The 52,827-nt window shown below is 39.4% G+C and overlaps 1 protein-coding gene across 2 annotated transcripts; it reads right to left on the bottom strand.

Moving 5' to 3' along the window:
• Window positions 1–4,696: 4,696 nt before the first annotated feature.
• Window positions 4,697–29,477, bottom strand: LOC134577427 (free fatty acid receptor 2-like). Of its 2 annotated transcripts, none has more exons than XM_063436160.1 (2): window positions 29,340–29,477; window positions 4,697–5,682 (listed from the first exon to the last, which is right to left on the bottom strand). In XM_063436160.1, the coding sequence occupies exon 2, from the start codon at window positions 5,663–5,665 to the stop codon at window positions 4,697–4,699; it is 969 nt and encodes a 322-aa protein (XP_063292230.1). In that variant the 5' UTR covers window positions 5,666–5,682; window positions 29,340–29,477. The 2 variants fall into 2 exon arrangements, with proteins under 2 accessions (XP_063292230.1, XP_063292231.1); XM_063436161.1 differs by lacking the exon at window positions 29,340–29,477 and adding an exon at window positions 17,225–17,289.
• Between the last annotated feature and the right edge of the window lie 23,350 nt (window positions 29,478–52,827).

Genomic DNA, 52,827 nt, shown 5'->3' with positions numbered 1-52,827 from the left:
TCAGGCACCATTACCTTTTTAAATCGCTGAAGTGGTCATGGTGCCTGGAGTAACACTTTAACTTGCCTCCATTTGCTGCAGTTAATAATGATAAGCCTTACCATTTTGATTAATCAGGTTAATTATCAATATTTTTTATCCTGTTTCTTAAAATTGTGTTACTCGTTTCCCAGCATTGAGTACCCATTGGCTTTTATAAGACCTAGGTTTGCTAGAGGAAGTCACAGCAAAAGATTGGTAAAGCACAAACTATTTCGATTTGCTTTAAGTTTGGGGCTATTGACTCCTGGGTCTAGACTCAAAACTTGCTTCCCATGCAAGGTTTAGTGGTGACCTATTGGTGGGAACCAAGCAGCTTCCCACAATAAATAGATATTTCTAGTTCAATAATTCCAGTTTTATGCTTGGAAGTGTCTACTGCAATCGATTTCATACAAGATCCAGCGCTCTCTGCCCTCAATCACTCACTAATTAGCAACTTTAAAGTTCACAAAATATAATATATATATTTTTGTTTTTGTTTTCTTAAACACCTAACTTAGGCAAAAATAATGGGGGTTTAGTCGCAGTATAGGATCATTCATTGTATAAGGCTGCCACAATGTCAATGTACTCCATTCTCGGCAAGTCCTATCCTAGCAGAATAATGCCTTCTCTTACGAGATCAACCCACTTACTGGTGTAAGTCGGTGTGCTTGTAGGCGTACGCCAAAAAGATTGTGATAAAATCATGATTAAACGGAAAATAGAAGAGTTACTGATATATCAGCAACACCTGCATATCTTAGATATTTTTAGAAGTCCCCTTGGGCAAAGAAACTCAAAAAAATTATGTTTCCACAAATATCTGAGAGTTCCCAGCTAGACATGTAAATGAGCACACACAAGTATTACCAGAACAGGTGTTTTTTTTTTTTAGAGAAAAGAGGAAATATTACCTGTCTGGATAGCACCTACAGTATGCCGGCTAGTTGTGCATCTGGGACCCAGCAGATTGTACTTAAGTATAGAAGCACAGAGGTGTTGGACCAGATGCCTCTGGCCACAAAGTGTATTAGATTAGATTTGTGAGCTAGTTGAGTAAATCTAATTGTAAAGATTTGTTTTGGGTGATAACATTTCAAGTGGCTATTTTAACTTTGAAAAGAAATTTGATTCTCACATGTATCATTAGATTAAATGGTGTTGCCATTTTAACCCCTTAAAGACCAAACTTCTGGAATAAAAGAGAATCATGACATGTCACACATGTCATGTGTCCTTAAGGGGTTAAAAGTACCTAAAAACAATAACACAATTAGGTATTCTATCTTGTGATTTTGTTATGTTTTGGAACAGATGCTCTGGTTTTGTCGGTACAGGAAACGTAAAACACGTCCTTTTCTAAACTTAACACAAAAAAACACTGAAAATACACTTGGAAATTGGCAGATTCTATCTCCTTTTCGTAACAGGGAGGAAATATGTTTCTGGCTTGGCAGAAATGGATGCAAGGAAACCGAAATTAAAGTGAACTAATAATGGAAAAAAAATCAGCAAAGTGAGAATTCATGTGAACTTAAGATGAATTTAAAGCTGCACTGTCACCGTCTGGGGACTTTGCCGAATTTGCAGAGACCCCTGTTGATGACATTCCTGCTGAGGGTCTGGTGGCTGGGGGGAGAAGGTAAAGGTGAGATTTACTTACCTGAACCTGTCCCTCGCAGGTGTGGCCATCTTAATCCTGCGGGTCCTCTTGTGTCAACATTGGTGCTGAACTCTTGCACAGTTCAGCATTGATGCCTCTGGAGGATCATGCAATATCATCCATAGACACAACTAAGTCCCTGCAGCCGTCACTGGTGACGGCTGCCGGCATTGATACCCTGAGTCTCAGAAAATCAGGGGGAGGAGAAATACAGAGACAAAGTAGTTCCAACTTTATCTCTAAGAAAAGAAAAAAGGTAATTAGCACTCACAGAAAAAAAAAAAAGTGTTACCTTGTACATACAATATTTCAGGTAATCACACAAACTGTTTTTTCTTGTAACCTACATATAAATAAATGAAACACACATAGTGTAACCTGTATATACAGTATTAAAGTGAGAGAAAAGGATTTTCTTCAAACTCACAATTTTCAGAGCCTTTTACGAGTTGGCTCTAAACTTTTAGCGCTTATCGTCTCCTCCTTTAGGACATTTAATATGAATCCCTCAGGTATGTCCGCAGGAACTGATGAGATTGCAGCAGACTCCAGAGTAAGTATAAATAAATATACTATATGTGCTATATTTGTTTTTTATTTGTGTATATATATACATTCTTTATTTTAAACTATTTGTTTAAATAAACCATTTTTTGTACTTACTCTGGAGTCTGCTGCAATCTCATCAGTTCCTGCGGACATACCTGAAGGATTCATATTAAATGTCCTAAAGGAGGAGACGATAAGCGCTAAAAGTTTAGAGCCAACTTGTAAAAGGCTCTGAAAATTGTGAGTTTGAAGAAAATCCTTTTCTCTCACTTTAATATTGTATATACTGGTTACACTATGTGTGTTTCATTTATTTATATGTAGGTTACAAGAAAAAACAGTTTGTGTGATTACCTGAAATATTGTATGTACAAGGTAACACTTGTTTTTTTTTTCTGTGAGCGCTAATTACCTTTTTTCTTTTCTTAATCACATTTTTAAGTGTAAGAGGTGACACTACACTTGGGTAATTTTAGCTGCACCGGGTTTAAGAAGTCATTAGCGCCTCTGTATCCTTTATTTGTTTTTTTTAACCAACTTTATCTCTGTATATGTCTAGACTGAGTTGCAATTTCAGTGACATTCTAACACAATCAAAATTAATATTGATAAAAATATTATATTTTTGTGAAATACTATACTCATTTCTTTGGGGGGATTGCGCGACAGTACTTCTTTAAGGCCAATATAACCAAACTAGATAACTGACTGGGATAATTTGTACAGTTTGGCTACTTTGTCCTCAAATCTTAAATTCAAATTGAACTGACCTTGAATTCTCACTAAAGTGAATGACCCCCTCGAACTTGCATATCAAGAGCTTTTATAACTTGTCATAAAATGTCCTCGATGTGTAACTCCTAAAGTGCATTAAAGAAGGATAGCGTTAAAAAACGTTATATTCTCTAGATAGCTTTAAAATATATTTATTTTGTACACATCTTGGAGAAAGAAGAGAGACCAGATAGAGTATAAAATCCAGAGAAGACAATTTTAATATCAAATAAAAATAATCTGATTTCTCCCATGAAACAACAGTTCAGATAATATACAGAAGTGTCTACACAAATGCATAAAATAACACAGCACGTTTAATGAATACAGACCAGTTTTCCATGAAAATTGTAAACCTGGAACAATCAACTGCAACATTTAATTGGGTTTTATGTCAATTTCAGAAATCGGTCCAAAATTTACCTCTGCCATCTACATCGCTGGAAATCTCCTCAGTGAAATTTGTGGGTTATATTTACAAACAGCGGTTCTTAGGCAAAGTGCTACAACTTGAGCAATCGTCATGGAAACCAGTGGAATGTATCTGTTCTTTTAGAATTACTCTAGATGGTGTTACTCAGATAATCTAGCTGTCGGTGCACTTAGAGACATGAAGGCACCAGGGCCTCGATTTATTATTATTGGATAAACTTTTCAAATGATTTTATATTTTTTATATATTTTACAAAATTAAAAAATGATGTAATATTAATTTTGTAATATATATATATATTTTTTATATATTGATTATTTTTATTTTATATATTTATATATATATATATTGGTTATATTTGTTGATGTTTTAATAGTTTAACATTTAAAAAAAAAAAAAAGTTTATCCAAACATTTTTTTTTAAATTAAATAACTTGAAAAACATGTCCAAAAATGTTAAATCGTTGCCGTTGGAATTTTTTTTACATTTTTCTTCATCTTTAGTGTCAGCATTTGCGCTCAATACATAAAGAAAAACATTGTGTCTATTCCACCAGACAACATTTTGAAAGCTCAGTGTTTATCTGTAGATTCTGTCTTAGCAACAGATTAAACAAAGTTCAAATATTTCATGCCTATTACTGTGATTATCCTCGACCAAGACATCTTTACCTTTATAATGCGCATTGTGCAGGGGGAAAACTCGCAATAAGAGGAGCTCACATCTTGCTAAAACACGATCCATATTTATTTAATGATACAATGTTAATATCCTTTGTTGGTAGGACAAAATCTGATTCTGACTCTATCCACAAAAAAATAGTTTTTAAACAATGATCAATGGTCCAGATTTCATTACTATTTAATCCCATCATAATAGGGCCCTATATATATATCATATAACCTAACCATTGGTGATCACATAGTCACTGTCATTGTCTACTATGAACTTGAAAGAATAATGTATATAAATAAACACACTCTGCCATTTAAATGCCAACTGTCTAATGAGCTAAACTTGGCTGCTTTTTAAAGTGTATTTATGCTTTCTTCCAACACTATTACTGTTGAATATTCACATGCCACACGTTGAAGAATAACAAAAAGAAAATAAAGTTTTTCTTTTTCCAAGATCACATATAATGTAAGCACAAGCATGATAGCAAATTGTAGACAAACAATGTCACAATAACAAAGACAAAGACAATGTCACAATAACTAGACACTCACAATCAATAACTAACAGAAAGATGTTAGAACTTGGAGCCGTGTTTCTGGGCGTCAGAGACCTGCTGATGATCCAGTTTTATGCTGTCTTTAGGCATTGATTTATGGACATTTGGGTGGGGACGGCAAATGTACAACTTCATCAAGCAGCATTTACAGGAGTGCTGCACAGCTGTGGAGGAAAAATAGAAGATTATGGGGTCCAGGCTAGCATTGAAAGTACTGAAGAGCAAAGCTTCTTCTCTCCATGCCAAGTTCTCTTTTTGTAGAAATCCCACCAGGTGAGAGGTATTGTATGGGGCAAAACATATTGCATACACAGCTAGGGTTGTTAGAACCAGCCCGATTGCTCTCTGCTTTTTCCCTCTGTGAATATGAGATGAAGACACAATGATTTTGATGAAGCTACCGTAGCAGAAGCAGGTAATGAGGAACGGTAGACAGAAAAGAACAATTCCTAGTTCGAGACGGAAGGGTAGGAGAAATTCCAGCTGCTTATCGGTGAAGTTATTGTAGCACACGGACCTTCTACTGCTGTTCGCCGGTTCGTGATACTCTGTGATGTAGACAATGCTACAGTGGCCAAAAGAACAGAACCACAGAAAGCAGCTGATAGCTACTGCGTAACTTGGCTTGCGATAGAGTTTGTACCTGAGAGGGAAGGCTACGCCGAGGTACCTCTCTACACTCACAGCTGTGAGGAACAGGGTGCTGGAGTAGATGGTACTGAAGTAGAAGAGTCCACTTAGTGGGCAAAGGAAGGTGGGCATTTTCCATTGCCCCTGCAAGAGCTCTGTGGCCTTGAACGGGAGAAATGCCAGAAAAGACAAATCGGAGATAGTCAGGTTAAGAAGAAATATGGCATTTGGGGTTGCTTTGACTCTAAGTTTTTGGATAAGGGCATGGAGAGCCAATAGGTTTGATGGGACACCAGTCAGCAAGGTAATGATGTAAACCGCCAAATGCATATTTCTCTGGTTAGTTGTCGAAGCCATGCTGATGACATCATATTCTGTAGAAAAAAAAACACTTGTTAATTATCGTGACATCACAAAAAAAAGTCCAATGTAAAAATAATTGGCAAATGGATCTCATAACCTAAAAAAGCATTATCTTCATCTTTATAGTAAATACGGCCTCTACTTTCATCATTGATTTGTGACTTTCAGTGTTGTAATCGTCTAATCTTTTAGCAAACTTGGTAGAATATCACTACACACAGGTCCATTTGCATTTCTGTCAAATATAGTTGATTTTAATTATTTGTTTTTTGGGTAGGATATCTTTTTAACCCCTATATGACCTACATGCCAGAACTGTCATTATATAATGGGATTTACGTAACCCCTTGTCATGCAGGGGCTAAAGTAACAGTCAGCCCAGATTATTTTATATAATGGAAAAATGTATCTCTAGAGAAGGTATATGGCAAATAATTACAAAAATAATTTTATTATCCACAAAAAATTCACAGTCAGTATGACTAAGTCTTCATACTTCAAGGGACCTCCTGCTCTGTCCTGAGTCAAGTCATGTGAGATAAAATTATCACAATGAACTTAATCTTTAGACTATAAAATCTCAACCCTTTTGTAACAGGGTTGATGTTGCAGGAGGGATAAGCCAAATGGCAAATGATTTAGGTAAACTAGAAAAATGTTCAGAGTTGTGGCAACTGACATTTAATGTGGATAAGTGCAAGATAATGCATCTTGGACATAAAAACCCAAGGGCAGAGTACAGAATATTTGATAGAGTCCTAACCTCAACATCTGAGGAAAAGGATTTTGGGGTAATTATTTCGGATGACTTAAAGGTAGGCAGACAATATAATAGAGCAGCAGGAAATGCTAGCAGAATGCTTGGTTGTATAGGGAGAGATATTAGCAGTAGAAAGAGGCAAGTGCTCATGCCATTGCACAGAACACTGGTGAGACCTCACTTGGAGTATTGTACGCAGTACTGGAGACCGTATCTTCAGAAGGATATTGATACTTTAGAGAGAGTTCAGAAGGGCTACTAAACTGGTTCATGGATTGCAGGATAAAACATACCGGGAAAGGTAAAAGATCTCCTTCTCCTACAGAGCGCCGCAATTGTGGAACGACCTCCCGCACAATTTAAAATCTTCCCTAAGCCTAAAGTCCTTTAAGGGATCCCTCTCTACATACCTCAAAACAGAATGCACCTGTCATGGTTGATTATATATTTCCTACCTGTTCTATGTTAAATTTTGTATATATTGTATATTAATATTGTTTTTGTATTTTATTGTGCACTAACTGTAACAATGCAATGACTTGTGGACCCAGGACATACTTGAAAATGAGAGAAATCTCAATGTATCTTTCCTGGTAAAATATTTTATAAATAAAATATTTTATAAATAAATAATAATAACATGTATAGCTTGGAGGAAAGACAAAACAGGGGGGATATGATAGAAACATTTAAATACATAAAGGGAATCAACACAGTAAAAGAGGAGACTATATTTAAAAGAAGAAAAACTACCACAACAAGAGGACATAGTCTTAAATTAGAGGGGCAAAGGTTTAAAAATAATATCAGGAAGTATTACTTTACTGAGAGGGTAGTGGATGCATGGAATAGCCTTCCAGCTGAAGTGGTAGAGGTTAACACAGTGAGGGAGTTTAAGCATGCGTGGGATAGGCATAAGGCTATCCTAACGATAAGATAAGGCCAGGGACTAATGAAAGTATTTAGAAAACTGGGCAGACTAGATGGGCCGAATGGTTCTTATCTGCCGTCACATTCTATGTTTCTATGTCAATATGTTGCATTTATACTTTTATACATTTTTGTCAAGTGTTAAAAAACAAGCTACAAATGGATCAACCAATCAGGAAGACAATACCAGACACATGTTGGGAAATACTGTATTACAGTGGATTGTAAACTCTGATTTGTATCCCCTTACTAAAGCAATCATCAGTCAGACTATGGCCAACAGGCATGTTCCTGTTACTGAACTCAATCATTAATTGAAAGCATTGCATAACACCATTCTGTCACTAGCATTAGACATTGCTGGATTAAAAAAAACAAATTAATCTAAAATAGGCCTTTAGACTATCGAAGCAAGAGAATCTGGAAACATTACAAAAACCTATTTGAGGTCTAAGGATCTGTTATCCAAACATTTCACAAAAGAGTTTTAGGTGTATATATATAGCCAAGGAAATACAATGTTTTTATGAATGTAAGGAACAACAGAGTAAAATAGAAAACTAAGAAAGGACAAAGACTTGATTAACTTGCTGTACAATTAGTTCCCTCTCTGGATTCTAGCTCAATAGAGAGGACCTATGCCATATGCATAACACGATAATCCCACCCACAAGGGCAGTCCAGAATCAAAATACCAGGCAGGCCCCCACGGAACAAGAGATACAGCTATCACAGACTATCATATCAGCCGTCAGTGAGGTTTATTAACCGATCTCTCAACGAACAAGGAGTTCACATTCAGATAACTCAGAATATAGAATAATCTTATGAAAGCTGAAATATTCACTTGAAAAATGAGATGTAGAAATAATATACTTTTAGGAGTGCTCATTAGTAAATGTAGGCATGGTGGCCATTTTCGGTTCTTTTCAGTACAATTGTGATTTTTAAAATAAGTTTGGGTCCTGAAGAATTTTGTTCAAAATATTTTTGGGTTGGATTCAAAATTCTAATTCAAATATGCTGTTAAATGGCAGAGGCTACTAGACATGTGCATAGTGAAAACTGAAAACTCTTCTTCCGAACTGATATGGTTCTGATTTTTTTTTTTACTTTTTCGGTCGTGAAGAATTTTGGTCAAAGTTTGATTTGAATTTATGTGTTTCAAGATTGCACAAAATCGTTCGAATTTCGATTCGGACCAATCCGAATCTCAAAGTCTTTTCATTACACAATACAGTTTGGTAGATTACTGGTACTTCTCCAAACAAGGATTTAGTTTTTGCAATCCAAACATCCAAATATGTTGAAAACATTTTGCAATAATAGTACATGCGTACTGCAACGTGACACTTAAAATCTGCAAATTCATTTCTACAAATTCTTTTTCCTTTAGAACTTGTGAATTGTGCCAACACTCAACTTCCTCCTTTGAAAAAAGTCCATGCATTCCTGTGGCTCTGTATATAGGATTAATTACATGCTCGAATCCAGAGCATTGTAATTTGATTCAATGCAAAAACACAGCAAAAACCTCAAAAATTAAACAAATATCTGCTCCTACTGCCAAAACAAACATGAGAAACATTGTGAGAGAATTGGTTGTATTAGTTGCTTAGATTGCACTTATTTTTTTTATTTAGTAAACCCTTGACAACGCTATAAATATTTAAAGGGACACTACAGTCACCTGAACAACTTTAGCTTAATGAAGCAGTTTTGGTGTATAGAACATGCCCCTGCAGCCTCACTGCTCAATCCTCTGCCATTTAGGAGTTAAATCCCTTTGTTTATGAACCCTAGTCACACCTCCCTGCATGTGACTTGCACAGCCTTCCATAAACACTTCCTGTAAAGAGAGCCCTATTTAGGCTTTGTTTATTGCAAGTTCTGTTTAATTAAGATTTTCTTATCCCCTGCTTTGTTAATAGCTTGCTAGACCCTGCAAGAGCCTCCTGTATTTGATTAAAGTTCAATTTAGAGATTGAGATACAATTATTTAAGGTAAATTACATCTGTTTGAAAGTGAAACCAGTTTTATTTTTCATGCAGGCTCTGTCAATCATAGCCAGGGGAGGTGTGGCTAGGGCTGCATAAACAGAAACAAAGTGATTTAACTCCTAAATGACAGTGAATTGAGCAGGGAAATTGCAGGGGAATGATCTATACACTAAAACTGCTTTATTTAGCTGAAGTAATTTAGGTGACTATAGTGTTCCTTTAATTTGGAAAGCTATTTATATTGATTCTGTTAAATGAATTATGTTTAAAGGGTCAATAAATGCATTGCTTAATATCTTTTCCACTTTGTTTTGTGTACATAAAATCAAAGTATTTGAAGACTTGAAGGCTGGCAGGGTCTATTTTGTGTCAGTGTTGAGTCTATCCAATCTTTCTTTTTTATTTAAATGTCGTACTTTAAAGACTTTTGGATTACATATCCTATAGGAGGAACTAACTGGAATGACTAATGGATAATATATCTTTATTGTATGTTTATTATGGTATAACAACCATTAGTCCAAAGTAAAATAGCCGTAATACCCATTTATAACATCCATTTGCTGAATGGTACAAGCAGAGTTTGCTAGTTTTGTGTGTTGGGTTACTATTTGGCAGGGATACCTCTTTTTCCTGATCTCTATGGCTTCCTTCCCCACTTTAAATTGGATATTGGCATGTGGGATTTTTCACACGCAGGCCTGACATACACTCAAGTGGTAGAGGAAGCACGCAAATCTGACGTTGTGTGATGAAGAATATGATAATCATAGATTTAAATGTAGTTGTACAACTTAAATAAAAGTTAGAAACAAGGGATATTGAGTGGAAAATACTTAAAAAACCCCCCATACAAATCACCTTAGGCTTACTCCGTAAAAGACCGTATAGTAAACACCTACACCTTCCCCTCAGGCTTATTTGTTAAATAAAATTTAGTTGGGTTGTGTTACTTTTTAAAAGATCAAACTATTTTTTATTTTATTTTTCACTTAACATCAGATGTCAGGTTGTCATGGCACAGCCTGGCATATGATGCAAATTATCTTAGATATGTATCTATGATGACATACGCTTGAGTACCATGACTGTGTATATGCATGGCATCATGGGAGGAATATCTGAGTATACATGCACATATCCATATAAATGCAGTCTGGATGAAGATAGAGATGGGTTGCTAATGGTGCTACAGAGGTAAGTGGTTTTTATACCTCCACTGGAATTCTTACTCCAGTTATTGTTTCAATAGTATTTATTGGGGGATGAAAATTACTGTTACTTTCAGTAAAGTGACAGCTCCCTTTTAATTATTAAAACGCCTGCAATTAGGCGTTTTAATAATCAGACGCCCTGCAATTAGGCTAAGAACACTCTGATTGGCTGGTTTAATTCCAAAGAACTTTCCCACACTGTGTAAAATGACACAGAGCACTGTGAGCGGATGGATTTCAAGCCATCCAATCACAGTGCTCTGTGTCATTCTACACAGCGTGGGAAAGTTCTTTAGAATTTTCCCACGCTGTGTAAAATGACAAAGAGCACTCTGATTGGTAGGCTTGAAATCCATCCAATCACAGTGCTCTGTGTCATTTTATACAGCGTGGGAAAATCCCAAAGAACTTTCCCACGCTGTGTAAAATGACACAGAGCACTGTGATTGGATGGATTTCAAGCCATCCAATCACAGTGCTCTGTGTCATTTTACACAGCGTGGGGAAAGTTCTTCGGAATTTTCCCACGCTGTGTAAAATGACAAAGAGCACTTTGATTGGCTTAATCCAGCCAATCAGAGTGTTCTTAGGCTAATTGCAGGGCATGGCAAGGCTTTATAAGCCTTCCCCCGCCCTGCAGAGCTCAGTCTGCGCGGAGCCCTCCATGGGTGAAGATGGATTTTTTTTTTTATTGCGTCGGTTATTATGGTTTTTTATTTGCCCTTTTTTTGGGGCTGAAAAAAGATTTTAGAAGAAAGAGAACATCGAATGGTAAGTTGTTTTTGTCTAATTTTTTTTACATGTTTTTAGTTAAAGGTCCCCCCTCATTATTTTTAGGGTGAGGGGGGTAGGTAGGGGATAATTTTTTTTGGGGGGGGTGACTAGGGTCCCCCCTTTGTATTTAGGGCCCCCACCCACCGCTCAGGGGTGGGGGCCGGGGGGGGACAGTAGTTCCCCCCTTATTGTTATTTTTAGGGCCCCCACCCGCCGCTAAGGGGTGGAGGCCAGGGGGGGACAGTAGGTCTCCCCCTTATTGTTATTTTTAGGGCCCCCACCCGCCGCTCAGGGGTGGGGGCCGGGGGGGACTGTAGGTCCCCCCTTATTGTCATTTTTAGGGCCCCCCACCCACCGCTCAAGGGTGGGGGCCAGGGGGAGGACAATAGGTCCCCCCCATTGGTATTTACGGCCCCCACCAGCCGCTCAGGGGTGGGAGCCGGGGGGACGACAATAGGTCCCCCCCTATTGGTATTTAGGGCCCCCACCCACCGCTCAGGGGTGGGGGCCAGGGGGGAGGACAATAGGTCCTCCCCCCTTTTTTACTTTAGAGCCCCACCCGCTCAGGGAGGGGGGACCCTTTTTTTTAACAGTGAGCAGCCACAGGCTGCCCACTGTTTAATAGACATGCCCCTACTCGCGGTATTGCGAGTAGGGGCACAATTTATTAATACTAAGTCATTTTTACTTAGTATTAGTAAATTTGGCTGAAAGATCACAAAAAAAAAATAGGGGGCGGACCGAACATCGCATATGTTCGCCATCCGTGGCGAACGCGAACTCGCTATGTTCGCCAGGAACTATTCGCCAGCGAACCGTTCGGGACATCACTAATTATAATATTATTATATTAAAATAAAGTAAAGGGTTTGTCCTAAATGTAAAAATTAGTACTAGAATAAGTATTTTCCTTACGTCCTTGTAAAGTCTGGATAATTTTACTATTTAGTTATATAACTATTGTGCTTATTATTTGACATTTTCTGTTTACTTTTATTTATAGCAGTAAAGATTCTTAAACATTGTCAAGCAGAATAGTTACTTGATACACGCTAGTGCAGGGAGAGATTGGGAAAAGACTCGGATGGACAGGTGGGGTTAAATACTGAAGACCTTGGAACAAGCATAACAAGGGTGACGGATAGCAATAACTGGTAAAGAAATAATAATAAAAGCTGGTAAACGTGACAAGATAAAAAAAGAAAGTATGAAATATTTTTCCTGTTTCCTTCATGGTACTAAGATTAAATTAACTTTTGCTTTCTGCCTGGAGTGAATCTTCAATGTATTTTATTGATTTCAGATGATGGGTTCAAATGAACCAATTTAACATCAGCCAATCTAGAGGAAAGATGAAGAGCCATGTTCTGATACAAGAGAACCCTTGGGGATAGCTAAATAAACACAGGACATAAAGCCACGGGGCTTCCCCGGACGTAACTTAACAAGATCAAGTACGTGTCACATGTGTAAATCCGGTTTATATGTCCCTGGGACCTCATTTCTTATAGATTGTATATAGAGTGTACAATAAATATATATTACATTTGTAGTGTTCTCCAGTTGCAATCTACATTTATTGTAAGAGATAGCTAATGCTTTTAGACATTTATGGATTTTGCAATATATTCATGTTTCAGTTGTTGTTTTTTTGTTTTTTTTAAGGCAGATAATCTTTTTTATGTCTTCTCTTGGGCTGAATTAAGACCTATTCCCAGAAGTAAATTTCCTGTTTGTGTCTCTGTTTTCCCATGCAGAGGGCAATATTCCTGGTTTTGTATTTAATAAATGGACTCATTGGTCGGAAGAATGGATTTTCTGAACTGCAACTACACATTGATTCAGAGGGCAGGAGAAATCTTTCAATGGACTGGAACACGGATGACCAGAAGGAAGATCCCACACCTCCCGTGATCCTTAGCCATCTTTACGACTTGTAAAGGATCGTAGGAGTTGTAGTTCTTACTATGGCTGGAAGGTCTACCTTTTTGCACCAACGGTCAACGACAGGGCTAGTCAAAGAGAAGATCCCCAGATGTTGTAGAACTATAAAGGCCACAATGCTCTGCCAGGATTAAGAATAGGAAACTATTAACTAACTTAAAGTTCTAGACTATCCTTGTCCTAGAACATAGATGGGCAAAACAAATATCACAAAAACATGGATGATTGTAAACAGTCGTAATTTCGGGTGTTCTGTTACTAAAAGGTGAGCTTAAACATGCAATTGAGTTGCATTAAGTAAAAATTGCAGGGCATTGTGGGGCATAAAGGCATTTTATTAGCACTCTTTCCCTGCATACCTGCAGCTTGTCACCCTATCACATGTGGGCATTGGGATGACTTAACCACTTTATTGGTGGGAATGTAAACAGTTATGTCACTGGCTGGCCCCCACTACAGGCCCTCCTCCCCTTCGCTCTCCTGTCCCAACCCACCACTTGCCAAAACTATAACATTTTCAATTTACACATTACCTTGCTAGCCATATAGCCACCTAGACATCATGGCGTTTGTAGTTCTACAACAGCTATGGGGGTCACTCCTTGATTAAAAGGTCATGGCCAACAGCACAGCATGGTTTTTAGAGATTGTAAGAGTCAAACAGTTTTAGAAAATCACTTCAGAACAGTTTACCTGGGGTCCTGTCTCTGCTACAGCCTAGTGATAACTTAAAGCTTTCATTACTGAGCAAAGGTTGGCAGTGCAGGGCTTAGCTCATTGGCTGAGAGTGATCAGGTGATGCACTGCAAGATAACTAGTGGAAGTGCCTGAAAATGAGTTAGTGGCTCTCACTGAGCTGTAGACGAGGCTGGGAATAGTTTCAAACCTTTCTAAAATGACTTAACCCCTTAAAACAGGGGGAGACGCCAGGGCACTCCAAGCACTATAACCACTGCTGCGCCTGTTGTTGTTATAGTGTTTGGATTATTCCTTTAAAGAAAGTTTCTATGAACCCTGGTGACAAATAATTGATGAGAATTGGTTGTTTTGATAGAACCTCAACATGATGTCAAGAATGGCACTGTTTCAGAAAACATTACAATGGAGCCCCAAACCACCAGCTGATAATAAAATGGTAACCGCAGTCAGGCTTTCGAGAGAGACAAACATGCAGATCCTGAAATGCCCTGCGCTGAAAGGGAAGGATTAAATACATTTGCTGTAAAGTACAGCGTAGCTGATTTAAACGTTTTCCCAGTTTAGCTATCTTGGCCTTAAATTTTAAATTCACTTCAAATTCACTTTGGATTACTGAAAATATTCACCGTAGAGAATAAACCTGACAGTGTGAATTAATGTATAATAATGTATGGTTTGTAAGGTTTGTTACAGACCCCGCAGTAATAATACAATAATGTGTGCTGTGTAATAATATTCAGTGTGTATGAGTGTATTACAGACCCCACAGTAATAATACAATAAAGTGCGCTGTGTAATAATACTCAGTGTGTATGAGTGTATTACAGACTCCCCCAGTAATAATACAATAATGTGCATTCTGTAATAATACTCAGTGTGTATGAGTGTATTACAGACCCCACAGTAATAATACAATAATGTGTGCTGTGTAGTAATACTCAGTGTGTATGAGTGTATTACAGACCCCGCCGTAATAATACAATAATGTGTGCTATGTAGTAATACTCAGTGTGTATGAGTGTATTACAGACCCCGCAGTAATAATACAAGAATGTGCGCTGTGTAATAATACTCAGTGTGTATGAGTGTATTACAGACCCCCCAGTAATAATACAATAATGTGTGCTGTGTAGTAATACTCAGTGTGTATTACAGACCCCGCAGTAATAATACTATAATGTGTGCTGTGTAATAATACTCAGTGTGTATTACAGACCCCGCAGTAATAATACAATAATGTGTGCTGTGTAATAATACTCAGTGTGTATTACAGACCCCGCAGTAATAATACTATAATGTGTGCTGTGTAATAATACTCAGTGAGTATGAGTGTATTACAGACCCTGCAGTAATAATACAATAATGTGTGATGTGTAGTAATACTCAGTGTGTATGAGTGTATTACAGACCCCCCAGTAATAATACAATAATGTGTGCTGTGTAATAATACTCAGTGTGTATGAGTGTATTACAGACCCCACAGTAATAATACAATAAAGTGCGCTGTGTAATAATACTCAGTGTGTATGAGTGTATTACAGACTCCCCCAGTAATAATACAATAATGTGCATTCTGTAATAATACTCAGTGTGTATGAGTGTATTACAGACCCCACAGTAATAATACAATAATGTGCGCTGTATAATAATACTCAGTGTGTATGAGTGTATTAGAGACCCCTCGCAGTAATAATAATACAATAATGTGTACTGTGTAATAATGCTCAGTGTGTATGAGTGTATTACAGACCCTGCAGTAATAATACAATAATGTGTGCTGTGTAATAATGCTCAGTGTGTATGAGTGTATTACAGACCCCGCAGTAATAATACAATAATGTGCGCTGTGTAGTAATACACAGTGTGTATGAGTGTATTACAGACCCCGCCGTAATAATACTATAATGTGTGCTGTGTAGTAATACTCAGTGTGTATGAGTGTATTACAGACCCCGCAGTAATAATACAATAATGTGTGCTGTGTAGTAATACTCAGTGTGTATGAGTGTATTACAGACCCCCCAGTAATAATACAATAATGTGTGCTATGTAATAATACTCAGTGTGTATGAGTGTATTACAGACCCCCGCAGTAATAATACAATAATGTGCGCTGTGTAATAATACTCAGTGTGTATGAGTGTATTACAGACTCCGCAGTAATAATACAATGATGTGAGCTGTGTAGTAATACTCCGTGTGTATTACAGACCCTGCAGTAATAATACAATGTGCGCTGTGTAATAACACTCAGTGTGTATGAGTGTATTACAGACCTCACAGTAATAATACAATAAAGTGTGCTGTGTAATAATACTCTGTGTAATAATACTGTGTGTATGTGTGTGTCATACACTAAAACTCACAATAATAAACACTTAAACTGCAATAAATGTCTTTATCATTCTTGCTCTAAAAGTGTTTTTAATTAGCTGTTAAAAGGCATGCAGACATGTTTTGTATAGAAGTTATTTGGCTATAGAACCTGGACCCTCAGTTAAAAATACTTGCCAACCCCTGAAGAATAATTGAATAGCCTTGAACCACAGGGACCCATATTCTGTTGGAGTCTTTGTCCACAGATCAGTGACAGTACTGGCACATCAAACATTTTGTCAATTATCCTGAAAATCTGCCGTTACAGCAGATGAACGCTATCTGTAGACAGGGAATGATAAAGAGGACTGTATACAAAGTAACACGTTCATGTCTCTCTATGTTTCTCTCATTAATCTTGATGCTTGGACGCAGAGCCCTGCTCATTCGCCTTTGTCAGGCAACAGTGTGACATCTCAGTGAGCATCCAATGACTGCACCATAGTGACTATGTACACACTTGGCTGCTCACCAAAATAAACAGGATGTTAACCAGGATATATTATCTGAACAAGTAGAGATGGTTTATTGAAAATGCCAAGGGTTTAAAAGCCATTAGACAGAAAATGTCTTGTCCATTTCCTATAAATATGGGTTTTTCTTACAGTTAAAAACCATTCTTAATAAAAAAGTATAATACATATGGCAATGGGCTTTGGATATTATTATTCAGATAGCCACGGCACTGATAAGGCCATTGCCAGCAGTTGTAGTCTCAGAGAATCTCGTCAATTATATTATGAAATGGTTACTCCAAGAATCATAACCTGCAGTGGTTATGATGCGAGGAGTACGCTCTTGTTGGTTTTTCACTGGCAATGTGGTAAACCGTTTTGCTAAGGTTTGCCCTCTTACCTGGTTCCTGATGTGTGTCGATTCTCCTCTGAAGCTGATGATGTTCATCTGCAGAGTTCCAGAAGACGGATGCTGTTCCTGCTGTGAATCAATTGGCCGATAGCATTAGGTAATTATTCTCAGCCAATAATTGATCTACCGTGCAAAGGATATGCATAGAATTGACATTAACACACTCTCATTCCCGTCTGGCTAATGACGCTGGTAAAGGTGGGGTTTCGCCTTCTGCAGAAGTCTAAAATATCTTCAATCACTGAAGTTGTTATGGTGCTTGGAGATAAATATATGTAATATTTCTCACACATAATATTATACAAGGAAAATTATCTGCTGTTTTTTTAAACTATTTTGTCATATAGTGCACGTTGGTTTTTTTTATGGTTTCCAATTTTAATGTTCCATGAGTAACAGTTTTATGTGGTTATCAAGGAAAACGACTGACAAAATATTATTGGAAATGTAACTGGAAACTAAATGGATGGGTTAGACTGAATATCTCTGCTCTCGGGTTACTAGTTGTTACGTTATGTTTGTGCAGTTAATGTTTTTTATTTTTGAGCTGATACGTTTCTCAGAACGTGGGTTCGGTGTTCTTGAAATACAGGGTGGGATTGTTTACTTGTTATAAGCAAGAACATCCTCTGGAGATATCTTTTTCTATCGATAGTTAACACCATTGTGGGAGTTTATTCATGTTTTGTTGGTGTGACAATGACATTTTCTTAATAAAAGGCTGTGGCTAATTTGCACTGATGTGTGTGTTCTGTTTTCAACTTAATGCATATTGTTTTATTAGACCCCCAGGACCTTATTATAACCAGACTCTAACTTCCTATGCAGCCCACAATTCTGTGAGAAAGCCTATTGGAAGACATGGGAACTTGTAGGCATGCGGCCAACCTACACAACAAACCAAAAAGCACAGCCTGTGCTCTATGAGGGGCTTAGTTACAGTTACAGAGAGTTTTTGCTAATTACTGTACGCAGTAGAAAGAAGTGAGAATGGGACAGGGGACCTCTCTCTATCATAATCCTGCAAGGAACATAGATTGGTATTATTATTTTATTTACAGAGTTACTCAATGTTATTAAAAGAAAACTGTGGGCTAAAATATTGCCCCTATTTTGCAATACATAATAAATATAAAAAAAAAAATACGCAAAACAGTTACAAGTTTCCTTGAAGTTGCACTTAGAAGTCTCCCAGATTGTGTGTGGATAGTGAACATGGCACACTCTAAATTTGGACAAAATGAACACAGGCATCCTTGAACTGTTGACAGCTCTGAGGGGCAGTCTTAGAGTGGCAGCTTTTTTTGCTCATGATGCTCAAAGCACATTCACTTCTACAATTAAGCAAAGTTGTGATGGTGCTTAGAATGACTCTTTAACCCAGGACATTGACAGGGCTTGACAGGGTTTGGAGACGGGCTTAGGGGGGAACCTGATGGTGATTGGTGGGCTAGGGTTTAGGTGCTGGGCTGATATAAAAGTCGGCCATTTTAGAAATCTTCATTACTTATTTGACTTACCAGGCTCAGTTGGTCCCTCCCTCCCTTTAGGCATGGGTTAAGTCTTGGTCACAGCGGCGGACTGGTATAAGGAAGGTGGAACTCGCTTCCCTCCTCCGTTAGATGCTCACCCAGTCTCCACTCCTTCAAAAAATCATTAAAAACCCACTTCTTCATAAAAGCATATCAATTAAACTCTTAATAGCTCCCAACTGATTCCTCTTCTGCAACTGTCACTAGTCTAATACTATCCTTACCTTTTGTGTCATTTAACCCCACTCCCTCTAGCATGTAAGCTCATTGAGCAGGCCCTCAACCCCTCTGTTCCTGTGTGTCCAACTTGTCTGTTTACAACTACATGTCTGTTCGTCCACCCATTGTAAAGCGCTGCGGAATTTGACGGCGCTCTATAAATAATATAATAATAATAAATAATATAATAATAAAGGGGTAACGGGCCTGCTTAGCGAAGAGAAGAGCAAGAGTAGGCAGTTGGTTGATTAATATGGTTGGTTACCTGTTGGTAAGATGTTGGTGGGTTTCAAGCTCGTTGGTAGCTCAGAACCCGGGTGGTGTAGGGTTTCAAGGTAAACCCCTGCCAGGATTGTGTGGAAAATGTTGGATCTTGTTTATGGTATATTTACGTGTTGTTATACTATGTTATGTTATATATTATGGGTCATTGCCTTGTGATTTGATATGTGGGGAAGTGATAATGTTGGATGGCTGAGGACTTGGGGGTGGGCAATGACTTTAAAAAGTCATTTCTATGTTACTGTTATTATTATTATTATTATTATGAATATAATAAATAAAAGCTGTGGACACATTGACCCATACCTAAGAGTGCCAGTGTTTCATTAGGGGTGGGTTGGTATAGGTAGTAGACAGCTCCTCCAGCCCATATGGTGACAATGCACCTGTCATGTTATTTCCAATCCCTTAATCTTACGCTAACCTACACGTATATCAGAAATAAACCCGACCTGACCAAAAAGCAAAGAGTTAACCTCTTTTATTGAAACGTTAAACGCAAGCTGAGCAAACAACAGTAATGTATTTTTTAAAAGGCAATTTACACCTTTATTGTAGACTCTGCAACTACTGTTTTCATTCCACTCTAACTATAATGTTGAATTTCTGCTCTATATTGGTTTGGTTACCTATTCATGTCCGGCCACACAGAAAGCGATATTGTAAAATGACGGTGAATGTTATGGTTGGGAGTAATTGAGCATAAATAAACTCTCCGCACGCAGCAAGCCATGTTCTGTGCATCTTCTGAGACGCTTGAGTTTGAACACATGCTGCAGGCGATATTTTCCCAGAAATGTGTGCGAACAGAGATGTAAAGCAGCCTCAGTAATCTGGAATAATCACTTTAAAAATACTGCTTTGAAAATGGCAAGTTAGAAATATAAGTGGCTTTAATAATGATTGTGGCGCCATAGTCTCCCCCCGGCAGCTATAGTCTCCTCCCTTCCCACCCTGGACCAACACCTGGATCCAGCTCCCAGTGGGAAGACCTCTCCTCCAAGAGAGTATAGCTGTATAGCAAGTGATTATAGCAAGTATAGCTTTCCCCCACAGACATTAGTTGAGACTGAATGCTGGGGGTAGTCTGTTTATTTCCAGCCAAATGGCTCACTTATATACAAAAGCTGAGCACAGTGACATGCCCAAAACACACCCATAAACACACCTACCAGGTGCCATAAAATACAGTGTCACTGTGACTCAGCATAAAACATAAAATATGAAAAATACATAAAAATACATATTTCTCACATAGGAACCCCCACAGTCTATACATCCTCGGATAGCCTGGATCTGAGAGCCCAACATATCCAAAAAGTGCTCTGATCCCACGAATACAGCCGAATCGCCACGGGGGTAAAGTTCTGACCTGCCGCACACATGCCCAAAACAGTTCCCGGGCGTTTTATGCTTTTACCGCTCAAACCTGGGAGTTCCATGCAACCAAAATATCGAACATAATCCATAAGTATAACATGGAGCTTGTTCACCTCATTCAGATGAACGATTCCACCGAACAGCGCTCTTCCAGGATGTAAAGTACTGCACGCAGGCGGGATGGAAGTTCAGCTGTGTTCACGAGGTCGAGTGTTCGATTTTAGTTCCATGCACTCAACATGTTAGATTTCTGGACATTTTTAATAGACATTGGGTATAGACTGTTTTAGCCAGACTTTGCATAGGGTCAACAGATCCAAGAAACTTCAAAATACATGCCTAAGCATTGCCCCGTGTTTAGGACTGTCACCAGTGGGTGAAGTTGGGTAACAGTACCACGGGGTGACGTTCGAGCATTTTAAAATGGTTGTTGCGTCTCAAATACGTGTATCTAAAGGTTTATGGTATCCATTGGGGCATAAAGTCTCATTGAGTTAGGAGATGAGTAAACGGTAACCAATAAACCATGCTCGCTAGCCAACTGCAGATAATCAAGGGGCCTTGGTAATTTGCATTCAATGCCAAACTGTGCCAGAACAACTGCTTTCCTGCCACTCGCCAAACACCACCCTGTCAGTGCTCAAACATCAGTCTGAAGAAAACACAGTCATTTCAGGACCTCTAATAAATCCCTGACAGATAAAAGCAGTGGAAAATAATGCCCTAAAAATACTTTTGACATCCATGGACAAGCCCAGCATAGCCCGACTAGCACCATGGTCATAAAACTCTCGTATTCAACAGAGGATAAAAAGAAAAGATGGCAATGTAGGAAATGTGAAACACACAGACAGGGAATGTATATAATATTCCAGCAGTGCGTATAATAACCACATTTAATTTTTCTCTGAAGGCGAGTCATTTACTATAGGGTAACTGCAATTTCTACTCAGGAATAGCCAGAATAGAAAATAATTCTCCATTGGTGTAAAATTTTAAGATTTAGAGTTTGTGTTTTTCCAATACTTCTGACAATGGTTGCTCTCGATATACTTGCATCTCTTTTTTACCTTATTAACAATATAGGAGAACTTATTCTATATACACGTAACAAAATAAGGTGGGGATAGTGGCTAGAATACCATAAAATATCAGTATATAACCATTAAACTTGTGTAAACCAACCAACCCACCAACTGTACTAAATGCAAAACCTACATTCTATTTCCCAAAAACCTGTTACCTACGTGTCATAAATAAGACAATGGCATAGGATGAGCAGGTGGGTTAGGACACGTAATATTTTAAATGACGGCCCTAAGCCAGGTCAAGAGATTCTCAACAGAAACAAAGAGAATTAACTTTTATTGGCTAATCCTGATAGCAGCTTGCTATCAGACTCGGTGACTTAATCAGTGACATCATATCTACAAGGCAACAGCCTTAATTAGGTTATCAACAAAAAAAAATAAAAGAATAATATTGAATCTCACAGGTGCCAGGAGCAATTTGTTACGATCCACTATTGGAAGTGCAAGTTATGAGCTTTTCAATAATTATAGTCATAATAAGATAGATAAGAAAGATGAGTCCTATGACATCTTTCCTTTCATTTGGTTTAAATCTAACTTAATAAAACCATTATTAGGGAAATAATGGAATTTAACAAGACAAATTTTTTGTGATAGCATTAAAATTAAATATTAAAACATTTTGGCACACTCATTTTTTCTGGATTCTTTTATGATCGCTAGTAAGGCGCTTGTACTTGATGTGTTTATGGCTTTCAAATGTCCTGGATTTTCTCTTTTGGTACCAAGTCTATCAAATCTAGACTGAATTCTGGAGAGGAATCCAATCAATTCAATGTAATTAAACAGTTACTGTGATGGAAAGAACATTGTGGCAGACCTTGTAACATTCCCTGGGGTTGCTGGAACCTCTTCAAGTTTTCCGAACGTATACGTATCCCCCTATTCGTGCACCGACCACGCCTGGCTGTTAACCGCAATTAAATGATTAACTCAAGTGCTTTCCCTGGGTGGCCATTGTGTCTCCCGAACACAGGCAGCGGTACTTGGTTGTCAAGCGCATGGAACTCATTTTGGCTACACAAACTTGTGAATCCTGGCAAAGATGGTACCGCTGCCCATACAACTTCCCAACCAGCTACATTCAGGAGATAGGAACTACTGAGTGGGGGGAGCTTTCGGTCCCTAAGAGCCAGGGTGAGCGTTTGTCAGTGTTCGTACGGGAACCCCCGAAAGGAGACCAGCTGTTGCCCTCGATTCTCTGGAACTATTTTGGGTCATCACCTCATGGCTGGCAGTCAAAACTTTACCCGAATGGTGATTTCGTTTTACCAAACAGATCTGAGCGCTATTTGGACATGTTGGGTGCTCAGAGATGGGCTATTCGGCGATATAAGACTTGTGGGAGTCCTGTATAATCTTCATATGTTTTGGGGGTGTTTTGTGATATTTTGTTTTGCTTCCTGTAACTGAGAGATAATTGAGTTAGCCTTTCAGAGACTCAATTATCTTGCAGACACAGAGACGCCTGGTAGGTACTTGTGCATTTCTCTATGGAGACCCCATGCTGAGGGTGTGATGGACCACCTGGCACCCTGACTGGGTGCCTCTGCCAATGGCTGCTTCCTAGCTGTCAATGAGTACCATAAGCACCGCACCAGACACCATAAGCTCTGTAGCCCCTTAGCAGCCACAAACTGGCTGGGGTCTCGCCGTCCCTTTTCACCCTGGACCAAACACCTGGATCCAGCTCCCAGTGAGAAGACCTCTCCTCCAAGAGAGTATAGCAGGCATAGCAGTGTAGCTTTTACAAGAGCTAGTGATTATAGCAATCCAAAGAACAATCCCAAGAGCAGGGATTATAGCTGGAATAGCTTTCACCTACAAGCACGAGATGAACTCTGTGTTGAGGGTAAACTGGAACTCGTTTATTGGCATCCACAACTGGCCTTATGTGCAGGTCCCCATGCAAGGGGCACTCCTCCCTGGACCTGAGAATAAACTACAGTAAAAACATACACATGATTACATTGACTCTCAGGTCCAGGACACTCCCATACAAAATAGGTGAATCCCTCATAATTTGACCTACCGCACGCATGGTCCCATGCCCAAAACAGTTCGGTCAAGTTCGGTAGTTTAAAAACCGAACAAACTATCTAACATAGTCAATGTTCTTACCCTGGAGCTTGTTCACCTTGTTCGCGGGAACGTTTCCACCGAACAATGCCCTTCTAAGAGCGATCCTGGAAGTCCAGCGGTGTTCAGGAGTTTCAGCATCCGAAAACAGTTTCATGAACTTGATGACCAAACACCGCTGCCTGCGTTCGCGGGAACAAGATGGCCGTCACCTCGTGGTCATTCATGCAAACCCAGATGAATACTTAGAACACTGCGGTGGAAAGTGTTGCAAACTGTCAATTAAGCTTAATAAGCTCCCGGGTGGTCTCTGGTTCATGCAGCTGTTTGGGAACTGAGCCATATAATCCCAATTACACAAACAGAGCCTTTTAAAACTATTTTAGCCAGGTCTATTGCAAGGGGCCATATTCCATTGGCAGGAGGCTGGCAAGCCGACCCCTCCAAGAACACATGGCAGAGGCATTTCTGCCACAGGGGGTCTTTGCATAAAAAGTCGAGTGTGGCACAATAAACCTCAGTTGACCCCCAGAACTGTGTGTCGTGCAGTTATGGGGGAATGGGCTCTAATCACTAAACAGCGCTTCTTTCCAGCTCTAGAGGATTTCAGCAGAGATATTCGATCTCAGGATTGCAGCTCCGCTACAAACATAACACTCAATGAATTGTGCATTGTCAGATGTATGTCAAAGTAGTTGGGACACCCAAACTGGTGGTTGCTTGACAAGATATATGTCACCTCTCGGACATGTGTTTCATAAGTGGAAACTCGACCTTTTAGAAGCCACAATAGCTACAGGTCCCATTGTTTCTTTTAAAGGATATAATTTCCAAATTATTTTCATTCACCCTCCAATATTCTGAAGCAGACCTTTCAATATTGTGCTTATCTCAGACCCTATAAGGCAAGACTACATTAGAACTTTGAAAAGTCTACCGAAGGTGTTATATAGAGAAACTTTGTTATATTACAATTAACATTTTTTTTCACTGAGCTACGTTTACAGAATGGATCACCAAGCCAAAATGACGTGGATATTTTGGATTCTCCACCAAAAAAAAAGTTTAAGAGTCAGTAAATCAAGCAAAAGACTGCCAATATTTTTATTATTCTGCATTGTGTTTTATGAATCTAGCTGAAGCTTGATAGATTAGCAATGACTGTTTGTTTTTTTGCACAATAAAATAGTAAAAATACACTAAACAGACTCACAGTTTGCCTTGTAAAAAGGTTTGTGCCTTAACACATTTTTAGTAATTGTTCTGATCTGTAAATTTCCAATTCTATATTTTGCTCTGTCACATAGATTAATCCCAGATCTCGGTTTTAACTCAGTTTTTAAATGCACATTTCCTTCTAAAAATCTAATTTTTCATTGTTATAGTTACTGAACCTCAATGTCTGCTGATTACATTACCAGTATACATGAATCAGAGTGCACCTTTTTTATAGTAATTGGTGATTACAGGTGGATTATTTAAAGGTAAAAATTAAATTACTATAATACCATATTCCCTCGGGGATGCAGGAATATCCAAAGGATATGTACTTTTGTGTAACCCGAGGATAGGAATTTATGAAACACTGCTGTAAATAATGGAAAGCCTTGGGCTAATTGGCATCATCTCCTTGAGGATACATTGTGTATATGATTTCATTGCTGATTCGTTAAACTAATACTACTAATAAAAAAATCATTATGTTTTGTGAATGATGCCCGCTTCATGATATGCTTGCTCCTTATTGTTCCGCCCACTAATAAGGCATAGTGGCAAGACAGTTTAGGGTTAGAATACAGATAAATACTGCCCAAAAATCCCTGCTGTGGGGATTGAAGTTTCTCATTCATGGCAGAGTTAAAGGGAAACACCCATTTTAATTTCTGAAAACAGCCTAAAATAAGAGCTTAAATTTTCTTAGATTCCCATAAGGCACAGTGTGTTTTGTCTACAAACACACTGATAAAAATCTCTAAAGTAAACACATGTTGCTGAAAAAGAAACAATTTTTTTTAACACAGGCTGTGGGAGTCACAGTCAGGGAAGGTGCTGTTAGGATTGCATAAACAGGGCTGCAATTAATAATTATATTATAATTGATCTATAGGTGTGATTGCAAGGATCTAGGTTTATGCAATTAATAATTAATATTAATTAATATTATTTAACAATTATATTATAATTGATATAGTGGTGAGGGCAAGAGATCTAGGTTTATGCCAGCACAGATCTGTTAACACCAAGTGCTTGTGATATATGAGTCATTCGCAGGGGAGGTGTGAATAGGTCTGTCTAAACAAAGTGATTTAACTCATAAACGGTAGAGATTTGATCTGTGAGACTGCAGGAGCATGATCTATACACCGAAACTGCTACACTAAGCTAAAGTTGTTTTTTTGCTTAAAGTATCCCTTTAAAAACACTATGAGAAATATTATTGAGTGAGAGATTTGTCACTTCCTGCTTTAGGCAGATAATCCATTTTACATTGTACGTGGCATTTTTAATCTCTTTAACCCCTTTAATGTACATTGATTGTCTTTGATCATAACATTCTAGTATTTAATTCTTTATTCTTCACTTATAATATGGATCTTAACTAGTGACAGCCATCTGTGTAACACTGCTAAACCCCGGTATACAAGGAATCTCTGCTGTAACCAGAATGTGATAACGGCAAAGAATATTATTGGTCCCTTAAGGACCAAACTTCTGGAATAAAAGGGAATCATGACATGTCACACATGTCATGTGTCCTTAAGGGGCTATTTACTAACGTTGATGTGATTTTTCTTTCACTTTTTCTTTTCATATATTTTTTTGTTTTTTGATTTCATTTTTAGCTCGTTTACTTTAAAATCCTGCTTGTGTCTTGTTCCCTACAGAATTCTCCCAGGCCTCTAAATTTGATAAGGTTATCTGCAGAGTAAGTAATTACTGCTTGCGGGGTGGGGGGGGAAGACGGACCATATCTTAAACTTCTTGGTTCACAGATGATGAAAACTGGAGTGAAGACCCCGCTCTGAACTTATTTGCCCCCTTTGTGCTTATCTAATCCATTTGCTTTAGGCTATGTCTAGAGAACGCGTTTAATTTATTTTGGAAAACAAAGTTTGTTCTCAGTTCAATCTGGCTAATCGTCATGTTTCTCTATTAGATCTGTAGAGCAGCTTCACTGTGTCGTGTTTATTCATAGTCCACTCCTGGAGCAATATCCAGAGAGAAACATCAACTTAAAGTCAGTGAGTAGTAAATGAGAGCTTATCTGCGGGATGCATGTTTTTACCAAGACCTCCACTTAATGGGTCACTGACAGTGACCCATTAAGTGGAGATCTTGGTAAAAACATGCATCCCGCAGTTAAGCTCTCATTTACTACTACTGGGAAGAAACTGAGAGACAAGTAAAAAGACCCAACTGTAAAACATCACCTCCCAAAAGTCCTCATTTGACAGTAGAACCTATGTTTGGACCAATATCGAGTCCTTTAAGTTGCCACATTACATGGCAAATTAAAAAAACGCAGAGTAGGTTGCTTTGTGAGATATTGGGTATCATGATCCTCTTCACTTTTCTATCTAGTAACATTGCTTGTTTGGTGGCCAGGAGACCTATTGTTTCCTTTAACACATACAGGAAGGGCGTGAAACTCAAGGGATGCGTGCCATATTTAGGACAATTAGAAGAATGAACTCGTTAAAACAGCAGATAATATCTGAAAATTGGACATGGCGAGAACATAGCAAATACTGGCTACAATTTAATAATTTTGGATAATTTTTTTTAAATGATTTGATATTTTGAAAAATATTTTAAAATGTTGATATTTTTTCATAAACATGTTGCCCAAGAAAATTCGATACCAGGGGTAGGCAACCTTCGGCACTTCAAATATTGTAGACTGTATCTCCCATAAGGCTCTTATAACCAAGATGTTGGCAAAATATCATGGGTGATGTAGTCCACAACAGAAGGCCCTGAATCTCTCAACAATAGTCTCCCTTATCAGAAATATTCAAGGTAGAAGTTAGACAAACTCTAACTGAGATAAACAGCAGGCTCAAAATGAAAACATCAAAAGAAATCCATCAAAATATATGTCCAAGCAATGCCTTCATCTAACAAAAGAGATGATGGTTCCTAAAGAGATTCATTATATTATTTTCTTGTAAATCGTATTTTCAATCTGATAGCCTATGGACCACCAGTGCAGTTGGTAAACCCCAGTGCCACTGAGTCCTACTTGTTTTATGGTATGTAAATTTGCATGTGTGTCAGTGTTTGTGTGTGTCAGTGTATGTATCTGTGCATGTGTGTTTGTGTGAGTCAGTGTATTTGTTCGTGTGTGAGTGTTTGTGTGTGTCAGTGTATTCATGTCTAAATATGTGTCAGTGTTTGTGTGTGTCAGTGTATGCAACTGTGCATGTGTGTTTGTGTGTGTCAGTGTTTGTGTGTATCAGTGCATGCATCTGTGCAATGTGTGTGTCAGTGTTTGTGTGTGTCATTGTATGTATCTGTACATGTGTGTCAGTGTTTGTGGATCTGTGTGTGTATGAATCTATGCATGTAAGTCAATATGTGGCAGTGTAACTGTATGTGTGTCAATCTGTGTGTGTACCTCTCAGAGTGTATCTGTGTGCATATGCATCTGTAGACATCTGTGTATGGCAGTGTATTGTATGTGTGTTTTTGTGTATGGCAATACGCCCCTGTATGTGTGTCTGACAGTGTGTATGTATTTGTGAAGTCATATTACACACAAACACACCACTGCATTCACATGCCAACATTACAAACATATACTTGCATTCATACACACACTACATAAAAAAATATTAAATTCAAAAACCAACACTACACACACCCCTGAATTTAAATGACAAAATTACACACAAACAGATCTCCTGCATTCAAACATCAGCATTATGCACAAATACACAAACATTCTCACAAATATACTGCATAGAAAAACACGCCTATATTCACAGATACCGCAAACTAACAGAACCCAGTAAGGATGGCTAAATAGTAGATCCACCGCTGGCAAAGCATCATGGAATTTGTATGGCAGTTGAGGATTTACCTATTGGCCACCTCTGCACTATAGCGAGAAAGGGGACGCCTTAACCGATTCTTGCACGGGGCCCTGAGGTTGTTCGGTTTTTAGTTACGCCCCTGACCATAAACAAGCCCACACTACCACTAATAAATTAGTGCACCATGCCACAATATCATTACTGAACAAGTCCATGCCACCACTATCGAGCCAGACCACCTTGTCACTTTTGAGCTAGAGCGCTGTACCACTGTTGAACAAACACACACAGCCTCTATATATCTGGACCAGACTGGCACTATTGCCCACCCTGACATTATAGAGTAAGACTGGCACTAAACATGCCCACACCTCCACATGGTCACTGTGAAGTAATCCCACCTGAGCTCACAGTGCTCATTGTACAGAATTGTATCCTGTGCACAATACATGGACAGAAGAATTCTATGGACTTGTATTCTTACCTCTCAGACAGACACAGTGTATCCTTTACTTCTTGTTTGAAAGAATTATTTCCTTCTCTCTGATCACAGTCCCCCAGTATCTAGCAATCCTGCAGAGTGCACATCCAGCTGTGTCCTCCCTCTGCTGGGTCCATCTGCTTCTCACCACAAGTGACTTCTTACTGACACTGCAGCAGACTGAACTGTGTCATAGCCAATAGCACTGGGAATAGGAGGCAGAGCACCAGGAGAGCTTCCGAATTAACCCCTTACATGCTGCTTTCATGGCTTGTGTACATAACAGACCAAAATATCAATCTATTAACCATTTAAGGACCAAGGACATTTTGAAACAGTCATCAAAGTCTGTTCCATAAAAACCCTGTGCTGCATGGAATGCCATAAATATTGAACAACTTTATGTAGCCAAGTTTTTTAAAATTAGTATAATTAGTATAAAGTACTAAACTAGTACTTTATACTGCTTAGCTGTTACTGACCAACACAGTACACAGCCCGCATTTACAAAACCATAACTTTGTATAAGCCATCTGTTACTAAATCAATACTTTATAAATATACTTTATATGTATATTATATACAGCCTAGCTGTTACTAAACCAGGAATTTATATAGTCCTGCCATTGGTGAACCAGAACTTTACATAGCCTGTCTCTTCCTAAATCAATAGGCATCTACATAACCCTGCATTTACTAAACCTGAAGTTTATATAGCCCAAACATTACAAAATAAGCACTTTATACAGCCCAGTTGTTACTAAATCAATATTGTATACAGCCGTTAATAAACCAGAACTTTACATAGCTCTTCTCTGTTAGTAAACTAATATTTTAGTTGCTCAGCTGTTATTTAATCACTGGGACATTATGTTTTTAAATAAGATATTTAATGGATAGATTATTCTAATTACTTATTTTTACATTGATCATTTGGGGTTAATAATAATGTATAGATCCTTTACTGAGCTGGGACACAGTATCAGAATTCAGGACAAAATCTATTTATGGAGCAAAATTCCATAGAGTGTAATATAGGGGGTAATGTTTAGCATAGTGTGCTGGGGTAATATAGGGGTTAATATGTAGCACTGAGTAGCGTGTTAGGGTAATGTATGGGTTTATGTGTAGGGTAGAGTAAGGGTTAATGTGTAGGGTAGTGTAAGTGTTAAAGTGTAGGGTAGTGTAAGGGTTAATGTGTAGGGTAGTGTAAGGGTTAATGTGTAGGATAGTATAGGGGTTAATGTGTAGGGTTGTGTTAGGGTTAATGTGCAGGATAGTATAAGGGTTAATATCTAGGGTAGTGTAAGGGTTAATGGATAGGGTAGTGTAACGGTTAATGTGTATGGTAGTGTAAAGGTTAATGTGTAGGATAGTATAAGGGTTAACGTGTAGGGTAGTATAAGGGTTAATGTGTAGGGTAGTATAAGGGTTAATGTGTAGGGTAGTGTTAGGGTTAATGTGTAGGGTAGTATAATGTTTAATGTGTATGGTAGTATAAGGGTTAATGTGAAGGGTAGTGTAAGGGTTAATGTGTAGGATAGTATAGGGGTTATTGTGTAGGGTTGTGTTAGGGTTAATGTGCAGGATAGTATAAGGGTTAATATCTAGGGTAGTGTAAGGGTTAAGGATAGGGTAGTGTAAGGGTTAAATGTGTATGGTAGTGTAAAGGTTAATGTGTAGGATAGTATAAGGGTTAATGTGTAGGGTAGTATAAGGGTTAATGTGTAGGGTAGTATAAGGGTTAATGTGTAGGGTAGTGTTAGGGTTAATGTGCAGGATAGTGTAAGGGTTAATGTGCAGGATAGTGTAAGGGTTAATGTGTAGGATAGTATAAGGGTTAATGTGCAGGATAGTGTAAGGGTTAATGTGCAGGATAGTGTAAGGGTTAATGTGTAGGATAGTATAATGGTTAATGTGCAGGATAGTGTAAGGGTTAATGTGTAGGGTAGTATAAGGGTTAATGTGTAGGATAGTATAAGGGTTAATGTGTAGTGTAGTGTTAGGGTTAATGTGTAGGATAGTATAAGGGTTAATATCTAGGGTAGTGTAAGGGTTAGTGTATAGGGTAGTGTAAGGGTTAATGTGTATGGTAGTGTAAAGTTTAATGTGTAGGATAGTATAAGGGTTAATGTGTAGGGTAGTGTAAGGGTTAATGTGCAGGATAGTGTAAGGGTTAATGTGCAGGATAGTGTAAGGGTTAATGTGCAGGGTAGTGTAAAGGTTAATGTGTAGGATAGTATAAGGGTTAATGTGTAGGGTAGTGTAAGGGTTAATGTGCAGGATAGTGTAAGGGTTAATGTGCAGGATAGTGTAAGGGTTAATGTGCAGGATAGTGTAAGGGTTAAGAAGAGAACTTTACTGTAAGGGCAGCACTTGGACATACATTACATTTCCTAGTTCTGCCCAAGATTAGAGGACATGTATACCCCAATTCCCCTATATTAAGGAACAGACTGCATGGAGGTGACCTGTGCATTATTACCCATTCATTACAGATATAATTACATGGGTAACATCACCGGTGCTCAGATAAAGTACTCACGTTCCAGCCCTCCAAGTCTCTAGTCAATACGTTCTTTATTCTGTTAATGTCAACATTTCCGTTTTCATGACAAACCTTCGTAAAGAGAGTTAACTTACTGGTGGCATACAGAAGCTATTGCAAATCAGATACATCCCAGAATTCTGGTGTTAAACCCTGTATCTATAATAGGGCTAATTAACCAGACTTACAATAAGGATGAGCTGATCATGTGAAGTTAGCTAGGTAAAAAGGGAGCTATCCCCAAACTGAATAATTCAAACCAATACGAGAAAAGGAGCCATGGTATTTGTTTTTGTTGTCGGGGCTTTTATTATTTATTAGAAATGAAAGCAAGGACCTAATGTTTTTGTGAAATGGAACATTTGGAGCCAGAGACACTCAACTGGGATTAAAACCTTTCAAACTACCAAGGACAGCACCGCTTGACCCTGGTACTTAATGTAAACAGTTCTATTCAATGAAAATTGTTAGAGCAATTTTATGACTTTCATTACTTACTTAGAAAAACGTATTATAAATGAAAATGGTTACTCCGTCCACGACTCCTTTCTATGTGCGGTGATTCTGCTTGACACGCTACACATACAGCAGAAATATTTCTACTTTTGTGCCGGGGGCTAGTTACACCCATGGCAAATGTGACTTAGGAAACATTGAACTATGTACCGGGCTGGCTGATGTTAATTTTGTGCACAAATATTGTCTGTTGTCAGCATCTAATGAGACATAATGAGCTTCCACTCTTGCATGTCTGCAAGGGAGGTCTATATCTCCCCCTCCTCCGTACCTCCCTGCATTTACAGCTATTTGTTTTTTAACTATTCTGATCCTTCCTACCCTTGTTCAGCCCCCACTCCCTCCGCACACCGGCTCAGAGAATGTGCATGCACTTCTATATGAGATGCATTTTATTGGAACACAAAAGGGTAAGGTGTGATGTGGCATGAACTTGGTATGGGGCATGGAAATCCTCCTACATAGCTTTGTCCTGGTTGTAATTATGGTACGGTTTAATTTAATATAATGGGGGTTTTGGTTTAAAAAACTAGGTGGACATGGTTATTAACGATCAAGAGGGCATGATAACTTAAAAGAAGTATGTAGTAGAAAAGGGTCATAGTAACCCTTTTAATTAAAACTATTTCACTATTGCACAAAGTATAATTTTGACTTTGGTGGGTGGACTGCATGCCGTATGGCTTTATGTAACGATGGTGAAGAACATATAGGATATGCTTGATTTAGGAAGGTGGAGTGCATAAACAAAATTTAGATTTTGAGTTTGTGGAGTGCATGCGGAGTATTTTGCTAATAGAGTGTAAGGTGGTTTTGTTTTAGGATGGCAGAATGAATGCATTTGATTTCAAATGGTTGAGCGCTACTAAACATTTTACATGAGTTTAAGACAATTAGCTTAGGGATGGCATAAGGAAAGTACGACTATTGCTCTTAAAAGGACATCATGAAGAATGTGTATAAAAAGGACTATAGTATGGAATAGCGTGACTTGATTATACGCAAGCTTTTCCATAGATTACTGAAATAAAGTGGGTGGGCATCTCATGGTTTCATAACGATAGAATCTTTAGAAAAGACCAGTAGTATGAGATGGAATTTCAGTGGAATTTTAGCAATTTCAAAAGATAGATAAGAATATTTTTCACTTATAAGTGTCAATAGTGAACTAAAACAATCAGGGAGTGACAACCATGACAGGCCACATATGTAGCGGCGGAACTGGCGCCGGTGCAGCTGCACCGTGGCCCGCACGCTGATAGGGCCCATCGGGTGGTCCATGCACTTAGGGCCACCCGATGGGCCCTATATCTTAAGGGCCCAGTAATCATTGCGGTTGTGTAATAGCGCGACTGAGCCCCTTTAAAAATGGCAGTTGTGACAGCCCGCCCACTGCCCACTGCTTATTCGTGTTTTTTCCCCTTGTATCGTGTGGTCCTTCTGTGTTTCCCCATGTATTTCTATGCCTTTCGTGTATCGTGCCTGTATATGCAGCAGCTCTGTAAAGTAGGTAAGTGAAATGGATTGCTCTGTGCCTCTCCCCCTGCCCCTTCCTTTTGTGAATGTATGGTCTGCCTGTATCTCTCCCTGTTCCCCCTCCCTTTTCCTGTCACAGCAGGAACATTGCCACAAAAACACTGCCAGCCCAGTTTAACACAGATGCTGTGTCCTTTCTCCCTCCGCCTTCAGCTTCTTTGGATTGAAACTCCTGTTGTTGTGTGTTGGAGACCCCATGTAGGGGTCTGTGTCTGTAAAACCATTTGTAACCAAATAAACGGAGTCAGTCAGTGTTTGTACCTCCAGAACTGTGTGTCATCCAGTTACTGCAGGGGGGGAAGGGGGGGGGGGGGGATGGATACCTGCTTGTTGTAAGAGTTCCTGAAAGGCTGAATGAAGGGAATAAACGAAGGTAACTGGTCTGGTTACCCGGGGATCTGCTACAGAAGTGACGCCTAGTCACTTCCTCCCAGCTTACTCCGCGCTGGAGGAAGGCGGCAGAGTTGAGACCATGAGGAGGGGAGAGCCAGCTGACTCCCATCAGCCACAGCCACCCTCCTGCACTGAAAAGGTAAGAAACAGGAGGGTGGATGAAAAATGAGCTGTGTGTGTGTCAATGTGTATGTATGTATGTATGTATGTGTGTCTACGTCAGTATGTATGTATGTGTGCCTCAGTATGTATTTGTCAGTATGTATGTGTCTGTATTTATGAATGTGTGTCTATGTATGTATGTATGTATATATATTTTTTAAATTCTTTATTTTTGCAGTGCAGTATTATGCAAACAATTTCAGGTCAACATTGTTAAGTGTAAAACAAGATAAAGCAATGGTGTAACATACAATATCAGGAAAAGGTGCACTGTTTTTTATATTTATACATGACATGGTGGATCAGCATGTGTCATATGATTTTCAGATGAGCTAGTTACAATTTAGTTAAGTCTAGTGACAACATTATAACGATTAATGATATGATATGGTGTCCTCCAGCATTATTAATCTTAAGATTTAGTCAAGCTTAGTAACTGGTGGAGTGTAAAAGTTAAGTAAAACAAGAAGAATTGCATGCTGAGTAGGTCAGGATATAGTTACATGCCAGTTGCAATAGCAAGAGTTGTGGTTACTAGTGTTAAATTAGTGGACCAGACTGGCTACTATGCAAGCTTGTTTGTTTCTTAATTTAAATTACAACAGTATTATGTGATTTAAGCAGGCAAGAGTGGAGTTAGTGGGCTTTGTTAGATTGTCATCAGCCATACTATAATGTTAAACCGGTGAGCTAGAAAACCACCTGGTCACTAGAGTAATTTATGTAGTGCAGGTAGGTACAAGATATCAAGCGACGCCACAACAGCGTATTGCAAGATTAACACACGTTAGGTAGTGGCATGAGAATTCGCGTATTTGTATAATTTTAACCAGACGATTATATTAGTAGAGAAAAAGGAAATAAAACAAGTGATAACACTTAATGCATAACAATTACAGATCAGACCTTAAGTGACATATAAGGCTGCACTTTTGTATAATAAACTAGATCATGCTTATGTTCGATTAGGAATATATTAATAGGAAAGGTTATTGCTAACAAGACTTCACTGTTAATTAGCTTACAAGAAAATGTTTCCATTTCACAAGTTCGGCACCTTTTTACTAGGCACAGAATGTTGTGGTTTGCAGCCCTGCCCTAGCTATGGATAATAGAGAGGTGTACAGTTAAATCCCGCTCTAGCAGTGTGTGTGCACAGTGCATTGTAACCCTGAGGAGTCTGTGCTCTTCTGATAAGCCCTGGGCAGGGAACACCTAACAGTGAGTTAGTGGGTCATCTTGGTAATCTCAATTTCAGAGAAAATACAGGAATATTAGCTATCTCATAAGCCTGAAAGAATGAATTCCTCTGCTGGAAAAACAGCCTTAACATTTTAAACTACCCCTGTGGGGATGCTGCAGGCATTGTTGGGGGCGGCAGGCCATTTCAGGGAGTATTTTGGTAACTTTGTGGCTAATTGATTACTTCTATACTTATACAAAAACTGTTACATGCCACTTTAACCTGTTCTGTGGCACTGGATTGAAGTGTTAATCGATAAACCGAAATTAACGTGCTGCCGCTAGTGAGCTGCCTGGCACTGTAGTGTGTAGACAGTTTGGGTCATACTGAGTGATGCATTTTTCTACCATACATTTCATTCCACATAGTACCCAGTATATGTTTAGGTAACCGTGCTTTTTTTTGTTTGGGGGATGGGGGGGGGGGGGGTATTACCGTACATGGACGCATATCTTAGGGAGAGACTAGGCATTAGAAGACTAGGTAAAACATAGGATGCATGTACATAGATACGGGCATGCATCCGCTGGGTGGTAAGTCAGGGTAGGAGTATTCTAGCCTCCTTGTGCCGAAAAAGGCGGTGGGCAAGTAGCGGGGGGTGTTATGGTGAGCGCTCACTGTGTGTCGAGCGACATTTCGAATGCGTCTCGGTAGGGCCGTGGCCACGATTAACCGGCAGTTAAACGGTAAAAGGAGGAAAACAGAATAAACATTAAAAGGATTAAAAACGAAATAGAATACAAGAAAGCAATAATAGGGCCTATGTTAGGTGAGTTGTTTAGCCTTGTGGTGGCGGTCACTGTGTCCCGATTTGGGTACGATGTCGTGTGACTGTTGCATAGGGGTCGGGTGTTAGTCCCTGTGGTGCAAATGGGGTTGTTCGGGATGGGTCCCTGGTGAAATTTGGGGATGGTGTGCTCTTGTGGTTCGTCGGTGTAAGAGAGTCCCGTGGTAGGCCCAAGGCCTGCAGTAGCAGTGCTGCTTCACTCATGTCACGGATCTGGTGGGAGTCTGTCCCCTGGTGAATGGCTAATGTGTGGGCAGGCTGCCATCGATATAGGATGTCTTGTTGTCGTAGGAGCGTGGTGAGTGGCCTGAAGGAGCGCCGCCATGCCAGGGTGTCGCTCGATAGGTCTGCAAAGAAATTCAATGTCATGTCTTCAAATTGGAGTGGTGTTTTTAACCGTAGGGCGGTGAGGATGGCCGTCTTGTCTTGTCGAGAGCGGAAGGCTAAGATTACATCTCTTGTGGCTGGAGTTGGTGCTTTGGGCGGTATGGGGATCCTAAAGAGGTGATCGGGGCTTATTCTATCTGCTTGGGTAGGCGGCAATATGCTTGTGAGCAGGCGTTTGATGAGCTGTGGTAAAGCCGCCGTGGGTATTGCCTCAGAGATCCCCCTTAGCTTAATGTTGTTGCGCCTTCTGGTATCCTCCTGTTCCGCCATGCGGTGTGCCGTGTTCCGTTGCTGAAGTTGCAAGTCACTCACGGTTTTTCGGAGCTACCTGATGTCTCGGGTATTCTTTGTGGAAGCGTGTTCGAGGGTGTCCATGCGGGTCGTCAGGCCTCTCAGGTCTCCCCTTAGCGCCATGATATCCTTTTGCAAGCTAGTTTGAAGGTCTGCAAGCAGTTGCTTCAGGATCAGCGTAGTCACCGGAGCGGAGTCCGGTATGGGTTTATTGGGCTGTGGAGGTAATCCCGGTGCTGGAGCCGGTGAGTATTCTTCCCCCGACAGGTCATTGGAGAAGTCTGAGCAGCCTCCGTGGAGCGCCGCCATGTTGGGCCCGCCGGCGCCACGCGCTTGTCTCCACATGTCCCCTATTGTGAGCCCGGGAGAGGCTTTTTCTGCGTTAAATTTCTTCATTTTGCGTCCCATGTCGTCGGGGACGTGTAGGGGGTCTTGGGTTTGTTTTGGGGGTACCCCGTTCGGGTGTTATTTCTCATTTTTCCCGTTTAGGCCATGGAGCTCCGTATTAGTGCGATTGCTTTCCTCTGCGGCTAGGCTCCGCCTCCTGTTTGTATGTATATTTGTGTGTGTATTTGTGTCTGTGTGTGTATTCTGTGTCAATGTTTGAGTGTCTGTGCATCTGTGTCTATTCCTGTGTGGGTATATATGTGTGTGTGTATCTGTGTGTCTGTGTGTCAGTGTCAGTGTAAGTGTCTGTGTATCAGTGTGTGTATACACTACACACAAATGCACAGCTGCATTCAAGCACCAACATTCATACACATACTTCATACAAAAGCATGCTTACATTCAAACACAAATCGTGTGCATTAGTGTATATATATATATATGTATATATATATATATACACACACACACACACACACACACACACAGTGCATCAACTACACACACACTGCACCCACTACACATGCACTAACACACTGCACCTTACACACACTGCAACCAATACACCCACACATACTGAATTCACAAAACACATACCCTGTATCCACTCTACAAACACTATTTCCTTGTGAGCGGGATCTGGAGGCAGATCCTGGGGCAGGGTTTGGAGGTGGGTCCTGAGGGTGTCCTTGGAGGCGGGCCTTGAGTTGTGTTAGGGGTCCCAGCATTTCTGATGGTGGCCCTGCACTAACGTCACATATATCTCCCACTGTTTCCTACCTCAAACCTACCTTCCTTAGGACACCATGGCTTCCTGGACAGAGTTTCAGGGTTGGAACAGATGACTTCAAATCAGGTGACCCCATTTCTATAATCAACGTGATTATGCTTGGCAGAAGAGACATCAAGAAACTCACACTTTGCCTATTTATCACAGGGATCAGGATTTATCATATCAACTACAGCAGATTGCTGAGCATGTGTTGTAGTCCCTGTGAAAACAAGAAAGAGAACTGCCAGGATTATCTGTCAATACATACTCAGCATATACCTCTATGCCGTAGGCCCTTGAGACAAATATATGGATGAAATTGTATGTTCATTAACAGGAGCACAAGTCTTGTGTAGCATGACAGGTGATTATTTATATATAGATTTGGAACTTTAGTAAAATATATCTGTAACCATCTGCTCCACCAAGTACCAAAGTGTAGAAATTGTGAACATGCCAGGGAGATTGGGTAAAAAGTATTAGAATGAAAAAAAAAAATAATAATCAGGGAACTTAAAGGGATCATATAGTGCCAGGAAAACAAAGCCATTTTTTCTGGCACTTTAGGTTTCTAAGGAGCCCCCTCCTTTGTGCCCCCTATCACAGGGCTGTGTGGGTTAAAACCCCTTTAGCCACTTACCTGAATCCAGCACCATGTTCCTCGGCGCTGGTCAGGCTCCGCCCACGCTCCTCCCCTGCCGACACCAGCCTGCTGGGGAGACCTAAAGGGCATGCGTGGCCATTAGAATGTGGCCGCACTCACATTAGGATTTTCCAAAAGAAAGCATTATTCAGTGCTTTCCTATTGTAAGAAATTGAAATGCAAAACTGCAATATTGTATATAACTTTCTGTGTATGTGACTGGTTTCACAAGTTGGGGTCATCTATTTGATAACAGTGTGATAATGATGAACAATTTGAGTTGCATTTTACAGCTCAGCCAAAACAACAGCTTACATCCCTCAAGCAGTTCTCCTGCCAACCAGTTTTCCGTGCATGTTAGCAGAAGATCAGAGTAATGAACATCTAGGTGTAACCATGGAAGTATGTGTTTTCCAAAGCTATCCTGTCTCTAAAAGAAGTCCAGGCCTGCTCCCAACCTACCCAAAAATCAACCCTAACTGGTCACATCTTACAAAATGTTACAGTATAGCTGGAGGGAAGAACTCTGGAAAAAAGGGGCCTGATAAACCAATTTTGGGAGGGAAAAGGGATTCTGGGACTTGTAGTTAAGGATTGAAAAAATAAGTCTTTAAAAAAAACAACAGCCAAGGAGGTTGGGCTCCTCTCCTCTTCTCTCTTTGTCTCTTTTGGAGAGGACAGAGCAGCAAGCAGTGGTGCCATGGTGAACTGAGAGAGACTGTCCCAGACTACCAAAGATGAAGGCGCAAGGGGAAGATCTTCATTTAAATGTCTAAGTTTTGCCCTTTTACTATGTATTTTGATTATGTACTGGATATAATGTATAATGTGTAATGTGTATATCCTTTTTAAAATCTGTAACAGTATCCTAAATCAATATTTACAAAACATTTTATTATACACTTGTGTTTGTGTCTTATTTGTCACACATTCCCTAAAAGAATATCCTTGTAAGAGGTTCATAATTTCTTACACTATGGGTAAAAATTAGAAGCTGGAGGTATAATGCAGAGTGTGAAGACGTCCAGCGTCAAATTTCAGATCAAAGGTCCGTTTCAATTCCGGAAGCGCCCCCAGTGGCTGGTAGACATTGCAGCACTAAATGCAATAAGGACAATTAGCTGAAGTGGTCTGGGTGCCTACAGTGTCCCTTTAAACAAGAAAGAAAAAATAAGAGCTGGAATGTTCTAAGTGGATGTATGCAATGAAGTGTAACACAGTTAAAATTAAATTACATTTTGATATTAATACCATTTCATTTTGCAACCGGGTGCCTCCATCTTAGCTCCATGCCAATCGTTGGTACAAGCTCTGTCCTTTGCACCTGGCTGTCCGCAATCAGAGAAGAGAAAAAATGAAACAACGTTTCTATGTCTCCTCTTCCACTGCAAGGTTTTGCCGTGACTATGCCTGGACTGAACTGGATTATGATGTAACCTACCGAATATTTCATACAACTTTAAAAATAAAATATGGACCAGCACATTAAAAAAGCTTAACACAAGTTATAGGTGATTTTCCATGTTTTATTCAATAATATAATTTCCAGAGAAGTGACGGTTAGTTTCCCTTTAAATGAAATTAAACAGCATGGAAAAAAAATGCATTTCATATGGAGGTTGTTATGCAGCTTGCCTTGTATCATTAATGAAACATCTGTTGATAAGAAGCACTCTGTAATACTTGATAGTACTGGGCCCGTACTCAGCGCTAGTGGATCTAACATTATTACCCATATGGATCTTATCTTCTGTCATTACCAGAGAGCACGGCTTGTTTTATGAGCGATGAGGTATTATAACAAACTTGACTAATACGATTTACAGTCACCAGCTGAAAACAACAAATCGCACTAAACAATGATGTAACAGATTACCTTTTATTCGTGCGGACGGAAGGACCTTCCAAAGCCGATTTGAGCAGAGCAATATGTTTGATGTGAAAATTACAAACATACGATTGCAGCATCTTTAATAACTTTGTTTGTTGGACGAATTTTGGAACGCCAAGCTAGTTTTTGGAATGTAGATCTGGTGGGAATTCCAAAACAAATATTACTGTAAGATATTAAAATACTCCATAATTCTGCAGTGAGATAGCACGGCTAATCCAAATACAGTATTTTCTTGCTGTTAAAGCCAGTAGTTGAACGAAAAGGCAGAGTGCATTTCTAACCACTATATCCTGGCCATGTTTCCATCTTCCCCCAAGTGTATCTCGGTTTTATACCTTTATACATATTTGGGTGTATTCTCCTCTCCCCACCTGCTGAATCCATTTCCCCAGCTTCCAACATTCCCTTTCTCTTTAGCATATTCCTGCCATCTGTCTTTTTACATCTTTTACATGATCTAATTTCTACCATTGTCCTTCATATAATGATAATTATATACTTCTGTTTTATTTTTATTTTTGTATATACTGTTAGCTTTTATAATGATTACTACAAATGATTCCAGGTGATTTTTACGATGTAACCTCTACATTTAAAAACAAACAAACAATTCTATATTATTCTGGTGCTCCAGAACAGGACCAGCAATCCCAACACGTCAAGGCAAAAAATATATTTCAAGGCACTCAAAGTGTTCCATTTTTAATGGAACAAAAAAAGCAGCAACGTTTCAACGTTCACAGAGGTTAGCTTGAAAAAGACCTCTGTGAAGGTCGAAACGTTGCTGCTTTTTTTGTTCCATTAAAAATCTGCCTGCGACTTTAACACTTTGAGTGCCTCGAAATGTCTTTTTTGCCAGGACAAGATATCTAGACCTAAGCCAGCACAGATCCGCATAACCAGTGGAGGTACTAATGAAGATAGGACCCTAGGAGCAAGATTTTTTTTTGGGATTAGGGCCACCTCCTAGAATCCTGGGTTCTGTTTCTGTGAGTGCTGTGTGTTGACTGAGTGTTGTGTGTGTGAGAGTGTGTGTAGTAGCTGAGTATTGTGTATGGAGAGGGCTTAGAGCTGTATGGGTGTGGGTGGGGGAAGGTGTCTGTGTGTCTAGCTGTGTCTGAAACCTGTGTTTGCCCGTGAGAGCATGTGTGTGTGCATTTGTGACTGTGCCTCTCTTGCTTGCGTTTTGTTCTGTTTAACGGGGTGGAGGGGGCAGCTTGTGGTCTTTGTGTGTTGTGTTTATGGTGAGGCTGTGCTTCATGTGTGGGAAGTAGATGTGTGTGATGGTGACTATGTTCATTGTTCATTGAAAAAAATAGAATTCATGATCAGAATGTTAGGGACATAATTCAAATATATTTGTGTTCCCAAACAATATCTGAGAACAAAGACTACACAACAGCAGGAAATGTGTACTCTACCTGACTGGAATTACTGCTCACCCAGTTACGGACTGCTGTTGAGTCACAGAACCGAAAGAGTTCACGTAAAGGTTGTTGTATTTCAACAATTGATTGGATTGGTGTTGCTATTCTATCTACAGGTCATAGATTGATACCTGCCCCCCCAACCTGTACAAAGGATTATTTTAAAGTAAACCTATTAGGACAGGCTCACTTTAACATAAACTATCCCCAAAGGCAATGAATACTTCATATATCATTGAGATACTTGATGTACCCAATGTAAATTTGAGAGAAGGTGGGTATTACTATCCTGTACACCTCCAATCCACCCGAGCTCTTCCCAATCTCTAATTTGATATTTCCTGCATAGGGACATTTCCACTTGCAGGGCAAATCTCCTCTGTGATGCCCACATGCTGACTTCACATAGGTGCTAACAGTCCTGAATTTGCCGTGTCAGTCCTACATTTTGGGGAACTGTTTGTAGTTCACAATGAAACAAATCTCCAAGTCTAGTTCTTGGGTAATTAGAGAAATGTTCACAGAGACAACAAACCTGTTTTATGGTTAAATACGTTCTAATAGCAATGCCCTAAAGTATTACAATTGGTGTTTGTTAGTTTAATTGGAGGAATCTGTTTAGAATGGTAGCAAAACGTGTTGTTATAGACAACACGTTCTAACAATCTCAGTGACTCCCCGAGTTACAGCGATCACAGATAAACAATAACAGTGAAAGGTAGGTTGGGAAATTGGACGAGATCAAAGCACAACGACACAGAATGTATATATACCCATTCTATGAATGTGAAGGCAGAAGGATCAATGAGCTATTAGAGGCCATACCATACCAGGTTTCTAGGCTGTGACCGCTTTACAAGCTAAGAACTATAATTGTATCTTTATTGCTCTTTGCTGTAGACCTGTTAGTTATTTCTCAGAATAGAGCTCAGTAGAGATTGTGACAAACACAAACGAGTATTTCTTAATCTGTGGAAGAAATGCATCCGCAGAAAATCTATACTCTTTAAATAAACTTTATTATAATCCTTCCTCTGTATCAATTCTTTAATGTATACATATTGCCACTCCTGTAAATTTCAAAAAGTTATCCAACTAAACATGTACTTACCTTTAGTCCCGCGCTGACAGTAGTCCCCTTGCTGCATTACGCCCCCGTCCCTTTTGGCATTTGATGTATTGGTCCAATCCAACATTTCTTTTAGAGCAGCACTGTGAACCCAAGGTGCATGTGTGGCACTCGCCGTGATCCTCCAATCAAATGTTTCAAAAGGAGCAGTGAACACTATACCACATGTATGCAATGTGTGCGTTTGCAAGCATTTAGTTGAGTGACATCTCAGCTTACTGCTCAATCTCATCTACTACAATTGCGCTCGGCCTCTCCCATTTAAATTTCTTGCCCTCTGCTCTCCTGTTAACCCTGCTGTATGACCAGCCCTTATTCTTTATTAGAGTTTATCAAGGCACGATGTGGCATACAGTGTGACGAGACCTGGTTGCCCGCCAGCTGCCTTTAGACTATGGTCCCATGTTGAAACGCTTGATTTTCCCCTGCAAAGACACGAAAGCCGGGTCATTCGGTGCTTGCCCTGTTTGAGCGGTGATACCCCAGATAGCTATGCCATGGAGCCCATTCATATAATGAAAGACTATGGGAAAGACTTTGGCTCCATGGCAATTGAACTGTATGTGTGTGATCTGAGCGCCATTCAGTAATAATGTGCGCTCAAATCTGAGCTATCTGGGGATATGTTGAATGTACCTGTTTTATGCAATGGCTGCACAGTTATATATTTTTATGTATTTTATTGTCTTTTGCTGCCATGTGTTCAATGGAGTTTTGCCTCTGTCCTTGGAGATAATTGGATTACTTCCCAATTATCTCCAGGATAGAATACTCTGTGGAACTGGCTTTGGGCAGAAAAGCCATGCTTCATTTGGTCACAAAGGACTACGATCTATCTTTTGAACCACTGGACCAATTTGTGTGATTTTGACGTATGTTTGTATTTGGAGTATGCTGATTCTGAAAATGTAAATGTTTTATGTGAATGTGATGCATACTTTTAAAGTTATGAATAATGTGGAAAAACTGTATTTCTCTGCCTGTAATAATTACATTACCCATTGTGTAAGGTAATTGTATCACAGGCAGAGGGGGGGATTTTGTGTGGGAGTGTCTGAGTGTATTGTACGTGTTTATTGGTTGTTTTCCAAAACCCTGTGGGTGGTACTAATATGTATTTAAGAACAATAAACCCACAGCTCTGTCTGTTCCTGCTTGACCCTCAAAACGGAGCCTTGTCTCTTTCTTGGGGGGGATTTATTGTATGCTGTTCCAGTTCGACTGCTAGGAGTGTAAACCTATTCGTATGTTTTTTCCTATTCGGCTGTTTACAGCATTCGTATGGTTTCCTGTTCGGCAGATTGGTGTCTTTGGTAGCTGCCTGTGTATCTGGAAAGGGAATATCCTCTAAACGGCGTTTACCCCCTGTTATGCCTGGGGGTGCCGTTACATACAGTTTATCTCTTCTGCTATCTAATGATGCTGTGCATGCAGCCAGTACGTGCCAATGTGCACACAATATTACAGCTTCGTCAGAAGCTGTTAACATCATGTTGCACTGTGGTTACTGCATACTATCTTGTTATCCCATGTTTAACAGTTTGTTACTGTTAGTGGCTCTGAATCTTTAGTATATGTTAGAGTGCACCTTTTTCTCTACATTTACCTCTAAATATTTATTATTGAGTTTTTTTATTACTATTTTCTGTTGAAACATTTTGTAAGTATGATTGATTTTATGTGTAATATATTAAACGGTAAGTTTTAACTTTGAACCACTTTTCAATCTAAAATAGTATCTGGTTTTCTCTTTCTAATAAACTATAACCTTCATTATTTTTACGTAACCTAAATGCTACATAAAGGGACACTATAGTCACCTGAACAAATTTAGCTTAATGAAGCAGTTTTGGTGTATAGAACATGCCCCTGCAGCCTCACTGCTCAATCCTCTGCCATTTAGGAGTTAAATCCCTTTGTTTATGAACCCTAGTCACACCTCCCTGCATGTGACTTGCACAGCCTTCCAAAAACACTTCCTGTAAAGAGAGCCCTATTTAGGCTTTCTTTATTGCAAGTTCTGTTTAATTAAGATTTTCTTATCCCCTGCTATGTTAATAGCTTGCTAGACCCTGCAAGAGCCTCCTGTATGTGATTAAAGTTCATCTGTTTGAAAGTGAAACCAGTTGTTTTTTTTTTCATGCAGGCTCTGTCAATCATAGCCAGGGGAGGTGTGGCCTTTAAAATTTTGCAATGTGTTGTGCCTTTACCCGTTTGTTATTATTATTATTCAGAAGAGTATTAGTATTATTTGAATTATATGAAATGTAAGACTATCAAAGCACAGAGTGACATTTAGTGTAAATCTTTTGATGTCTCACAAATGCTTCATTGGTTGATGTCACCAGCAGTGGACGATGCTTCCCACAGTGCAGACAGACACACTGACACATATGCAGACACACATGCACACATACAGATGTACAGATACAAACAATAACAGACTCTCATATACACAGACACAAACACTATATACATACGGATACAGACACCTAAAACACATATAAAAGTCACAATTCTAGCCACCCTCCAATTTCCTACCTTGTTTGGTGCAGGTGAGTTACTTTGGATGACTGGAGTTGTTGAGAGTTAAGGACTTGCTCCTATCCTGGTTCGGCTCCCCCTCGCAACTTCCCACTCCCATGCAGCAGAATCTGTTTGAGCTGGGAGGAAGTGACAAGCTCTCTCTCACTTTCTGTCACGTTCACAGTAAATGATGTGGAACACAACTGCAGATTTCTTAGGACTTTGATCTTTTATTAAGACACTTAGATGGAACTGAGACTTCAGTTCCAGAATTATAGTTACTGTTTCTTTAAATAATAAACGGTGTGTTTCATTCAGCATTGACAAGGTTCAGAATTCATTAGAGTCCGTTATTCTTGTTAACAGTTCAAATTATAAGAGATTATATACATTGGAATTATCAGTAGCAAGACTGGTGCAGCAAAACTTAAATAGTACTTGTTTTGAGGGATGCTGTAGCAGGCTTGCTGGACAACTTGATAGCAGACTTTAGTATTAAGAAATAAGACTATCTGTAGCAAGACAGGTACAGCTGAACTTGAATAATACTTGATTTGAGGAAAGCTGTAGCAGGCTTGCTGGACAACTTGATAGCAGACTTTAGTAAGTTGAAATAAAGCTTTAGCATTGTTAGTTCTTATCTCAGAGACTGTAAGTTACTTAACTTTTAGAAGTAGAGGGATTGTGTCCCCAGCTCTCCTCTGAGGCGGTTGCTTCAGTGAATGATTGTAGAGAGAGCGGGCACCTGTCGGTGATGAGGAGAGATCTTGGGGACTTGAATATTCCTCCAGTCCGGTCCAGTAGTTAGTGGTCGTCTTTAGCGATGTATCTGAGCCGGTGAATTTAGTGCGGTACGCGTTTCAATAATCCAGCGTCTATCAGCTGGTGCGGTCGCATTAAATAGTAGACCGCGGCAATGGCGGTGTGGCTAAGCTCCGTCAAACCCGGAAGCATGAGGAGACATCGGGAGGCTTAAGGCCTGACACTTTCTCCCAGCTCTCCCTCCAGGTTAGAAGGGGCCCGGTCATGCTGTTAAAGTGTACGACTGGGCACCTCATGGCACAAGTACATCGGGTGGCCCAAAGTCCATGGGTCACGCGATGGACCCACTCACCCTACGGTTTCCAGCCCACATGGTGCGGCTGTACCGATTATCGATTTTCTTTTGTATACCCTGGGGGCACAGGATTGTAATATTGGGGGTACTTCTATCACGGGTTGGGGACCCCTTGTCAAGAGTGTAGACTTAAGGCATTATTGAGGCTTACCCTCTATAGTGCCTTAACTTGAACACCTGAGATGCTGGGAATATTGGAGATTTGGGGGACTATTAATCTAATTAGTAGATTTGTGAATTGAGTTCGGCTAAATCACTTCTTACGGAATTTTTTTTTACTTTGGGGAGTCCGATAGTTGTGTATTTGGCATTTTGACTAGTGTAAATATAGTCCATGCAAAATATTCGGGAAAGCAATTTGGGTGAACCAAAAAAGAAAAATAGGTTGAGCAGTATATAAATATAAAATATATACACACAGCTCCACGCATATTCAGGTGCCAAACAATGTCGGACAAGCTGCATTACATGGAAAAACACCCTATGAATTTGAAACATGCCGACTCTCCTTCTTCCAGGACTTAAGCAGGGCTACGCTACTGTGGTGCAAAAACTTTCAATCGCTTACCAAACCACTCCAAGCAGCAGGAATCGCTTCCAGATGGGCAACACTGGGGACACTCTGGGTAACGAAAGATGGACAACACTACAAGGCTACTGACCCAAAAGATGGCCCAGCATTCCTAGCAGCATTAAGACTTCCCCAAAGTAACGAGGACTCTACACTACCGCCTAGCCCTCAACCCCGGAACACAGGCACTGTAGCTAGCTCTGTACCCAGAGAGAAGAGAAGCGCCACGGCCTGAGCCAATTCCCATCAGCCACAGCTGTTTCTCTGTTTTATTATTATGTTATGTTTTAGTGCTTTATTCTGCGGCTGTGTTTAACCCTGTTTCGTTTACTTGTTAACTTGTGAGTTGCACTTAACAAGTCACTCCCCATGAGACTGGAGCAATGCACCTCTAAAACACACTTTTTTGCTCCAGTGATATATCCCCACCATCACCCCATGGTAACTTAGTAAAACTTACATAGGAGCCACCCTCCCTTAACCCGGACCAAGTTAACAAATAGAGATGCGGCACCCTATTGACTCAGCTAGGCTGTATAACCCACCCAGGCCCCTACTCGACTAGACTTACACATATAATATTCTACAACAAGACACCTCTCGTTATAACTTATCAGTCCATTTTACAGAAAAATGTGCAAAATGTACCACCATGATGCCTTGTATTGCCTATGCTATATATCTATGTAATGTGTAATTGCTGTCGTGGCACTACACATATGTCATATGGAATCCCAATTTGCTAGAAAAAGAATGTAAAAAATGTACTAATTAGTTTCAGCAATGTTTGATCTAACTGACAGAGGCCTTGATTAAAATCCTGTGGATCAGTATTTCAAATGATCACAATTTGTTATAAAAAAACAACCTTTCAAGTAATTTATCTATATAGACATACACTTTAATTGTGATTCCTTTCGATACATGATTACATCATTTTTTGTTTTTACAGCAGACTGGAATCTGATGCTGATTTAAACAAATTACTCTTAAACCTAGGACATTGGAGGCACATTATCGGCAGACCAGGAGAAACTTCTTATCAAGGTGATATACGTGAAATACAGTGCACTGAGGAATAATGTCAGGATAAGGGGAGGAACATGTTCTGCACCCGCCGAGTCGAGACTGCTGAGCTGCTTGGACCGCCAGGAGGTAAGACTAATGATGGCGGCGTTCCCACAGGGCAGTGACAATTCCTTCTTGCTTTTTCTCTTCTCCTCTAATTCCCTCTCGGCCTCTTCTTCTTCTTCTTAGACCCCTGCCCTGTCACAGCTTGAGTTGTGTCGAGGAGCAGACTCTGCACGCTGCTTCTCTCTCCATCCAGTGTTTTTCACCGGCCAAGAACGGAGACAGGAGGAATAACTCCACATCACCCCCTCTCCAGAGGTGCCAGATTTCAGGCTTTTCCATCCACAGAAGACCATGGTGTTGAATAATCTAAACACACTGTACTAGCACAATGCATGAAGCCTGAATACACCACATAAACGAAGGATGATATTCCAGAACATTCATCAAGCAAAACCCTACTATAATATGCCTTCAGGAAAACCACGTCTGTGAACATAAACCACCTTCCCTTATGTCAACCCCCCCCCCCCCCGGCCTTTCACCAAAAGTCTCTGTACAGTCCCCTTGTAGACTCCCGTACCCACATTCCTTCTCATCCCTCCATAGAAGAGTTTTTTTTTAAAGATATTTCACTGTCCAGACTCTCTCGTACTCAGATAACACCATTATCAGAACCTTTCACAGATTCTGAGATTAGCAAAGTAATCTCCAACTCCCCCATACATAAAGCACAAGAACCAGATGGGTTTACTAATTTTTACTATCATTACTTCAGAGAGGTGCTAACATTTTATTTCACAAAGCTCTCTAGTAAGGAATCCGCCGCTATACCACTGGAAATGCTGGAGGCCACCATCATAACATTTCCCAAACCGGACAAACCCCGCTCTACGAGCTCTAACTTCCACCTTATACCCCCTGTAAATACAGACTTACATCTATAGGAGGAACGTTGAAGCGTTATTTGAATTGAGAATAAGACTGGGAAACAGGAACCAATGTCTCTACATACATTATATGCGAAATCACTCAAATATTTCCTAAATTACACTCGGCTTAACACAGAATTCTTCAGGATGTGTTACCTATACAATAATGATCAAGTATTAAACAGGTCCTTACAAACCCCACAATCATCTTTCAGTGCAGCTAAAAAAATATCACTTGGGGGTTTATGCACTAAACAGTTAAACTTAAATACAAAAAAAAATCACAAACAAAATAATTCACAATTTAATGAATACACCTATTGTGTCTGCTGATGTTTGATCAGGTACGTTTTATTTTATTAGCTTGATTTATTGCTTAATGATGAAAGGCCTCTGTTTATCAGTGTGTTCCTTTTTCCTTGTAACGCTATGTAATACATTGTAGCTTTTGGCAGCAAATTTGGTTTCTGTCTGAGATAAATAAACTGCTGTCATCTTTGAAAATGATCACAAGAGGGCGCTCTATCACAGAACACAACTGGTTTGCTTTGGCGAAAAGGAATACATTGAACTGCACTACGAACTATTCTTGTGATTTCCAGTATTTTTTGGATTTTATTACATTCCTCAGAATTCCTTTCTCAACGCTAATTACTTTTTATTCTTTTAATATATCAAGGGTCTAAATATTTCCAGGATGCTAACTTAGCTTTTTTTCAGTAGGCATATGAAAGAGTTAATCTTGCAGAGACCATTCAGTGTTACTTAGAATGAGATAAAAACGGCTGAATTAATTCTTGGTCATTCTTGCAATAAACATTTTTGTGACGCCTGAATTTTGGCCGGATTTAAGTTCGGATTAGCAGAATTTCTGTACTGGAGGAACCGAATCAGTCAAACCATAAGGGCGTGAAAATAGGCCAATCTGTACACTGCAATATATATATATATATATATATATATATATATATATTAACCAACAAGGTAACCGATAGGGAGGAGCAGCAAAAAAATCAATAGTTATATATTTTGATTTTAATATATAAATACAGATTTTTTTCCCCCTTTTTACTGTTCTCTCTTCCTTCCCTCTATCTTTCCCTCTATCAACATTTAGTGACTTTCCTTTAACTATCAATCATCATTTTTCTTTTTTTATGGCTCCACGACGGAATTCAGAATCACAAATCGAACTGAACATGTTCTCCAATTGCGTGTTTTAATTTGGTTCATGATTGGGCTACATTTTGGCTCAGAGTGCGGGAATTCAACCAATCGCCAAATCTTCTCAAATTCGGACAAACGGCAGTTCGTAACGAAATAAATCTCCAAGTCTATGAAACACGTAAGCATCGTTGGCTCAGTGCTTTCCCCATTTTGTTTCAGCTGTATTTCACAAAATAAAAGTATTTTTTCTAAAAAAAGTTTTCTTTTTTTTTGTTCTTACTGTGTGTTAATTGAGATGCCTTACGTTTGTGATTCGGCGAGGAAAATTTACACATATAATGATCACTGAATAAATTTGAAATATGATTCAGTCGCACACAGCTAAATGTCCCAACTATAAAACATACCTTCAAGACACATCCTGTTGGGTAGCCACTGATTAGGGTCCAGGGCTACTAAGGTCAATTCAGTCCATACAAAAGAGGGCCTATAGTCTTTGGATACGAGGCCCCAAACCTCTACACCTGAGATAGATTGTGAGAGGTACTGGGGAAGTGGGGTCAGTGTCCCTGTGAGTATAGAATAAGATATGTCTGGGACATCCTAATAACCAAGCTGTGTTCACGTGCTGCCTTCCTAGGTTTTGGCAAGGTTAACCTTTCTTACACTAACAGCCACAATTATATTGCAGTTGCATTACATATATTTATTTTAATAATGCTAACTGTCTATTGCAAAAACACCATCTGCAGAATAAGAAACAGTGTGCTAAGCTTATCTTTTTTCTGTCTAACTTTTAATATTAATTTTTATATTGTAGCTAAGAGATTGGTACACTGGCTATCGCTGTGCTCATACAATCTACAGTCTCTTGGAACGGAAGAAACAGGATGTTATCTCCTCACCTGGCGTCCAGGAATCTACTAGTCTAAGTAGTATGTTTCTTTGATAAGGTGAAAAAAACTATGTTGAAAGATATGGTATACAATTTACACCAATTAGTTGAGCGTTGTATAAATTTAAAGTTATAAAGGGGTTCTATTACCCCACCAATTTTGTGTATTAATACACTTAAGGATACACACTTGAAAATGCATGTAAAAGAAAAACAAATAAATATATCGTGCAGATGGTCTTATATATGAATAGGTGATGAAAGTGCAATAACTAGAACCACTCACATGGTGTGGAGCCTTTATGGTATTGGCTCCATAAAATGAGGCAGCAATACACCCTCGATGGTATTCCTCCAAAGAAACAGGAAAGGAGGGAAATAGACCAGATGAGTAGTACTATACAATAATTCAGTATATCTACTTGTGGTAAGTATTGTGCTCACCTTATTAAGAGCCTTAAATTCCTGGCTCTGAGGGTGTTCAGCAGTGTGCCAATTTCTGGGATGGCACTTCCCACAAAGAATTCCTGGAGGCTTCAAGGACTTAAATGGTATAAAAAGTACATTTATTGCTTAACACAATATTATGGGTTTTAAATAATAAATAATAAAAATGGAAATGTAATTTACAAAGTCCAAATAAAAGTCCAAAGTCAGCCAAAATGGTCTTGGCTGACTTTGGACTTTTATTTGGACTTTGTAAATTAAATTTTCATTTTTATTATTTTTTATTTAAAACCAACAATATTGTGTTTAAATTTGGAAGCAATAAATTTACTTTTTATACCATTTAAGTATCCTTCTGGAGATTTGGTCTCAATACTCCAAGTGAGGTCTCACCAGTGTTCTGTACAATGGCATGAGCACTTCCCTCTTTCTACTGCTAATACCTCTCCCTATACAACCAAGCATTCTGCTAGCATTTCCTGCTGCTCTATTACATTGTCTGCCTACCTTTAAGTCATCAGAAATAATCACCCCTAAATCCCTTTCCTCAGATGTTGAGTTTAGGACTCTATCAAATATTCTGTACTCTGCCCTTGGGTTTTTACGTCCAAGATGCATTATCTTGCATTTATCGACATTAAATGTCAGCT

The sequence above is a fragment of the Pelobates fuscus genome, chromosome 11, assembly GCF_036172605.1.
Source record: "Pelobates fuscus isolate aPelFus1 chromosome 11, aPelFus1.pri, whole genome shotgun sequence".
NCBI lineage: Eukaryota > Metazoa > Chordata > Amphibia > Anura > Pelobatidae > Pelobates > Pelobates fuscus.
The sequence above is the reverse complement of the archived record's forward strand: the minus strand, read 5'-3'. Positions and strand labels throughout refer to the sequence as shown.

Coding starts and splice junctions, on each gene's coding strand:
- LOC134577427 (XM_063436160.1), bottom strand. CDS start 5,665: ATGGCTTCGACAACTAACCAGAGAAATATGCATTTGGCGGTTTACATC.